The sequence below is a fragment of the Pediculus humanus genome, genomic scaffold (genome assembly GCF_000006295.1).
Source record: "Pediculus humanus corporis 1103172107733 genomic scaffold, whole genome shotgun sequence".
Classification (NCBI taxonomy): domain Eukaryota; kingdom Metazoa; phylum Arthropoda; class Insecta; order Psocodea; family Pediculidae; genus Pediculus; species Pediculus humanus.
The window spans coordinates 197,993-270,081 of record NW_002987336.1 but is presented as its reverse complement, the minus strand read 5'-3'; the positions used below and the strand labels follow the sequence as shown (position 1 = coordinate 270,081).

The following is a 72,089-nucleotide window of genomic DNA, read 5'->3' as shown; positions in this document are numbered from 1 at the left end:
AATTAGGGGATGTTTCTGGCATTTTATGGGGAAAAATAAGGCTGACTGACAAAGGTTCATGGACAATGGTTGGATTGTAGAGTTTGTGCAAGGGTAGAATAAAAAAAAAAGAGAAGAAGAGTGGTATAAGGAGAGAAATTCTGGGGTGGCGAAGCTGACGCGCTGGGCGGCTGACGTGTCGCTTGCAGCAGCCTCATTGCCATGGCAACTTATCATCTTCATTTAATGTAACAATGATTTATTTAAACGAAATAAAATTCAAAATGGGCGAAATGTAAAAAAAAAAAATCATATTCAAATCCATTCTAAATTTACAATTTAATAATAATAAATATTCTCTCTCTCTCTCTATCTCTCTCTTATATATATATATATATATATATATATTATAATAATATAACCAATTCCCCCCCCCACTTCTTATTCAAAAAAAAAATAATAATATTATAGCAAGATCATTTTCGACATTTAAAATCATTTCCTGTTTTTTTTTTAAACGACAAAATCATAAACAAATTATTATTATTATTATTTTTAATATAAACGTAAAAGTATAATTGTAATAATAATAATAATATTACGATGAGAATATATCATTATTATTATTATTATTATTTTTATACGTTTTTTAAAGACTTATAAATCAAAGATAGGCCATTTTAATTTTAAAGTTTGACCGCCCCGGGCAATTTTGAGCCCTCTGACATCATCATTTTTATATATTTTTCAATATATATATTATTATTATTTTTTTTTCCCTATAATGGCTTTCCTTACGTATATATGTACGAGTTGTGACGTCATAATATATATGCACATACATACATAACATTTGCTTATTAATAATTTTAAAAAATTCCAAATGATCGTTTTAATAATGTTTACACCTCACTTATATATATTATTTAATAAATTATTAATATTATTATTATTTTTTTTTATAAATAAATTAACGAAAATGATAATGATGATGATGATAATAATAATAATAGCATCATTGATATTCGAAAATTTGTAGTTCCTGAGAAATCGTCGGGTAGAAACCTGAAGGAATAAATGCTTAAAAAATTCGACAAATAAAAATCTCGTCGTGTTTAAAAATGAAATAATAATAATAATAGTAATAATAATGATAATGATGATGATGATAATAATAATAATAATAATAATATCTATCGTTCGACGATCGTTTCTCTCTTTGAAAAATAATAATTTTTTTTTTTTTTTTTTTGGTTAAATTTTAATATTTTTCGTTCGTTTTTTTTTTTTAAATAACAATAATAATTTTTATGTAATTTGACAAAAATCACATCCGCCATTTTGTACATTACGAAAAATAAATAAATAAGTAATAATAATAATAATAATAATAATAAAAATTGAATAAAATTTAATTTGTTTTTTTTTTTTTTTTCGAAACGTGTTTGCGATTTTATTCAGATTATAATAATAATAATAATAATAATTTAGCAACAAAAAAAAATTTATGAGTTAATTATTAACTTTAATTAATAATAATATTACAATGTTATTATTATTATTACTCTTACGTAATTATTTTGAAAAAAATACTTAGAATTTTTTTATTTAAAAACAAAATTAATTTATTATTATTATAACAATAACTACGTCTTTTATAATTAAATATATTAATTAATAATATAACTTACGAAAAAGTAAAAAATTTAATAAACAAACAAAACAAACAAACAAACGTTAAGTGCATTCATTATTAATTATTATTATTTTTGTTGTAAATAAACTATAATGAGACGAGTACTTGTAACGAATAATTTATATATATATATTTGAACAACAACTAAACCTTTACTACTCGATTGCCCCAACAAATTTAAAAAAAAAAAAAATTTTCAAAGCAACAAACAAAAGGTATCAAAAAATAAATAATAATAATAATAATAATAATAGTAGTAGTAGAAAAAAAACCGGAGGCTATTGAAAAAAAAAAAAAAAAAACATAAGGAAACAGGGATTCCTTAAGGCATATTCCACGCTTCAAATATTTTCTATACAGAATTCATCATATCGGATTTGCCTTTTTTTTTTTTTTTAATATATTTACGTTTTACGTTTTCTTCATCATTATTATTATTATCATCACCGTCGCCATTTTCTTTTTTTTTTTTGTCTTGGTCGTCATCGTTTGGAAAACGAATTTTTTTTTATTTATATTCGTTCTATTATTTATTATTTTTTTTTTTAACCGGAGAAAATTTACTGGAATTTTATTTATTTATTTATTTGTTTATCGATCGATGAAATGATAATAAAAAAAAATGTCGCCGCCATATTTGATGACGTCACAAAACCCGAATTTAAAAAAAAAAAAAGAATTTCAAGTTTTATTTTTTTTTTTTTTGGGGAAAAAGAAAACCATCCTTGCCTCGGGGGGGTTCCCGTAGGTTCAAGTTTTTTTTTTTTTTACCCAGTCGTATCCCAAAAAATAATAATGATGATAATAATAATAATAATAATAATAATAATAATAATAATAATACGGTAAAATTGATTCAAAGTTTTTTTTTTTTATTTGTAGAAAAAATCAACGAAAGAGAAAAAAAGAGAAAAAAAAAGAAAAAAAAAATTTTTTTTTTCTTTTCTTTTCTTTGTGTTTAAATAAAAAAAAAAATCTCTCGAGTTTGTTTGTTTGTTTGTTTGTTTCCTTTTATTTATTGTTTGTATTCTTTTATTTTATTTTTATTTTTTTTTCCTTTTTATTTTTCTTTCTTTTAATCTCATTTTCATTGTTTGATTTGTTTCTATTTTTTTTCTCTCTCTTTTTCTCTTCATTTTTTTTTCTCAGTCTTGCGAATAATAATTTTTTGAACTTTTTCCATCTTTTTCTTACCCATCATCATCATCATCATCATCATCATCATCATCAACAACAACCGGAAAAAAATAAAAAAAAATTTGTTAATTAAAAAAAATACAAAATGTAAGTAACGAAGCCGCCATATTTATCTCCAAAAAAACGGTTTAACCGTATCCGGTGACGTTTTTTTTTTTTTTTTTTTTTTGAATAAAACTTAACCGAAATATCCTATTATTATTATTATTATCATTATTATTGTTGTTGTTGTTGTTGTTAGATCGATAATGCTATAAGAAATGTGACCCGACCTGGACAAATGTTATTTTATACCATTGAATATTCGCGATTACTGATTTTACGGATAACTTAATCTTATTCCAAATCATTTAGTTTTGTGTGAGATAGAAAGAGATAGAGATAGATAGACTATTGACAAATCGATATTTTATTTATTTTAGATTTCATTGACTGATCGATTTTTTTCTTTTTTTTTTTTTTTTTTTTTTTTTCGGGGACAACTTCATTCAATACACAAACGTTTAAGTGATATCGATTGTTTTCTTTTTTTTTTTTTTTTTTTATTTCTTGTCAAATCGTCCGTAAAACAATCTTTACTTTACTTTTTTTATTTTGTCAAACAAACGTTTGCGGCTTCAACCGACGGTTTTTTACTTTCAAAATGGCGGAAAAAAGAAACTAAGAGGAGAACCAAAAAAAAATTATTTTTACTTCTGTTTTTTTTTCTTTTTCCCCGATTAAAATTTCGTCGTTTTTAAGTTCAATGATTATTATTATTATTATTAACAATGGTATTAATGTTATTATTATTATTATTATTATTATTAACAATGGTATTAATGTTATTATTATTATTATTATTATTATTATTATTATTATTATTATTATTATTATTATTATTATTATTATTATTAATAATAATAAAAATGAAAAAATTAAATCGATGAAACTAAAATAATGACGTGTAAACATGTAAAAATTAATTTTAGTTATTATTATTATTATTATTATTGGGAAGTGAGAATTTTTAATTACGGAAGGACTTAATTACTACGGAAAATAATTCCAGAATCCTGGATTTGAATCCAGAGTTTCCAGTTAATTAATCGATTTTTTTTTTGTTTTCTGGAGTCGAATTAAAAAAAGGAAAAAAATTTTTTTTGAGTAAAGTTTTTTTTTTTTTTTTACGAAAAAAATAAATATTTAAACTACTTTGCGAGAAAATTAACAGGAGAGAGAAAAAGAGAGAGAGAATGAGAGAATGAGAGAAAGAGAAAGAAGAGAGAGGAAGAGAAAGAGAGAGAGAATTTTTAATAAAAAAAAAACAAAAAATAAAATTATTGCAACAAACTTTTCACCCGTAAATTTTTTTTTTCTGTTTTTTTTTTTCATCTATATCGTTTGTTTTTTATACTTTTACGCCGTGTTTGTTTAACGCTACAAACAATGATAATAATAATAATAATATATTTTTTTTAAATAAATTTTTTCGACCCAACAAACGAGGGAATAAAAAAAAAATGGACGCTAATAAAATGGCGTTTAAAAAAAAACTAGAAAATTGTAAAAAAAAGAAATAATAGTTTTATTACCGCATGCTGTTTTGTTTGTTTCTTCGTTTGTTCGTTCGTTCGTTTGTTTAAACAGGTGATGATAATAATAATAATATTATAAATAATAAAATAAAACGAGTGAAAGTATTTTTTTATTTTTATTTTTTCAAATATAAACGTTCGTAATAAATAAAATTAATTCGTCGCGTGGAAAAAAATAAAAAAAAAATTTTTCGTACGTACTCGTTTTGTTATTTATTTATTTAAATAGTTAATAAGTTATTAACTTATTTATTTATTTATTGAAACTAATAATAATAATAATAATAATTAATAAAATTTTTTTTTATTCGAATTTTATTCCAAAAAAAAATTTTTCTCGTGAAGTTACCGACGAAAAAAAAAAATTTTTTTTTAATTTTTTCTTTCCGTCGGTTTTGTACTCGTAACAATTTTTTTCCCGTTTAATTACCCCCCGATGATTTATTACGTAATAATTTATCGATCGTTCCCCCCTTCCTTCCCCCCAAACAAAATAAAAAAAAATTCTAGAATATTCTATACGGTAATAAAAAAAAAAAAAAAAGAAAAAAGAAAAAAATTTTATTACGTTTTATTAACTAAAACAAAAATTTTTCTCTTTCTCTCTCTCTCCCTGTAACAATTATTATTATCATCACTACAACATAAGAAGGTAATAATTAGGTAATATTTTACATTATTATTATTATTATCATCGTGGGTAATTTTTTTTCCTCCCCGTTTTTCAAATTAGTGAAAATTAGGAATAAACGAGAGTGGAATTTTTTGTCTCCATTTTATTTTCTTTATATAATTTTTATTATTTATATCACCGTAATAATAATGATAATATTAATAATAATAATAATAATAATAATAATAATAATAAAAATAATAACGATAATAATGATAATAATATTATTGTACATGGATAAATTTTTATAATAACTCAAAAAAAAAATTTTTTTTTTTGTGTTGTGTTGATTTATAAAAAGTGATTAAGTAGTAGTGGAATCAACGACAAATCAAATCGAAAAAAGGTTTGAGTTCTTTTTTGTGTACCGGTGATGAAAAGATTTTTTTTTTTTTTTCTACAACAACAGAGGAAAGAATCGAAGACATCTGGATGGGTAAAAAAAAGGAAGGGGCGGTGAGGGGCAGGGGCAGGGGAGGAGGGAATCAGAGAAAAAAGTAAAAAAAAAAGGAGAAAAAAAGAGAGAAATAGAGAGAGAGATATTAAATCTTTCATCATCTCATTATTGTTATAAACGAAAAAGGGTTTTATTGTTGTTAATAATAATGATAATAATGATAATGATAATAATAATAAATGTTTAAAAAAGGTGAAAAAGGATTGAAAAGGTTGATGATATAAGTACGTGAAGAAAAAAAAAAGTTGAATGATTGATTGATTGTATATATGTTTTTTAATAAGTGAAAAAAAAAAAGAAAAATTTGTTGTTGTTGTTTGTACAACAACTACAATCGTTTTACAACGTTTGTTAATATCACTACAACCACAACTCACGTTACAAACTACTATTATTAATTATTTTTAGGTAAAATAATGATGATAATAAAAACAACCGAATGATTTTATTTTAATTTTGTTTTTTACAAAAAATTTATTTATTTATTTATTTATTTAATTAATTAATTCAAACAACAATTCCAAAAAAAAAAAAAAAATTATGTATACATAGATTTAAAAAAAAAGATAATGATGATGATGATGATGATGATGACGATAATACATCTTAATTAATTAATAAAGACAGGTTTTATTATTTATGGTAATTTTTTTTACTTGAGTTCTCATCAATAAAAAAAAATTTGCAAATTTTTTTTATTATCCTGAATTTTCGTGGTAATAAAAAAAAGTTTTTTTTTTTTTGTTGTACAGGTGTTTTTTAAATTATTCGCTTTAGTATTTGTTATATATATATTCTTAATACGCTCCTGATTTAACGTAAATTCAAAAAAAAAAACAAACAAAAATCGAATTTTATGGTAGGATATCAATCAGTACATATAAAAACGATAAATTTAAATTATTATTATTATTGCGATCGCGATGAGTTATTAATTTTTTTTATAATTATGTGGTGGTAATATTAAAATAATTACGGTAATATTATTGACGTAATAAATAAATAAATAAATAATTAAAAAAAAAAAGAAAATTTTCTAATGATAATGCAACGAATGGGAAAATTGATTTTAGTTACAACAATAGCCGATAGATGGCAGATTAATATTAACTTAAAAACTAGTTTGGAAGAAAAATAAAAATGGTCGACTGGAATTCCAGACACACAAAACGAAAAATTGAAAATTAAATGGAATAAATCATTATTATTATTATTTAAAAAATTAATTAAATTAAATTAAATTGTTGAAAATTGTAAAGTGCGTTAAACAGAAAAAAACCGTTGAATTCAAAAAAAAGGTTCGTTGTTTCGCGTAACGATGATGACGTCATAAAAATGAAGGATCAATTTTAAATAATAATTTAAATAAAATGAAAAGGATTAACAAAAATGCGGGGGGGGGAGTGGGGAGGGGAAAATTTATAATCAAATCAAGAATTTATTTATCGAGCGTAAAAAAAATAAAAAAATTTTCATTTTAACTTAAAACTGTCACAGACACGATGTTCAGGGTCGTATCATCTTATTTCAGGTTACTGACTTGTCATGGACTCTTTAACAAAAAAAGTTTTGTCTTCTGCTATTGTTTTGTTTTGTTTTGTTTTTTGGTATTTAATCAATTTTAATTAATAATATTTTTTTTTAAATATTAATTTTGTAATAAAACCACAAAAGGAGATTTTTCCACGGGGGAGGAGAAGGAGGTGGAGTGGAAAGAGGGTTAGAAAACTTATTATTATTATTATTATTAATTTTGTAATTGATTTTCGGATGATGATATTAATAATATTTATTATAATTTATTTAAGTATTTTTATAAAGTATATTTAAAAAAAGGAAAATTTTCGCGTGCGATTTTAAAATTTCTCCTTAAAAAAAAAAAAAAAAAAAAAAAAAAAAAACGTTCTTATTAACGTTTTATTATAAACTTTTTTTTTGTCTTCTGCTATTTTTCTTTTTTTTTTTAATGAAGTTTTAACATGAAATTTTTTTTTAAAAAAAAGACGGGGAAAAAAAAAGAAAACACAAAAAAAAGGAAATTTTTTTTTTTTGTCTTATTAATGTCAATAAAACTTTTTATTTGTGAGGGGAGGGGGAGGAGGAGGAAAAGGAAAATTTTTTAAAAACCGTTTTGGAAAAAAAAAAAATTATGAAAGGTTTCTTTTTTTGGGGTGTAGGGGGAGGTCGTCGTTAAAAAATTTCCTTTTTTTTTGAAAAAGTTAATCTACGTTACGTGGAAATATTAAAAAGGTTTCGAAAATGGTATCAAATTTTTTTTTTTTTTTTCGGGGAAAAATCGGTTTCGAAATTAACGACAAGTTTTCCAGAGGTTGCCTCCCCTCCCCCTTCCCCACCCCTCCCTCTAATAATTACGACGATGACGATTTGTAAGTACAAAGAACGATTTGTGTAATTTAACGGTCATAACCTTTAGGTTTCCAAATACGTTTATGACGTCACAAAAAAACAATATGGAGGATAGAAAAATAATAAGCAGAAGAAAATTAACACAGATGAAGTAAAATAATCGTTTTAAATTGAAATAAATAAAAAAAAATTTTTTTTTTTTTTTTTTAAATTCTATCGCGTGACCCAAAGACGAGTCATTAGAGAAAAGACTGCGTCAGAGTCACAAAAAATATTAACGTGGCTAGTGACACGACGCGATGTCCCTTTCATTTTTCCCGATACGCCAACTAACTATCCCCCCACGTTTTTTTTTTTTTTTTTTGCATTTTAAGACGTCGTCTCTCATTTCTTTAACAAGACACGGAAACCACTTTTTTTTTTTCATTTTCATTTTAACTTTTCTTTATCAACACTTAATCATCATCATTATCATCATTACGACCCCCCTTCCGCCATATTATTATCATTATCATTATCACGGCATAAACAATGGTTTTATTTTATATTTAATAACAATTTATTTATTAAAAAAAAAATTATTGTATTATTTACTCTACTCTATGATGAATATTTAAAACGGGTAATTAATTTTTTTTTGTTTTTTGGCGCGAACCGGAAACTATTTTAAAAAAATTTGTTTTTGAATTATTCCATGGCAACTATCTTTCGGATTTTTATATTTTTCAAATATTATATTAATTGATGTTTGCCCACTAATTACTACCCGTCCGTAATTTGTATTTCTTCGAAGAAAATCGATGATAATAATAATAATAATTAAATGAGAATTGAAAACTCGATCGCGTGGCGGTGTCGTGTCAAAGTTCAATTGCGGATATCAAATAATATCGTGGATAATTTATCGGAGAAAAGGTAAAAAGGGGGAGGGGGAGGGAGGGAGTAAGAAAAGAAAAAAACGGAAGAAACTTATTAGAAGTAATTAGAAAATTAACGCGAGTCGTTTATTAAATAAAATAAGGGGGTAATTAAAAGTTTCTTTTACCGCCACGATTTTGGCGGTGATGTTTCCGTCGTGCCACGACGATTTATTTATTACTCAGTTTAACTTTTAAGTAAAAGTATTTTTTAGTTAAGTGATGAATTTTTATAAGAAACGCGGTAGGAAAAATTTTTTTAAAATGGCGTACGATCGACTATCCCCGTAACGTCGTAAATTCGATAAAAACGTGGCAGGAGAACGAAATGAAAAAAAAAAAAACGACAATGAATAATTATAAACCGAGTTAGAGCGAGAAAAGAACAAATGAAAAAAAAAAATTAAAAAACTAAAAACATAATTCATGTTTTTAAACGAGTAATGATGATAATGATGATGATGATAATAATAATGATGATAATAATAATGATGATAATAATAATGATGATGATGATGATGAGACGTTGAAATTGTTTGCACGAAAAAGTTTTTTTAAGTATTAAAATTATTTTTTTTTTCGTTGTTGTTGGAAAATAAAAAAAAGGGAAATTGGTGATGGAAATTTTTTTTTTTTTGGGGGGGGTGAGAAAGATTAAAAGATGTTTGTTGTTGTTGTTGTCGTTTGTATGTGCTTGGTTCGAACTGATACAACCCGGGTAAAAACACTTTGTCTTATGCTAATTATTAATGTTTTTTATTTAAAAATAAAAGAATAAGACAATTAAAAAAAAGAAGAAATGAAAATGATTAGTTGCAAGTGACAAATCGCGTGAGTCTAAAGACACGACACACAAACACACACACACACACACAAAAAAGATAATAAAAAATTTTATTAGTTTTTTTTTTTGTTTTGTTTTCTCGGAGAATAGGAAAAAAAAAAAAAACGGTGGATGGACGTGGAAGTAGAAGGGAAAAATGTGGCAGTAAAATGAAGGTGACACGTTTGGTGTGTGCACGATCAAATTCCTGGGGTTTCAAAATAATAATCGTTTGCGCACTATTTTTTTAAAATTTTTTTTTTATGAGCGATTTTTTTTTTTTTATAAAAAAAAAGTTTCGCCGTTGATTTTTTTTTTTAATCGCCGGCGCTCTTAGTCCACGTGACATATTTTCTCGTCGCCATGACCGTTATCACAAAAATTTGATTAAAACTCAATAAAAAGGATAATTAATTGATTTTATATAAACTAGCGCCGATGATGGCGCACAAATCACTCGGAAGTCGATATAAAATTTATTTCTTCCGTTTTCGACAAAAAAAACAAATTTATTATTATTATCATCATTATTAAACATTATTATTATTATTATTATTATTATTATTTTCTTCGTGGAACGACCTTTGACCAATTTAAGTTTTGATTTTTTTTTTTTTTGTTTGTTTGTTTGTTTGTTTTCAATGGGCAAACGACAGCGGCAGTTTTTTATATTGTAAATGGCGCCCGATTGTCGTCGGCAGCAAAAAAAAAAAAAAACAATAATTTATTTCTCTATTTAAAATGTCACCACACACACAACACACAAACGCACACGCACACACGCACGCACACACACGCAGTAACGTATCTAATAAATAAAAAACTAGAAAAAATTTCATTGGAATTCATAAAAAAAAAAAAAAAATGCGAAAAGAAAAAAAAAATTTTTATTTTAGCGTCGGCCATTTTTAAATTAAAAAAAAAAAAAAAAATCAATATGGCGAATTTATTTATTTAATGATTTTTCACGAGAAATTTTCTCCAACTTTGATGACTTTTGGTTATTAGAATACGAAATTTTTTTTTTTGGAAAAGGTGATTAATTTTTCTCGAAGCAGGGGGCGGTAGCCGCGGGGGGGGGGGCTCGTGGCAAAGAGGAAAAAATTCTTTTTTTTTTACTTAAATTTAAATTTTTCTCACCGTTTCTTACCTTTTGATCTCCATTTTCTCTCTATCCTGTCCAACAAACGTTTCTTTCTCTCTTCATTTCCTTGTTTGTCTCTTTATTTCTCTTTACCATTCCTCTCTCTCTCTAATTTCTTCATCTCTTTCTCCCCCCTCATTTTTTCAATGCTCTTTCTCTCTCTCTCTCTTTCTCCTTATCCTTTTTTTTCATTTCTTCGTTTCTTCTTTTTCTCTTTACCTCTTCATATCTTCATCTCTATTTCTTTCTTCCTTTCTCTCTCTCTCTCTCTCATTTCCCCGTTAACCCCTCCCAAAACAAATAATTATCGATCGAATACAAAAAAAAAAAAACATTCAAATTCTTTTTTTAGCATTACCGTTACAATCATATAAAGTCCTACTTACTTTCTCCAGTCCTTTCTCTCCCCCCTCTTCCTTCCTCACTCCCCTTTGAATTTCTAATAATAATAATGATACTAATAATAATTCTAATCGTGTTTTAAAAACATAAACATATATTATTAATATTATTACTACTACAACTTAAATATTAAAAGGAAAAAAAAATTAATGTCAAATGCAATTTATTTTTAAATTCAAACGTTATCGAATCTCTTATCATTAAATATATATAAAAATCTCTTATCATTTTATCTTATTCGTTGTTTTAAAGTAGAAAAAAAAGGAAAAAAAGAAAAAAAAAAAAGGAAAAAAATTTAATTTTTTAAATGAAAATCACGAAACTTAACAACCGAACAAAAAAAAATTTTTTTTTATAATATATTCTACATATACAAAATATTATTACTCAACCATAATAATAATAATGATAATAATGATAATAATGATAATAAATAAATATTTCGAATTTATAATTTTATTATTATAAAAAAAAATAAAAAAAAATAGAAAAAAAAAATTTTTTTTTTAGAAAAAAAGGATGGCAGAGATGGGAGAAAAGTTTTTCTCGTTTGTCGTTTGTATAGATAAGTTTCGATTAATCGATTCATCGAACAATTTTTTTTTTCCTTTTTTCCTTTTTTTTTCGTCATTAAATTATATACGATTTAAAAAACTTTTTTATTTTTCCCATTACGAAAAAAAAAAAAAAACCGTCGAAAAGTTTTTTTTTTTACATAAGGGGGAAATAGTTTTCCCCTCCTTTCACATCCCCACCACTCCCCATCAAAAAAAAACTCCCACGTATATATATTTATTTATTTTTTTTTTTTATCAAAAAAAAAGTTTTTTTTTTTTTTTTTAAATTTATTTTATTGCCACGAATTTATTTAGTTTTGTGTTTGTCGTCTTCTTAAAAAAAATTTTTTTTCCTTTCTTTCCCTTCTAATATAAAATGAATAATTACTTATTGAAATTTTTTTTTTTTTTTTTCGTGGCAGTAAAACTTTGAAATCACGAAAAGATTTTTATTATTATCATTATCATTATTAATATCACAAAATCATCGTCTTAGTTATTTAAAAAAAAAGGGGGGGAGAGAAAAGAGTGATGGATGATAAATTTTACTGTTGTCGTCGTCGTCATCGTCGTGGTTGTTGTTGTTTAATAAAAAAAAAAAAACGTGGAAGAAGAAAAGTTTAAAAAAATTATATAATTTGTGTGGATTTGATGATTTTCGTTGTCGTTCGTAACGATTCCAATTTTTTTTTTACGTTTTTCCGAAATTTCATTATGGAAAATTATGCGGGAGGAGGAAAATATAGGTGGTGGTAGTTGGGGGAAGGAAGTGGGAGTGGGTGGAGAGACGGGGAGGGTGATGGAACGAAGGTCATAGAAATGGGAAAAAAGACGACACAATTAACAATATCTATCTCAATTTATCTTTTATTACACCAAATGAAATTGCTTTTAAGACAAAAAAAAAAAATTTTCTTTTTTTTTTTTGTCATTTCCATGTAATTTGACACTTTAATTAACTTTTTTCCTTTTTTCCATTTTTTCCATTTTTTTTTCCTTTTTCGTACAATTTGTTTTCAACATTTTATTTCTCACAATATTTTTTTCCTTTGTCTATTTTTACCGTATTAAAATTATTTTATTATAATTCCAACGTAGAAAAAAAAATAAATGGAACAATCAAATTCAAAGGTTTCGTTCGTTTGGGGATTTTAATTAAAGAAAAAGGAAAAAAGGAAATTTTCTTTGTTAAAAAAAAAAAAAAAAATGTCATCCAAATGATAGAAAATAAATGACAAATTTTTTTTGTTTGTAATTAAAATAATGATAATAATAATTATTGATTTTTTTTAAGAAAATAAGGTAATAAAAAAAAAAGGTCAAAAGATGATCGATCGGTCGGAATCGAAAAACCGGAAATGCGTAAATTTTATCTCCGTTAATTAAAGTTCATTAACACTCTCGTTTATTAATTTTTTTTTTTTTTTCCACACAAACACACAATTTTAAATATCGATTTCCGGTTTTGTTTTTTTTTTCTTTCTGCAGAATGCCAACATCATTTTTATTTTTATTTCGGTTTTTTAATAATAATAATACCAACATATAAAAAAAAAAAATAAAATTCTCAAGAGAGTAATTTTATATGGTTAATTTGGTGTTAGAAAAAAAGTCACCGGAAGGGAGAAAGTTTCGTTTAACCTAAAAAAAAAAATTTTTTTTTCTGTGTATCATTTTGCGGATGACATTTTACGGTCTATTATCTATCATATGTGCCTTTTTTTTCCCTTAAAATATTTGACATTTTTGAATGAAGTACGACAGCAACAACAACAACAGCAGAATAAAATAAAATAAAATAAAAAAATTCTCCAGTTTTTCAAAGGACAAAAAAAAAATTTTTGTTGCTATAGAAGAAGAAGAAGAAAAAAGTAAATACAAAACGTCGTAAATAAGAAGAGAGAGAGAGAGAGAGAAAAAAAAGATGGATTTGATTCCCTTTTTCTTCTTCTTCTTTTTCGTCTTCTCCAGCAACAAAAAAAAAAAAACTTTCACTGGTTTGACCATAAATTTCATGTGAAATTACTCGTAAATGTGTGTCGTTTGTTTCAATTGAAACGGAGGGAAAACAACCCAAAAAGAGAGAGAGAGAGAGAGAGAGAGGGAAGAAGAGGGTCAAAAGGAAAACTCGAAGGGATGTAAACGAAAAAAACGTTTCGAACGTCCACCACCACCATCACCATCATCGTCATCGTCGTCGTACATTTAATTGTTTATATTTTTCTGACGGGATCGATCACTAAAACAAATCGATCGATTAATCGAATCGATATATCGATCGTTTTTTAAATATTTTTTTCATCTCTTATCGTAAGGTAATAATAAAAACAAAAATATATTTTCAAATTTTATTATTTTTCTTCTCCGTTGTTTTTCTTCCACCCTCTCCCCCTCCCCGCTTACTTACTTACTTACTTATCCTATCTTTTTCTTCCTTCTACCACCACCACCAGCCCCCTCCCTTCCCCACCGTTAAATTTACAAGATTAACAGCACAGAAAACAACACGAAAAAAAATTTTTTTTGAGTAAAGTTTAATAAGAGAAAATATTTACGTAATAAAAAGTTAATAAATTTATTAAAAACAATTTTTTTATTACGTAATAAATTTTTTTTTTCTTTTATTATTAGATAAAATAATAAGAAAAGAAAAACAACAAATGAGAAGAAGGAAAAAATTAATAATAATAATAATAATTTTTGTGTTTTGATTTTTTTTTTGGTATTTCGATGGGGGTTTGGTGTGGGGTGGGTTTTGTAATAGGAATTCGAGGGAGTCGTTCGTATGGTGATGGAGAACGAGAAGGAAGAAAAATAAGAGGGTGGACTGGGGTGAGTTGGGGGGGGTTGTGTTGTTGTTTTTCTATTTTTATTACTTTATAACCACTTAAACGCATTCCAGTAAAAACCCTTCGAAAAGGGGGGGAAAAAAATTTTTTTTTTTATTTTTATATTAAAAATCTGAGAATATTGGCAACGGACAGTAATTCAGTGTGACAAATTGTCCCTCAATGTTTCCCATCAAGGGTGGTCACGGACATTTTCCTATTCCATACACGTTTGATCATCCGTGGTAAAATCAAAAAAAAAAAAAATTTGTTTTATCGTCCAGGAGGAGGAGGAGGAGAGCGTGGAGGACAAGGAAGAGAGAAAAAAAATTTTTCGTTTTGTTATGGTTTTATTTATTTATTTATTTATTAAATTTCTTTTTGTTGTTTGCAAAAGTAAATAAATTAATTCGTGTCATTATATACAATTTTTTTTCAAAAATTTTTTCTAATTACACGTTTATTATTATTAAAATTCGAAACCTCTGAAAAAATTTTATAATGATAATCAATATAATTAATTATTTTTAATTTAATTACGATTAATTTTTTCTTACCCTCCCCCCACTCCTTCCCTCTCCTTTTCTTTTTTTTATTCCTTTCTATTGCCACGTAAATCTTAGTAAATTAAAAGGAGTTGAATTCATTCGTTTTAAATTTTACACACATGATGTCTCCAAACCGATTTTTAAAATTATTAAAAAATTATTATTATTATTAGTATTTAAAAAAATTTATTGTCGATCACAACGTCACGTCACGTCGTTTTGATCCTGAGGACCCCCATTGAAACATTTATTAATTACACGATGGTTTTTAATTTTATTGATAATCGGACGTTTTTTTTTTTAAAACGTTTCGCCTCCGTAGTTTTTTGTTGCGGGGAGAAGTAAATAAAAAAATTTTTTCTCATTTTCAACAATCGACAGAAATTTAAAATCCTGTCGTCATATTTTTTTTCTATCTCTATCTCTCTCCCTCTCTTTCGAGTCGCAATAAAAAGTTAAATACGTCATATATTTGTATTGATAAATATCAAAAGTCGTAAATAGCAAATGTCTCATAACGTTGAATTTTCTAAGTGACCTCAACAACAACAACAACGAACACAGTGCCCGTAATTTTCCAGTAAAACTTTGTTTTATTATTATTATTTTCACTCATAATCACGACAATTCGTCCCAATATTTGTTGGAACTTTTTCAACATTTATTCCACGTTTCTACCCGATCCTTAAGGAATAAATGTCTGAATATCAGTGATGCTGCATGCCTGATGAGTAAGTTTCGTCTAGTTATAACCTATGTCATCACAACAATTCTTGTAAGTCTCACTAAGACCATCTTTTTTTAATAGAAACGAGTTATCTCCTGTACTCCTGGGCTTCAGTGACTGACATCTGTGGAGTGGCCAGGAACATGAGAAGTGAGATTTACAACCTTGTCAAAAGTTAACAAAGATTTGTATTTTGGTTCTGTCTTTATCTTGTTCTCATTTAGCTCTATTGCAATTATGAATCAGTTATCATAAAACTTTTTACTCAGAACTATTTCAATACTTAATATTTACCATTTTTCAATCTCATTATTTTCCCTCATGCATTCACATCCTTAATTTATGCACACAATTTACAAATTACAATTTTGCACCTATAAACTTAAACAATCTGAAAGCAGTTGAACTTTTCTAATCTTAAAATTTTACACTAAAAATATGGGAAAAAACGTTAAGATGTATCAGGCAAACATAAGATCAAAGGAGGTGTGGATATTTATATTCATTTGATGCCCTAAATTAACCAATCACGAGAATTTTCGATACTTTTAATCGCAAAATCCGCTAAGATATAATAGCCAATCACGAGTGAGAATGGAGGTGTGGTTTTTATACCTTTTTTTTTTTTTTTTTTTGATTTCTCAGGAGAAATGCAGATTACGCACTAACCCCTCCGATGAGGGAGTGTGGGGCTCGGTATGGAATTGAAAGCCTAACCGGGGAACCCATACCCACTAAAACTCCTGAGCATGTCGCAATAGCGTGGCTTACATGAAGAGGGGGGGACGTTCGTTGAAGTAAAACCTACATTTCAGTTAGTCCCCTCTCCGGGAAGCCAGAACGTTAACCGTTCCACACGTTTGATTGGTGGGAGATCCGCCCTAGTCTCCGTTCCATCGTCACCTCGAAGACGAAAACGCATCTCCCAGGACCTTCGGTAGGTCCCTTTCGGGAGTGTCCTCCGGTTCTTCGCACGGAGCGGAAAAAGGGATGGGAGTAGAGCGGATCGGTAAGTCGAATCCGATGACCTCGATCGGCCGCCGCCTGTGGCCGTCCCACACGGGACAATTCGCAACCATGTGTTCAACGTCGTCCTCGAGCGCACCGCAGAACCAACACTCCGCCGTCTCCTCTCTGCCAATGCAAAACCCGTGAGAACCTGGGTGAGACGATTGGTCAGAACTCCGTGATCCCGCCCCACCCAGTCCCCCACTCGGGGGCCTAGGGCGTTTATGATTTTCCCGCCGTAACGTTTTCTTCCGTCGTTAAAACGCGCCTACCAGTTGTTAACTGTTCGAGTGCAACAAAAGACAAGCCACCGCAACGTCTCCGTACGCCGTCGCCACCTTGTTTAGAGACGCCCTTTGAAGTTGGATCGCCTTCTCGCAAAAGAGGACGAGCTGCCGAAACCGACTCGGCCCAAGCCGGAGCTTCGCACAGGACCACAGAGTGAACGACCGTCGCGTATAATCGCCTGACCCTGGCCTGCGGTCCACGCAGGTTCGACATTAGGCGTCTCAACGTCGCGCTGACGACTCGGATCTTTGGTCCGAGGTGCGCCAGATGTTTGCCGAAGCAGAGAACGGAGTCGAGAACCAAAACCATGTATTTCAGAGTGCCCCCCAATCCGATTCTCACGTCGTCTACGTTTAATGATATGTCGCGAGGACGCGGGTTTTGCGGACGATGAAACCCTCACGCTTCCGTCTTCGGCAGAGACTCTCAGAGACCGATGTCCGGATGGCCTCCACCATCGCGTGTAGTCCCGTTTCGGCGCGTTCGCGAACTTCCGCCCACACACGGCCGGTCGCGCAGAGCAAGGTGTCGTCAGCGTAACAAGCCAGCGGTACGCCTTCGGGAAGAACGGTCCGGGTGAGGACGTGGTCGTAGGCGATGTTACACGGGAGTGGTCCTAGAACCGATCCCTGAGGCACGTCGCAGAACACGTCCGCCCTTTCCGTCGTTCCGTCCGGTTTCTCGTACGTGATCTTCCTCCCCGAGAGGAAGGAACCGATGATCGACGTCAAGTAGTCTGAGACGGACTTTGATGCTAGTCCGTCCCTTATCGAGGACCACGGTACCGAGTTGAACGCGTTTTTGATGTCGACCGAGACGGCGATCGCGACGCCACCCCGGCAAAGAGTGTCCTGGATTCCGGCACACACCCGGTCGAGTGCGTCGGTCGTCAAACGGGCCGCCCGGAAGCCGTACTTATTCGGAGAGAGGTCGTTCCTCCCTCCTCCTGATCGCAAGGGTTCGTCTATCCGGGACGTGACCATGCGCTTGAACAACTTGCCCTCTACGTCAAGAAGGCAAATCGGCTGATACGCGGTCGGCGTCGTTGGATTCCCACCCGGTTTGTCAAGTAGAACTATGTTCGCCTCTTTCCATGGAGTCGGAAATGTCGTTTCTCGGAAGCACGCGGTGTAGAGCGCCGAGAGACGCGCACATAGCACCCCGGCGGACTCTCCGAGTATGCGGTAATGCACGTCGTTCGGGCCCGAAGCCGAGTGCCTCTTCGAGGCCGCTTCGAGGAGTAGGCGAACTTCCCCTCCGTCACTGCGGCGTCGCGAATTTCGTCGCGAGGGAAATCCACCGGGGGAAACGCGAACGGTTCGACGCGAGGGAAGAGCTCGGCGATCACTTCTGCGAGAAACTCCCCTGTCATGCCGGCCGTCAGCGGTACCGACAAACCCCTCAGTTTGTTCGTCACGAGACGGAACCGAGATCCCACGGATCCGAATCCGCTTCCCTCAGGAGTTCCTTCCAACACCCTTCCTTGGAACTCCATATCGCTCGTGGGACCCGAACCCGCGAAGCCCTCCGCTCCGCCTTTAAACGCGCAAGTTCGTCGTCGTTCACGATGTCCTCGTAGCGTCCTCCTCGTTTGATCAAATGTCTTATTCTGCCGACGAACCGGCGACGTGCGAGGCAGGCCTTCTTCTACAACTCTCCCAACTCGTTCGTCCACCAGTACTTCAGCCATTTTCGCGTTTTCGAGCGCGAGGCGATCCTCTTCATGCAGGAGTCCGAGATCCGTCGTAGGTCGTTCCGGACTCCCCCCGGCAACTTCGTCTCTCCAGGCCTCCGCGGCGAGACACTCGGTGAGCCGTTCGTCGTCGAACGATCTCAGACTTCGCCGGGGCGGGACGACGCGGAGCCCGTCGGACGAGGAGGCTGCCCCGCCCCCGAGCTTCGAGGAGCCCCGAACGAAAACGCCACGTAAGCGTAATTTTAATTTTTTACAACAATTTTGAATGGTAAAATACGTTAAGAGGTATCAGAAAAACATAAGAAAAAGGAGGTGTACATTTAAAATCAGGTGTAAGGAGAATTTATATTTAATAAATCAATAAATAAATAAAAATTTGATTTTTAATACATTTATTTATTATAAAGTTTAAGTTATAAATACATTACAATTTATACTATATCAAATTTTTTTTCTTTTATTTTTTTTTAATGCATAATTTTTATTATTATTATTATTTTAAAAAAAAAATCAGTAAATTAATAAAATAAATTTTCAGGAAAAATTATTTGCTTCGGTCGATCGAATTACAATGTCATGGCTCCCAGTGCTTCCACGATGACCGGAATAATTTCTGTTTTCGTTCTCCACAATCTGGCTTCTGTCTGCTTTTTTGGCTGTCTCGTGTTTTTTTCTGCTGGCACGGATACTTCAATCAGTTTACACCACTTTTCCGTATTATACCTCAGGATGACATCTGGTTTGTTGGCCGACGGCTAGGGTTTATGATATACTGATTTGAGAATTACGTATGCGTTTTTTTAATAAATTTATTTATTGTTTTTTTATTATGTTTAAGGGAATTTTGAAAATTTTTCTATTCATTTGTTTGCCCGACAAACAACAACAACAAATAATCGAAATTATTTAAAAATTATGTTTGATGATATGTTATCACAAAAAAAAATTTTAAACAATTTTAATAAATCCTTCTCCTTCTTCTCTTTCTCCTTCTCCTTCTCTTTCTCCTTCTTCTCTTTCTTTTTCTCCTCCTTCTTCTCCTTCTCTTTCTCCTTCTCCTCCTTCTCCTTCTCTTTCTCCTTCTCCTCCTTCTCTTTCTCCTTCTTCTCCTCCTTCTTCTCCTTCTCTTTCTCCTCTTTCTCCTCTTTCTCCTTCTCTTTCTCCTTCTCCTTTTTTTTCTCCTTATTCTCCTTCTCCTTCTCCTACTCCTACTTCCTCTCCTTCTCTTCCTTCTGTTGTAGTTGTTGTTGTTGTCGTTGATGGCGTTTTTTGGTTTTGTTATTGTTTTTGTTTACATTTTTCGGTTTTTTTTTTTTTACATTTTTTGGTTTTTTTGTTTGTTTACGTTTTTTGGTTTTGTTATTGTTTTTGTTTGCATTTTTCGGTTTTGTTATTGTTTTTGTTTACGTTTTTCGGTTTTTTTTTTTTTTTTAAATTTTTTGATTTTTTTGTTTGTTTACGTTTTTTGGTTTTGTTATTGTTTTTGTTTACATTTTTCGGTTTTGTTATTGTTTTTGTTTACGTTTTTTGGTTTTTTTTTTTTTTTTTTTTTTTTTTACGTTTTTTGGATTTTTTTTTGTTTACGTTTTTCGGTGTTGTTATTGTTTTTGTTTACGTTTTTGGCGTTGTTATTGTTTTTGTTTACGTTTTTTTGTATTTAATCGCAAAATACGTTAAAATGTATCAACCAATCATAAGAAAAAGGAGGTGTACGGAGATTTTATATTTAATAAATCAATAAATAAATAAAAATTTAATTTTTAATACATTTATTTATTATAAAGTTTAAATACATTACATTACATTAAATACATTACAATTTATACTATATCAAATTTTTTTTTTATTTTTTTTTAATGCGTAATTTTTATAATTATTATTTTTAAAAAAAATCAGTAAATGCATAAAATAAACCTTCAGGAAAAATTATTTGCTTCGGTCGATCGAATTACAATGGCATGGCTCCCAGTGCTTCCACGATGACCGGAATAGTTTCTGTTTTCGTTCTCCACAATCTGGCTTTTGTCTGCTTCTTTGGCTGTCTCGTGTTTTTTTCTGCCGGTACGGATACTTCAATCAGCTTACACCGCATTATGCTTCTCAGGATGATATCCGGTTTGTTGGCTGGTGTGGATGTCAGTGTGGATTTGTTGATCATACAGAACTGCGCACGGACCTACTGTCGTAACCGGGATTGGAATGTGGTTGTACCAGTTCTTGGGTGATCCACCCATTCCATATTCTCGGCTTATATTTCAATGGAGATATTGACAAATTTTTTTATAATAATATAATATTTATAATATATTCTTCTTCTTTTGTTTTTCACTGGCCTTGATCAATTTATTTATTAATAAAGCTTCCTTACATCCGTATGACCCTTTTCTGCACCCATATTGTTCAGGGGGAAAGATGTTATTTTTTTCCAAGTGTCCATGGTATACCTGTTATTATTTTGAGCATCGTTGGTAAACAGGTAATCAATCGAAAGTCTCCGTGTTTTTTAAACAAATTTCCAAGTCTGTCATTGTTCTTTGTCTGTCATTGTTGAAATTCTAGTCGGAGCTATCCAGGAATATGTTTCCTCTTCTTGTTTCATCCATGCAGAAGGCTTATTGAATGGATGAGATCTTCCCAAAAATTCGACCAGAAGTCTGCCATATTTTCTAAATGTAAAATGGAGCCACTTTGTACGTTCTGCTCTTTAAGTGTTGTATAAAATTTCTTTGGGTCTGATTCAAACAATTTATTTTGCCGCCAAAACTGCTCTCTTTTCTTATATCTTCTTATTCTCTGAGAATAGAGCAACACCTTTTGTTTTAACATTTCTATGTTAAATTGTATATCTTCCTTGGGCAACCAACTTTTTCGATGACATGTTCTTCCTGCTGCCTGGGTTTCTTCCTCTCCAGATTTTAAAGGTTTCACGTTCGGAACCTGAACCAAATTTATGGGAGTAAAAATAGCACCACATCAATTCTTGAAGGTCTTCCTGAGTTCATCTTATTCGATGGGAACGAATTATCTCTTGAACTGAGCTCCGGTGAATAACATCTTTGGAGTAGTCAGGATCAGAAGCAGTGAAATTCACATTCTCGTCGAGCTGCCTCAGGTCGAGTAGGACGCTGAGGGGGAGAAAGAAACGACCTCTCTCCGAATAAGTACGGCTTCCGGGCGGCCCGTTTGACGACCGACGCACTCGACCGGGTGTGTGCCGGAATCCAGGACACTCTTTGCCGGGGTGGCGTCGCGATCGCCGTCTCGGTCGACATCAAAAACGCGTTCAACTCGGTATCGTGGTCCTCGATAAGGGACGGACTAGCATCAAAGTCCGTCTCATACTACTTGACGTCGATCATCGGTTCCTTCCTCTCGGGGAGGAAGATCACGTACGAGAAACCGGACGGAACGACGGAAAGGGTGGACGTGTTCTGCGACGTGCCTCAGGGATCGGTTCTAGGACCACTCCCGTGTAACATCGCCTACGACCACGTCCTCACCCGGACCGTTCTTCCCGAAGGCGTACCGTTGGCTTGTTACGCTGACGACACCTTGCTCTGCGCGACCGGCCGTGTGTGGGCGGAAGTTCGCGAACGCGCCGAAACGGGACTACACGCGATGATGGAGGCCATCCGGACATCGGTCTCTGAGTGTCTCTGCCGAAGACGGAAGCGTGAGGGTTTCATCGTCCGCGAAACCCGCGTCCTCGCGACATATCATTAAACGTAGACGACGTGAGAATCGGATTGGGGGGCACTCTGAAATACATGGTTTTGGTTCTCGACTCCGTTTTCTGCTTCGGCGAACATCTGGCGCACCTCGGACCAAAGATCCGAGTCGTCAGCGCGACGTTGGGACGCCTAATGTCGAACCTGCGTGGACCGCAGGCCAGGGTCAGGCGATTATACGCGACGGTCGTTCACTCCGTGGTCCTGTGCGAAGCTCCGGTTTGGGCCGAGTCGGTTTCGGCAGCTCGTCCTCTTTTGCGAGAAGGCGATCCAACTCCAAAGGGCGTCTCTGAACAAGGTGGCGACGGCGGAGTGTTGGTTCTGCGGTGCGCTCGAGGACGATGTTGAAGACACGGTGGCGAACTGTCCCGAGTGGGACGACCACAGGCGGTGGTTGATCGAGGTCATCGGATTTGACTTACCGATCTGCTCTACTCCCATCCCTTTTTCCGCCCCGTGCGAAGGACCGGAGGACACTCCCGAAAGAGACCTGTCGAACGTTCTGGGAGATGCGTTTTCGTCTTCGAGGTGACGACGGAACGGAGACTAGGGCGGATCTCCCACCAATCAAACGTGTGGAACGGTTAACGTTCTGGCTTCCCGGAGAGGGGACTAACTGAAATGTAGGTTTTATTTCAACGAACGTCCCCCCCTCTTCATATAAGCCACGCTATTGCGACATGCTCAGGAGTTTTAGTGGGTATGGGTTCCTCGGTTAGGCTTTCAATTCCATACCGAGCCTCACACTCCCTCTTCGGAGGGGTTAGTGAGGGAATCTGCATTTCTCCTGAGAAATCAAAAAAAAAAAAAAAAAAAAAAAAAAGGTCGAAAATAGAACAAGATTTACCTTTTGGTTCTTACTTCGTCTTGTTCTCATTTTCCTCTTTTTACTTTTAAAATTTAACAATCCATTCACCTTATTATTATTATTATTATTATTATTATTATTATTATTATTATTATTATTATTATTACAGATACAAACAACAATTTTGTTGCTTGTAGTTTTTTTTTGTTTGCTTCGACAAAATAAAAACATGGAATTGTTTTGACCGTGAATGAAATATTTTTTATTTTCGTGTAACTAGAACTGCCGAAGAACGGAGAAGGGGAAGAAGGAGAAAGAAGGGGGACAGGAGGGAAGGGGAGGGGAAAGAGGGAAACGAAAATGACGATGTTTAACGACGGCGACGTAACAAATTTTCCTTTTTTTTTACATCCTAAATGATTTTAACCCTTCTTACAACAAGTCAATTTCACAAAAAGCTGGAGAAATATAATAATAATAATAATAATAATAATAATGATAATATGTAACAACAAAAGATTTCAAATCATTTTACGTCATTTAACATTATGTTAAACATTTTTTTTTTTTTTACGAAATAAGTTGATCGGAAAGAAGGAAAGAGAGAGAGAAAAGGAGAGAAAATTGGAAAATTTTGTAACGATTCTGGAAAAGAGAATTTTTTGATAATTTTTTTTTTGCTTTATCAGGGCGACGATTTAATTATAGCAATTTATAGTATGAAAAAAAACGTAAAATTTTCCTTATATTTATAGCGCTATAAAATTTTGTCGCGTCTATAACAAGAAACAAAAAAATCGACGTCGATTTAAATAAAAAATTTTTCCAAACTATATTTAAAGCTATAACTATTTTTTTTTTTATTAATATAAAGTTTATAGTCTATAGTTTTTTATTTAACTCATCAAAACGAGATAGAGATACAGAGTGAGAGTGAGAGAGAGAGAGAGAGAGAGAGAGAGAGAAAATTAAAAAAAAAAAAAACAACCCAAAGGGAAAGAAATTAAATTTTTTTTTTTTTACGATTGCCAAAGACGACGTTATTTTTAATGCTGGAGTGAAAAAAAAAAACTAAGAAAATTTTTTTTTTTTAACTTGAACTATAAAAAGTAAAAAATATATATATATATATTATCATTATTATTATTTTTTTTTTCTTCACCGCTAAGGACCACCAACAGGTGGAATGCCCCTCGTTTATTTCATTTGATTTTTTTTTTTTCTATCTTATCTCGGCCGCCTTTTTTTTTTTTTTTTTTTTTGTTAAAAACCCCCCAACATCTAAATTATTAGTTCTTGACTGTTTCAAATTTAATTGGAATTAATTTAAAAAAAAAAAAAGAAAGAAATAGTCAGAGAAATATTTAAAGATGATGATAATAATAATAATAGTACGAACCTGAAACTTTCCGTGAGGCGGAGGGGGGAAGGAGGGGAAAATAAGAGGATTGAATGTGACGGGAGGTTTAGTTGTGCCTAAATGGTCACTAAAAAACGAGTTAATAAACGAAATAAAAACACTTTTAAAATCAAATCAGTGCTTTTTCGACTAATGACTCCCCTCTCCGCCCACCTTCCTACTCCCCAACCCTCCCCCATCTCCCCACTTTTTTTCAAAAACATTAAATGTGTAAAAATGAAAACGACTTTTAATTAAACGAGATTTAAAATAAAAAAAAAAAACGAAAGCAGACGACACGGCAATGAAAATGAAAATGAATACCAAAAATTTGTTTTAGTAATTACGTCATTACTACGTAATGACTACGTAATAGAAAACAACTAAAAAAAAAAAATTAATTTTTAAAATTGGTAACAATTAAAATTATTGGTATGGAACGTACCTACGCGTTCCATTTTTTTTTTCTTCTCAAATTTTCCCGCGCTTTTTTTTTTTTTTTTTACCGTTGGTAAATGGAGAGAGTGAGGAAATTTTTAGTGTGACGTAATAACAAAATGGCGTCGGATTTTTAAACGTTTTTTTTTATTTTTTTTTTTTTAAAGAAGTTTTTCACGTCGTACGTCCGTCGCGTAAATTTATTTACACGATAATAATAATAAAAATAATTGTATCAATACACGATTTAATAAATAATTATAAAAATAATAATAATAAATAAATAAATAAAAATAAATAAAATTTTTTTTTGATGTCGTCGTTGATTTATTGATATTATTTTAATGTACGATAAAAATGGCGGCGAACGAAATATATATATTAAAAATATAAATAAATTTTTTTTCTACGGTCACTTTTAGATTTATTATTATTATTATTATTATGTTTTGTTGTTATTGCGGTTAATAAAACGAGCGGAATAAGATGGGAAATCAAAAAAAAAATTATATATATTTTGGGTTTTATAAAAGCTATCAGACTTTGATCCAGATCAAGTCTCCCCTAAGATCAATATCAATTTCTGACAGTACGACTCAACCGCAGCATAAATTTTCCGACTTTTCCGCCGAACCCCCTTTTTCTCTTCTTTTCGGCGGGGAGGGAAGGGGAGGAGGAAAGGGGAGGTTCGACACGCACACACACCTACTCACGTGAATTTTACTTATTCATGGTCGAAAAACAAAAAAATTTTAGTTGGGTTGATAAGAATAAAAAAATAGGAAAACCGCAAATAATAATAATAATATGCGGATAAGAATAAGAATGAAAAAAAAACAGGGAAAGAAGAAGAAGAAGAAGAAAAATAAAGAAATTATTTCCGAGGGCAAGATCCAAAAGATCTTGATAAGTTTTATCGATTTAAAAGTCTTATTTTCTCCAACAAATAGGGTCAGCTTTCCCTGGAGACGCTCTGGAATCGTGCATTTAGACTTTTAAAGAGATAAAAATGTTAGATGAAAAAGAATGGTGGACGAACGTAAAATTTTTAAACTTTTAAACAACAATAATAAAACCCAACTCTCCCTCTCTCTTACACTATTCATTGTTTACCATTTTTTATAAAAAAAAATCTACTGCCACTTTTTTTTTTTCTTCAAAACGATCGAAACGTGGCAGAAAAAAAAATGATGATTTTTATTAGCGAATATATTTAAACCGGGTGATTATTATTCGAGATTAAAAAGGAAAAGGATAGACATAGATATCCCATTTAAGGACCACCGAAGATGATAACAAAGACTTGCCGAACATTTTCTCTCTCTCTCTCTCTTATCGTCTTGTCTTGTTTTTAATGATAAACAAATTGCTTTTATGTCGCCACTTTGCCCACTTTTGACTTCTTGTTTTTCTTTTTAACGGATTTTCCACCATTTTGTTTATTTTTTTTTTTTCTTATCTTCTCACGTCATTGAATTTCAAATTATTATTAAATCCGCGTTTTTTTTTTTTATCGATTAATAAACTGGTTGTTGTTGTTGATCGTTTCAATTCGGTAGCTGAAATTCAAAATATTTTTTTGTAATGTTGTCAATTCTGCGACAAATACATATTTATGTGAAAGAGAGAGAGAGAGAGAGGGAAACAAATAAAAACGTTAAAAAATTTGCATTCGTTTTGTTTGTTTGTCGTGTCGCATTTTAACGTCACTCTGCCAAAAAAAAAAGAATGAAAAAATTAATTGTTGCGGTTGTTGTTGCGATTGTTGTTGTTGTTGTCTGTTTTTAAATTTAAATCGTGAAAATGCAAACAAAAAAAAATTTATTTAATGGCAGGTGTATTGCAACAATTGATTAAAAACTTTTTGAATATTCAGAGACCGATTTTTTTTTTGTGGTTGCGTGGGAGAAGGGGGAACGGGTTAATGAGAAAAAAGGAAAAAACAATTTTCCATTTTCCCCCCACCTACCTATTCTCCCTTGATTGTTTGAATAACAAACGAACAATCATTTTATTTCGATTCATTAATTTCGCGTAAATTTTTGTACAAACAAAAATATTTAACAAAACCTAACCCATTCAATGTTTTTTCTCTCTCTCTATCTCTCTCACTCTCTCTATACAAATTTTTTAATTAACTCTATGCAGTTTTATTATTATTATTAACAATTCATTTCCGAACAGATTTGTTAATCAATTTTTTTTTTTTACCCCTAAACGATAACAAGGAAGAAGAAGAAAAAAATTTTTTAAACTTTTTTCCCTTTCGACAGGTTTACATTTACAAACCAATTATAAATAATAATAATAATAATAAAACTCCGTTTGTTTTTCTTTTCTAACTATCGATTATTCCATTCTCTCTCTCTCTCTCTCTCTCTTATAAAAAAAAATCCATTTACCTTTTTTCTAAAAGATATCATTCAATCGTCAGGTGTAAAGCTTCACGAATGAGCTTTTTTTTGTTTTTCGTCTCATCTTTTTATCTTTAGTTGTTTGTTGTTTGTTGTTGTTGTCTTTTTTTTCGTCGGGATAGCGTGTCAAACCGATATAAGGCAAGCGGATCTCTCAAAGGTCATCAATATAAAATCCCAAAGGTTTAACTCTTAACACACTGTCAAAACCGGAGTCATTTATTTAAGAAAATTCGTTGCTAACACCTGACGCCATAAGTGATGATATTTTCACCCTTATTCCTCTTTATCTATTATCAAAATCAAGTTAATGCCATCCATTTTTTTTTTATACCAATATAAATTTCTTATTTTCCATCCTTCTTTCCTTCCTTCCTTCTTTCTTCCTCTTTTCCGTTTTTTTAATTTTTTTTTTAACGGTAATAAGTTTTTTTTTTATTACTTATATCGATTCAATTTTATTAAAATCCTTATATTATTATTTTTTCGGTAAAAAAAAAGGACGTGGTAGTAGAAACCTTAATGAAGCCGGTAAAGTCTGATTTATTTGACAGTTACAGTGATGATGATGATGATGATAATCTAAACCGTATTCAGTTAACGACTACCTGCTTTTGTTTATTCCTTTTTTTTAAAAATGGCCGCCGAATAAGAAAAAAAAAATCTTGCGTTTATTATTATTATTATTATTATTATTATTATTATTATTAATATTAATATTTTCCCTAATATAATATTTATTAAAAAAAAAAAAGAGAGAGAGAGAAAGAGAAAGGAAAAAAAAATTAGCGTGACAGTTATTTTTTTTTTTTTTAGGAAAAAACGGAAGAAGAAACGCGTATGAGGGGTTGTAAAAAAAAAAAATAAAAGAAATTTAAGGGTGAATAAACAAAAGTATAGAAAAATCAAACATACGGGAAAATAAAGAAAATCATCGAACCGTATAAAGTCCAACAGAATATGCTGGTCGTTCTTCACCCGCGTCACTAACAGCATCAGTGTGTTTCCAATTACGAAGTGGAAGCAGAAACAAAAATTCTACTAGAGAAAGGGAAGAAAAAGGTTTGACCTTCTTCCTCCCTCTCCTTCTCCTTCCCTTTCCATCCATTTCGGTGGACGATTCGAACAAATTATTAGCTTCATTGGACTTTCCTTAGCACATACAAAAAAAAAAAAATTTTTTTCTTCTTCTTCTTTTATGCCATGAGATTTTTTAAAAGTTTGTCCAGCTGCCTACTTTTTAAATTGTAGGCGAAATCGTTAAAAAAAAAAATTTAACGACGATCCCGAACAGAATTGTTAAAAAAAAAAAAAATTAAATAAATAAAAACAAATTTTATCATTTTATATTATTATTATTATTATAATTATAATTATCATCATCATCATCATCATTATCACTTATTATTATTATTAATAAATTCTACTTTTGAATTCCGTAATTTTTTTTTACCATTTTCTACAATTTTCTCTTTATAAATAAAATAATAATAATAAACATGTTTTAATTTAAATCTAATGTACACATTTATTTACAAAACGAAAATTTTCATGTTTATATTACTTTCCGGTAGCAAAAAAAAAAACAATCGATAATCCATAGATCGATCGATTGATCGATCGCTTTTTTTTTCTCACTAATAAAAAGTAATAAATTACATATACGAAATATATTTCTAGGAGTAAAGCAGTAGAGCTTTTTTTTTTATATATTTTTTTTTGTATAATATAAAATTATTCCCTACGTATTATATTTATATTATATATATATTATATTGCAACGTTTAAATTTTTTAAAATATTTTTTCCACTTCCGTTTCCGCCATTTCCGTTTCCGTTTTCCGATTCTCTCTCATTGCAAAAAAAAAAATTTTTTAAGTTTAAATTTTTTGTCTTATTTTTATTTTTGTTTATATCGAATCGATTTTTTTAAAAAATATCGATCGAGTTATAACCGGAAATGCTTTAACTGTCGTTTAGAAAAAAAAAGAAAATTATTTATCGTTTGATTTAAATTTGTGGCAGGGGAAGAGGGTGGCACATTTATTATTTTTTTTTTGTTAACATTTTTTTGAAAATAAAAATATTATAAATAAATAAATTTTTTGGTTTTTTTTGGCCTCCATTTTTTTTTCCTTTTTTCCTTTTTGTTCTTTTTTTTTTGTTTTCGAATCGAAAGAAAAAAAATGAAACGGAAATGAAAATAAATCAAACGACGAACGACTTAAATCTTAAACGATAAAATCAAAATCAAATTCTAATTCATAAATTTTATTTATTTATTTATTTTTTTTAAAATAAAAAGTACGAAGGGGTAGGGGGTGGGGTGGGAGAGAGAGAAGCAGAAACCGGAAGTGAAGATAAACAGAAAGAAAAATTATTTATTATCGTTTGATTCCGCGGATAAATTGTGCTTAACTTCGAGTCCGTTCACCATTTTTTCAATGTTTTTCAATTCACTAGCACTACTATTTGAGTTAGATATTGTTCTTGGATCGTTTGAAGGCATTGCCATAGATGAGGCTTTTAAACCGGATGTCGGAGGTGGTCGTAATATAGGAGAAACGGAACTAGCACGTATACTACTATTAGAACCAGATGGAGTCGGTGATTTTTGTACATTTTTAGAATTAGGACTACAACTGAGACTTCGATTGTGATTGAAAACTCCCGAGCCCGGAGTGACTTGTTCGAAAGCGCTACCCAACGGGGAATTACCCAAACAATTTGGAATAGTATAAGGTGTAAATCTGTGAGCACCGGACATGGCTGCTTTTAAATGATTATGAAGTGGATTCGCGTGTATCGGATTATGCAATCCGGCCGTGTATGCCGCTGCGTGACTGAACAACGCCGGATGTTGAGCTGCCAATGCTAGCTGAGCGTTAAACAGCAACGATGATGACATGCTCGCCGGAGGAGTGTGTCCGAGTAATCCTCCCAGTGGAGGTGCAGGCCCCAACAAATGTCCCGGCGGATATAAACCCGGTGGATATAAATAAGGTAACAAATGCGGCGGTGGATGAATGGGAGGTCCTACCGAAATATCCGGACTCGGATAACCTTCCGATGCGGATGTACCGGGATGATCTTTATTAGGACTTCCAGCCGGTCGGAAAGCTGTGTTGTTTCCGCTGTCGGAGCAACTGCTATCATCTCTCTCACTATCGTGTCTAATGTTATCTTCTTGTAGTCGGCGTCTCAAAGCTTCTTCGGGCGTCGACGTAAGTTCTGAATTATTTATATTTCCACCTAACATAAAACAAAATTTTTTTTTTTTTGTTATTCCTACGGTTAAAAGGTCACACGCACGCACGCATTTAGCATTCGGACAAAAAATTAACAACTTGCCAACATTTAAACAATAAAAACAAATTTTTTTTTTTTTGTTATAATGGATAACAAAGCGCTAACATGAGTTTGACCTTTTCATTATACTCCACGGTAGTAGTTAAACAAACAAACAAACAAAAAAAATTTTTTTTTTAACAATCAGTTTAATTTTTTTTTTTTTTATCTTGTCCGTTTCACCTAAAGTAATTATTTTCTCCAGGGTATGCGGCGAGAATCCAGGGTCAATCTTTGATAAGACGGTTAGAGAGAGAGAGAGAGAGAGAGAGATAGAGAGAGAATCTATTATTCCTAAAGCTGTGTGCAAAGCTTTTCAAAGGTCAGATTTAGACATATAATAAACTCACCAGAATGATGAATGTGATGCGTTAAGTGTAGAGGACTGTCCGACGTTCCGACAACATCCAACAGTTTATCATCGTCGAGATCTCGATTGTGATGAACTTCTGATAAACTTTTTGTAGACTCATCGGGTTGATGTCTTTGAGTGGCGAGAAGTGCTTGCCTGATTATAATAATAATAATAATAATTAAAAAAGTTCAAATGTTACGCGCATGCTGCTGCTGTCAATGAACTTAATATATATTTAAATAAAACAAAGAAATCGAAATAATAAAATTTTTAACAAAACGGAAATTCTTTAAGTCTTCCCCCCCAAAAAAAAAAATCAAACCTGTTGTACAACCAATCAAAATCGATAATAATAATAATAATAAAGAGAAGAAAGAGAAGGAGGAGGAGGAGGAGGTGGTACGAAACCATCAAAATATGGTACCATATAATTTTAAAATGAATGAAAATGTAAGATGATATACAGATATGAATGAATCGACAAAAAAAAAATGATAAAATTTTTAATATAACAAACTCATCGATACGTCTTGTTTGTTGTTGTTGTTTGTCTCGTTGTAAAAATTAAGAAGCCAAATAATAATAATAATTTTATTTTTTATTTTATTTTTCCAGGCGATACGAATGGTTTTGAATTGCTCTTTTTTTTTTCTAAAAAAAAATCTCGTTTGTTTTGAGGTGATTATTTCACGTCTGCGACGACGTCGACGACGACGATGACGACGACGTGATCACGTCGTTTACCATAAAAAATTATTTAAAAGAAAATTAATTCGACAGATTTGAAAATTTTACAAAACTTTTAATTTAATTTTCATCCTTAAAAAAAAAAAAAACGAAACTTAATTCCCTCCCCTTTTCTCCTCCCTCATCCTCCTCCTTCCCTCAATCTGTTACGTAATATTATTATTATTATTATTTAATTTTTCGTATCAATATGTCAATTAAAAATACATTTGTCAGGTGGTGACGGTTTAAGAATTTAAACACTTTTTTTTCCATTCTTTTATCAATGAATTTAATTATTATACGTCATACGTCGCTCATTATAATAATAATAAAATTTCAAAACCTTAGAAATATTTTGTCCCTCCTCCCTCCTGATAATAATAATAATAATAATAATAATAATAATAATAATAATAATAGTTCCAGAAATTTTTTTTTTAATTAATGACGTAACGCGAACGTGAAAAATAATTAATTGGATTTTAAATTTTTATTTTTTTATTAATTTAGATACACGTCGAATAAATAAAATAAAGGTCGAATCGTTTTAAACAAATAATAATAATAATGATAAAAATGTATTAAAATGCAAATTTCTTTAAAAAAAAAAAAAATTATTTATAATCGTTAATAAAAAAAAAAAAAAAAAAGAGGCTGGAGTTTATTGGAATCGAGTCCTTTCAATCACGACGTTCATAATCCGGGCGTCCTCCCCGTCCGCGTCCGTGTCACACCTACTACACAACTCGTGAACCTGTAATTTTTGCTTTAGGTGACATAAAGTTTAATAAACTGTTATGCCCCTAAATAATGATAATAATAATAATAATAATAATAATAATAATAATAATAATAATAATAATATACATTTTTATCCCGGATGAGAGAGAGAAAGAAAGAAATTAAAATCGAGTTTTTTTTTAATAATCACCAAAATCAACGCGTCGTATACATATATAAAATTTTATTATTAAAAAAAAAAATTTGTCTCTCGTTATTTTTTATTGATTGATGGATCGATCGATCGATCGATCGATTGATTGATTGATTGATAACTTTATTTATCCAATAAACGTGTACGCAAAACTCACGCTCGCGTTTTTTTTTTTTTTTACGCAAAAAAAAAATTTTTTTCAAGATGGATGATAATTGGATGGTTTTATCGAACGAGTATTATTATTATTATTATTTTACCATTCGAGTTTTTTATTTCTTATTTATGTATTTCTATTTCCACGATACCTTCTCGTTAATCGTTTTTTTTTTTTTTCGATTTAATAATTAGTCGTGGGAGGAGAATTTCAAAAAAAAAAAAAACGACGTAAATTTTTTTTTTTTTTTTCATTCGACTACTCGTCGTCGTTTCATTTTTTTTTTTTTTTTAATGCGATCGATATAAATTAAAAAAAAAAGAAAATGGTGGGGATGTGCGTGGTAAGTTTTTGCATTTTCCCGCGTTTTTTTTTTGAAATTTATCGATCGCATTAAAAAAAAAACCGGATTTTTTTTCTATCGAGTTTTGATTTTAAGGGTCGTCGTCGAATATTTTTTTTTTTTCTCAAATTTATTTTATGGTACGCGGCGTTTTATTATCGTGGTTGTTGTTGTTTTTAATTACACGTTTAATTTTTTGTGTGTTTGTTTGTTTGTTTGTTTTATTATTATTTAAACGTAATTTATTATATTAATAAAATAAACCCACAATGATCACGTGAAAAAAAAAATGATTTATATTATTTTAAAAAAGTTTATATACGAGAATAAAAAAAAAAAAAAATTTATTTCATTTTATTTTTCTTATAAAAATAACCCTTTTTTATTATCATTATCATTAAGGAGGAAGAAACCCTTTTCTCTCCTTATCCCCCCCTTTCCCCCCTTACTTATTATTTTTCTCCAGAAAAAAAAATTTTTGTTTGGATACTACTTACAAAGTTTTCGATACAAAATTTTTCAAAACAATCAATCATTTATTATTGTCAATTAAGAATTATTATTATTATTATTATCATCATCATTAATGAGAGAGAGAGAGAAAATAAATTTTTTTTTTTCCTCTTTAGAGTTTTGACAACAACAACAACAGCAACCCTTTGTTTGATGTGCGTGTTGTTCGTTCTCACGAAAATTTATTTGACTTTTTCTTTTTTTTTTTCCTTCAATTAGAAAAAGGAAAAAAAAAGAAAAAAAAAGAAAAAATGACGTTCATTAATTTAAATAAAATTGTTTTCCTTTTTTATCAACCTTTCCATCCCTTCTCCTCATCTTCTCATTTTTTTTTTACTCCCAAAATTGTTTTTAAAAAAAACCCGTTAATTTACCGATTTTATCGATAAAATGATAATAATAAAAAATTATTTGATACGGAGGGGGGTAAAAGTTCGCGACATTTTTTTTTTTTTTTGCATTCGATTAGTATCATTATTATTCATGTTTTAGTCATTTTCCTGTTCATCGCAACAACAACAACGACAACAACAGCAACTCATCATAAAAAACAAAAAAAAAATTTCATGAATAATCAAAAATAATTTTCTTTTTTTTCTTTTATTTCCTTCCGGTCGAATCGTAATTATGATAATAATAATAATAATTAAATAATCAATTGGGTAGATGAGTTAATAAATTTTAATTTACGATTAACGCGCGCGTGTGTCGTATTAATTACGTGACGTGTTATTTTCATTTAAAAAACGTGTCATTAGAAAAGAAAATAAAAAGAAAGAAAAAAATTTCCCGTCGGACTTGACCAATTTTGTTGAAAGCTAAATCGTATTTAATGTTTACAAAATAATTTTTTTTTTAGTTTTTAACAGTTGGTAATAATTCGTTACTTAAATTCTTGGAAAAGAAAATTCAAATTAAATATGGCGGCGTTTTTATAAATTTTTTTTTCCGCGAGAGTGTGAATCGTTTTAATTCGCACAAAAAAAGGAAAAACATCCTCCCGAATGTAACAATTTTCGTATTTTCCGCTTAAAAAAAAAAAAGTTGTCAGCAATAATTGAAGGGGAATTAAAAAGACATGAATAGGGACGTAAAAAAAAGGAAAAAAGGAAAGGAAAAAAAGGAAAAAAAGGAAGAATAAAAAAAGATTACGGCGGTCTGTAATAATAAAAAAAAAAAAAAAACCGAAAAAGTTCTAAATATCCATTTATCCCTCCCTCGACACAAAAAGAATAAGAAGATGAGAGAGGGTAAGGGGTTGTGGGAATTGAGGGGGAGAGAAAACACAACAACCCTTCTCAGTATTGAATTATTGTCTTTAAAAAGGTCAAAGGTTAAATTGTTCAAAAGGGGTTGCGATGTGATACGCACACATATAAAATTCAAAAAAAATTTATGGCGTGTAAATTTTTCATACCCGAAAATATTATTTATTATTATTATTATTAATAATAATAATGATAATAATAATAACGTTTAATTTAATTAAGTGGTGGTATGTGTTCTATAAAAATATTTTTTTCATCTCGCTATAATTTTATAGTCTATAAAAAGAAAAAAGTTTTATAAACTCTCTCTCTCGCGCGAAATGTTTTTTGTGTTCGTAATTAAACCGCAGCAAAAATGTTTTTCCCCTTTTTTTGTTTTTTTGTTTTTTTTTTTTTGGCGGTTTTCACGGTTTTGTGGATAACCTTTAAAACATTTATCGTACGCCATTTTGTTTTTTTATAGAGAGAGAGAGAGAGAATGAATAGAAAATTAAACGAAATTTACAAAAAAAAATGCAAATTTTTTTTTTTTTTTGCACATTTTCGATGCAATTTTCCATCGAGTTAGAGTGAGAGGGAAATTGAATTTGTGGCGGTTGCGGGAGTGGGGCGGTTTCAACGACGACGGTCGTAATAAAAAAAAAAGGAAGGGTTAAATAATGAATCGAAGTTAATTAATTAAAAACAATGCAACATCGAAACAGAGAGAGAGAGAAAGAGAGAGAGTGAGAGAGTTAGTGTGAGGTTTAAAAACTTACTTTTTTTCTCGTTTTCCAGCTCCAGTATCACGAAAACCTTTTGCAAACGGATTGTTATCTATTTTTAACTGCGTTATCTGTAACAAAAACAAACAAAAGAATAAAAAAAAATGTTTTTTTTGTTTAAACAAACAAACAACAAACGGAAAAAAAGGTCACATCAAAGAAAATTGTCACGAATCGCGCGTTAATTGGAGTTTTTTTTAAAACCTGGGAAAACGACCTTTGAACCTTGTGACAATAAGATTTTATCCTTTTTTTTTAAAAAGAATAAATGGTAGGGGAGAGGGAGGGGAGGGGAGAGGAAAGGAGAGAAGAAAACGTAGAACATTCTAGAGATTGTGTGGACTTTTTAAAATGATTAAATGTTCGCGAAATGTTTTTCGTTTTTGGTGTTTTTTTTTTTTGTTAAAACTTTTTACGGTTGAGGTCAAAGGATTAATTTTACCTTTGAAACAAAAAAAACCAGTTCACGTACCTGTGATAAATATTTTACTGACGTGAGAGCAACAAGACGAATAATAATAATAATAATAATAATTTTTTAAATCAAGATTAAAAAAAAAAAATTCTTTTTTTTTTCTCAGTCAGGCATATACGAGAAAATAAATGAAAATGTGATTTTAATGTGATGAAACAAACTTTTTAAGGTCGTAAAAAAAAAAAAAACCATCATTTTGTTTTCGTAACCTCCGTTTGTTCGTTCGTTTGTTACAAAAAAAAAAAAATTTCCTTGTGACAATATATATCTTCTCTTATACAGGTTTCGACTCCCTTCCCTCTTCCCTCCTCTCCCGCCCCCTCTGACACCTTTTGTCGATTCCAGATGTTTAATATGTCGGTGAGAAAAAAAAAAATTAAATATAAACAAATAAATTTAATTCTTCAACCCGAAAAAAAAAAATTCTCGTTTCTGCCACGACAAACACTTTAAAATAAGAAAAAAAAAATTATAACTCGTATGTTCGAACGTGTTTATTATTATTACTATTTTAATCCCACGTCGTTTTTTAATTTTTTTTTTTTTTCGTTTTAGAATTTTAATTTCTTATCCTGTAGGAGGATATCAAAGGATTTAAAATAACGGTTTTGGTATCTTATCATCGAAAGACGTTATCAATTATCAGTAATAATTAAAAAAAGGGAAAAAAAGAAGAGTAGGAGAAGGAGGAAAAGGAGAAAGAGAGCATCATCGGTTGGGTTTTTATAACTTTATCCGGTTTTTTTTTTTTTGTTTCCTCCCTAATTTCAACCAGACAGACAGACAGAAAAAGAAGTTTCGTAACGACATTTTTTATCATGGAAAAAGGAAAAAAGAAAAAAAAAGAGAAAAAAAAGGAGAATAAAAGAAGATTTTAAATGATGCGGAAGGTTAGCAATTTACGTAACGTTAAAAGTTTTCCGTCGTGGCGGTAGAAAAGCGACGAGACGCCATGTTGAAAGTGGCAACAACAAAAAAAATCTTTTATTTCTCTTCCTTCGCTTTATGAAAAAAAAAAAATTTTTTTCTCTCTTTTTATTTTATTACTCGAGTAATTAATTTCAATTTCAACGACTTAATTGTCGCCCTTTTTTTTTCCTTCGACATGAGAGAATTCTCCCCACATTACCTTTCCCCCCACCGTCCCCATCGTCCCCCCAAGTATTTCATTTCCCTCCTTTTCTCGTACATCATCATCATCATCATTCACCAAAAAAAAAATGATGATAATAAAAATAAATTAAATCGAACGATGATATTTATGTGGTGGTGCGTACAATAATACGGGATTAAATTACAAAACAACAACAACAACAACAAACGGGGATCAATTTATTACCTAACAAACAACCAAAAAAAAAAAAACTTCCGCTCCTCGAATTCGGTAATAAAAAAAAAAATTTTTTAAATATTTAAACGGCGTAAAATTCGCATCGTTTAACGCCAATAATAATAATAATAAAACCCGCGACATTTTTTAATAATAAAAAAAAAACCGTGAGAACAAACGACGACAACCGACAACCGAGAAATAAAAAAAAATTTATTTAAAATTTTCCACACGACAAACACTTACAAAAAAATTCGTCGATAAAAAAAAAAAAAACGAAAAAACATCGGCCATTAAAAAAAAAAATAAACCGAGATATGATGATTCTCATGTGTAAGAGTGAGATGGATATATACGGGTAGAGTATAAGAGCGAGAGAGATGGAAATATAAAATAAAAAAAATTCGGTTTTTAATAAAATGACGAAACGTAAACGCAGAATTTTTTTTTCTCTTTTTTTGTCGGTTTAAAAATCGTCGATGGATGACGTCGTCGACGACGATGACGACAATGACGACGACGATGATAATAATGATGATAATGATGATAATGATGATGATTTTCGAGTTCAATGATCATCATCACGACGATTACCAACTTGATTTTCACGAGACAAAATATGTATATAATTGATAATACAAGATTCGCACATTATTTTTTATTTCTCGTGGGAATTATTAATAATAATAATAATAATAATAATAATGATAATAATAGTAGTAATAATAATAATAATAATAATAATAATAATAAAATTTTTTTATGACAACTCTCGAACGTTAAAATTTTTTTTTTTTTTCCTTTCCCCTAATTTCGTTTTTGCTGTCATTTATTCGCGCGAAAAAAAAATATTGATTGGTTTTAAAATAAAAAGCGCGGGAAAATTCAAAAAAAAAAAAAAAAAAAACAACTTGGAAACTTTAAATAATAATAATAATAATAATAATAATAATAATAATAATAATAAGCGGTATAATTCTCACGCGAGATTTTATATTTTAAAAAAAAATATATATTCTTTTCACGTACGATTTGTTATTGTTGTTGTTGTTTGTTGGTGACATTTCGTGGAGGCCCAAATGTCATCCGCGATAAAAAAAAAAAAAAACGAATGCGTATTTTAATTGACACACTCACACACAAGAGTGTAACGATTTTATATAACGTCGACATCACGAAAGGGTAATTTATCAACACAACAAACAAACAAACGAGATTTTACTCACCTTTTCATTTTGGTAAGCTGTTACGGCAATAAATTCAGTTTCTTTGAATACGTATGTTCTGAACGTTGAATAAGGTAACTTGAGTATGTCGTTTGCTCTTACCAAATGAAACCTTGGCTGATATTTATGCATTGAATTTAATATCGTCTGTAAAAAGAAAGAGAGAGATAGAAAAATTAATAATAATAATAATAATTAACGGTACTTAAGGTACGCGTGCGTTTTTAATTTTCACAAACAAATTTTCACGCAAGAAAAAACGCAACGCAACAAAATTATAATTTTTTCCTTTCTTTTGTTGTTTGTTACCGGCATTATTGTTTTAAATCTTTGTATGTGTTTGTGGTTGTTGTTGTTGATGATGACCGCGATGTTGATAATGATGATGATGATGATACGGTGGTCGTGTCAGAACCTTAAAAATTTTTTTTTTTTTTTTAATCTTATCGTAAAACCTTTTTCCTCTTACTCGGTCATCAAATTTGATCAATTTTTTTTTTTTTTTGTTGCAAGCATTTATCAACGACAACGACGACGACGATGGCCGTGATAGTGATAATAATAATGATAATAATAATAATAATAATAAATTCCAAAATGTTAAAAAAAAAAAACTTTAATCCAATGTAGGCATGTGTGTGTGTGTTTGTTAGAACCAACGGGTTAAATATCTGCTACCGGTTGCAACCGTTTGTACGAGGAAGTTCGGACAAACAAACGCGTATTATTTAATGTCATATAATACGAAACCGAACCACCTGCGATATTATCATTATTATTATTATTATTATTAGTAATCGACGAAAATCACCTTGTCGGCTTCTTCTTTTTTTTTTTTATTTTTTATTTTCTTGTTTTAACTTTTAAATAACGTTATGGTTAATATAAAATCATCATCATCATCATCATCATCATCATCATCATCGCGCACATTTTTTTCAACTCGTTTTATATAAAAAAGAAAGAAAGAAAAGAATTCACCGAATTAAAATTTTTTTTTTTTTAACGTCGTAAAATAAAAAAAAATCAACGTCTGCTAAAAACTAATTTTAGTTGTTTAATTAGTCGACGCCATTTTTTTTTTATAAAATAAATTTTAGTATGTATAAATATAAGAAAAAAAAAATTAAATTAGAAAAAGAAAGAAAAAGAAATTCCGATCACGTAGAATTTTTTTTTTAATGTTTGTTGTTTGTACGAGAAATTTTCTTAAAATCCCCGAAGGAAAGTGGGAAGTAAAAAAGAGAGAAAAAGATTTTTCTTAAAAAGTTTGAAAATAAAAAAACGCGCGCGAAATTCAAATTGATTTTTTAATAAAAAAAAAATTAAAGATGAAATCGGATTAATGTAATATACAAGAGCGTGACGTCAGAGATGACGTAGAAATTAGGATGACGTAAAAGATTCATATTATGATCAATTATTATTATTTTTCCCTCATCTGTCTATATCATCAATTATTTGATGAGCCGAAATACGAAATTATTTTCCCTTTACCCTAAAAAAAATTTATTTTTTTTTATTCCCCTTCATAATTTTCTCCAGTTTTTTTTTTCTCCAGTACGACTGGAAAAATTGTTATTTCGTCATCGTGGTAAAATTTCTTCGCATCAAACGTAAAAGTCATCACACGAAACTAATGAAAATAACGACCGGTAATCCTTGACCTTTTCCTTGTCGTTTCCTGATCCTCCTAACCCGGAAATGAAGAACATCAACAACGACAACGACAAACGTATTTTGTTTAAAAAAAAAAAAAAAACATTTCGAATGCATCGACTTATAAATAATTCTTTGTCAATTTTTTTGTTTAAAAAGACATCGAGGGCAAAATGGCGGTCGTTGATACCGATTCGTACGAAAATGACCCCCCACCGGTGAACTAAACCTTTATAAAAAAAAAAAAAAAAAGGAACCGGATGTTGTTTGTATTCGGACGGTAAATTTCCTCAAAGGAATTTTATTTAAGATATTCAAAACGACGATCGGGCAAATTTTTTTAATAAAATTCTACATGAATCGATTAAACGATTAAATATTTAAATTTATTATAAATTAATTATTAATTAGCAAAATCAAATTTGCTGGAGAAAAAAAACGGTAATGCCAACATTGTAAAAAAAAAAACTGGAAGAAAATAATGCGAATTTCAAACGAAAAAAAAAATTAGAATTTCGATCATTATTATTTTTTTTTCTTCGTCTCAACATTTTATAATAATATAAAAACATTTTACATTCGTTTCCGTTTCCTTTTTCCGGTTTTTCCAGTCAAAAAAAAATTTTTTTTTCATCGGTGATATATACATAAGCTAAACATTAAATTTTTTTTTTTATTCATTTCTCGTGCGAATTTAAAAAATTTTTGTCTAGAGTTTTCTTTTTTCATATCGTGAATTTTCATTTTTAAAATTCCCCAAAAAAATAAATAAATAAATTTTTTCCGAAATATTTTTTGTTCACCCCTCCCCTCCCTCTCTTCCCTTCCCTCCCCCTCTCCCCCCACCGGTATTCGGTACGATTGACCGGACCGTACGAAAAAATTTTTTTAAAAATGTCTGGAATAGTTAAAAATTCCAAAAAGAAAAAAAAAATTTTTTTCGGAAAAATTTTTTGTTTTTTCTCCAGAACCTTTTTCTGAAGGAAAAAAATGTAAATGTAAATGATAATGATAAAAAATAAATGGAAGCCTATTGATTAACCCTATTACGATGATGGGTACACAAGTTTTAATTATGTACCGGAAGTTTGACACTACTTAACCTATCGCGATGACATTCTCGTTGTTTTTTTCCAACAACAACGACAACGACAACCGCTTCTTCTTTTTCTAAAAGAAAAAAAAAACCTAAACGACGACGAAACCTGTTTTAATTAATAAAATATGGGTTAAAAATAGACGTTTTACATGGAAATCCTTTTCTAGGAGGCTTTTTTTTTTCTATGGAATTTAACGGTGTACGCGTCCGTTTGTTCGTTTGTCCGTTTGTACGTCCGTCCCTTTGTATGTGCGTGTGTGTGTTCAAATTTAAATAAAATGCTAATCGTGAGAAATAATTTTTTTTGTCTTTAAAGAAATGAAAACAAACACACGATTTTGTGGTTGTTGTTTTGATGATGATGATTACTTTATCAAATTTTTTTCTTTTTTTCACTCCTTTCCAGAAAAGAAAAGCTGGGAAATTTTTTTTTTCTTTCCAGATAATTAAACGAGTTTTTTATTTTTTTCTTCATGGAGTCAATAAAAAAAAAAAAAAATTTGCTGTCGAGCGAATCGAGAGAATCTGTCAGTTTTCCGAATGATTCATCGTTCTCAGCATGATATTCAATTACGTTCGACATGGTTTAATGCGATTAACTCTTAACCTTTTTCTTTCTGCCCCTCGATTTTATTTTTTCTATATACCCTCCCCCTCTTCCCCTTTACTCCCGTTGTACTTCCTATCGCCCTCCCCTCCCCACCGTGTAAAATTAAACTTTTTTTCGTTTAGGCAAATTAAAAGAAAAAAAAAAGTGTTGAGCTTTTGATTAAAAACTTGTCAAAACATTTCAAACCGCGACAGATTTTTTTCAAACGGGAAAACAAAAAAAAACAATTTGGGGGAAAACTTGCGATTGGGAGGAGGGAGGGAGGGAGGAGGTGGACGGATGGATTTCGGGGAGTTAACATATCGCAATATAAAACGTATTTAACACGAATTCCTCTTTTTTTTCCTCGAGATTTTATGGGTCGTTTGCATCAAATAATTTTTTTTTTACGCGAAAACGAGCCCCCCACCAAAAAGAATTTTATTTTTTTTGTAGGACCGTACAAAAGAAATTGGAAATTATTATTACTATTATTATCAATTTAAATTCATAACGAGAAAGAATTTATTATTTTCAGGGACGCGCTTCTTTTGATTTTTGCCGTTTAAACCCTCACCATCACCATCATCATCATCATTATCATCATTATTATTATCATCATTATTATTATTAATCAATAAATAAATAGCGATAATATTAATTTATTAAATTAATCGATCGAAGACAATTTTTCGTTGTGAAAAAAAAAAAAAAAATTTTTTCCCTTCTTAATATTTATCATCTTTTATTATTATTATTATCATCATCATTATTATTATTAATAACAAATTTTGCCTTTGTCGATGCGGCCGGATTAACAAAAATTATTATTATTATTTATATTTTATTACTGAATCCGCTTTGCATACATAACTTATGGTAATTTTTTTTTTATTTTTTTTTGTATGATTTGATGAATTGTTTTTATTATTATTATCATCATTATTATTAATATTATTTTTATTAATCTTTATTTCGACCTTAGTTATGAAGGCCTTGACTTTCTAATTTTTTTTTTTTTCGTTTTTCTAATAATAATTATTATTATCACTATCATTAATAGTAATAATATTATTATAATTATTATCGTCGTGTGTTGTTGTTCTGCTTTCGATCACGTTGCCGTAAGGTAAATTTTTTTCACTGTCCCCCCCCTTTTCCCCTGAGAAAAAATGAGTGTCGTGATGACGTCACATAAGGAAATACAAATCGTTTGTCGCAATTCGATTGTCGAAATTATACAGGCGAAGAGAAAAAAAAAGTTTTTTAAAATTCACTCTCTCTCTCTCTTTGTCTGTCTCTCATTTAACTGTACTTTCTGATATTGTTTAAATACGCGCGCACGCGTACACACGCGCACGACGAAAACAAAAAAAGGTTATAGGTCACAAAACGATATTATCAAAAAGGAAAAGAAAAAAATAACAAACAACGAGATTCCGCCGCCGTACGAAAAAAAAAAAAAACAAATAAATTTGTTTGGAGAAACAAAAAAAAACGTATTAACAAAAATCGAGATAAAAGTACAACAACAACAACAACAACAAACGCCAAATGTATTATCATTATCATTCGGGATAGAAAGAATCAATATTACCAAATCTTTTCCAACGATTAAATTTTTATATACGTACCAGTCAACAAAACAAACAAAAACGGCGAATAATTGAAATCATGCATCATTATTACAATCGTGCAACAAACAACAACAACAACCGGCTCGGAAGAAATGAAAGAAAAAAAAAAAAATTCGTTTGTAATTCACGTGTTCACCACCACCATCATAATCGACAACAGCATACGTTTTGATTAATTGATTAAAATTAAAACTTGATCGTAATCTGTTTGTTCAACAAACAAACAAACAAACAAAATTTTTAAAGATTCCAGTCAGGTTTCGTTTTGTGTGAAGGACAATAATATATATAAAAAAAAAAAAATTTCGACATTTTGGAAGCGACTCAGAAAGGTAAAGAAGATCATAATCGAATTCGAGGTCAAACCTTTCTTCCATGCAGAATTTTTTCTTAATGCGTGCGTGCATTTGTGCGTGTATGCGTGCATGTGCGTACGTGCGTGTGCGTGGGGTTTCGCAGACGATAGACTTCACATGTATAAAAAGAAATCAGGCGTTGTTGATTAGTAAAATCTGGGCGTGAAAAGGCGCCTTCCTTAATTGCCTGGCGGCAATTATTTGTCGGCGACCGGGTCAACGAATTATCAATAACAGATTTCCTCGTGTCCGATAATATTAGTTTAAATAACAAAAAAATTTTTATTTTATTATTTCCGGTTATTTATAGACAAACGACGACGACAACGACAACGTCAACAACAACAACAACAAAAAATTTCTCAACAATTATTATTGACAAACCAACGTTTTCTCTTTTAATTGTTGCCACAAACTTAAAATTTCCGTAAGAAATCTACGTCATCGACGTCGCCGCCATCTTTTTTTTTTTTCAATAATGGAATCCTTTTAATTTTTTTTTTTTTTTTTACATTTTTTCAAATAATTTATTATAATGCAAAAAAAAAGAATTATAAGCCGCCGCCAACGCCGCCGTTGCAATTATTGCCATTTTTTTTTTTTTTGAAATATTATAAAATAATGTTTGTTTGTTTTTTTGTTTGTTTAATTTCTATTTACACATAATAAATGATTATCGACTGAGGTAGTATAATAACAATTGATAAAACAAAAAAAAAATTTATGCGTTTTATACTTTTAAAACTACGTTATAAATTTTATATATAAAAGTTATACTGGATTTTCGCATTATCTTATCTAATTCCACGTCTTTTTTATTGTTAAGTTAAATGCAAAACTCCTGTTTGTGAAATTTCGCACGTTTTTTATAATTAAAAAAAATTTATACACTCTTCTTTATATAAGACGGTAGGTAGAAACATTCAAAAGATTTACGAGAAGTTAGAAAAAAAACACCGCGTTTCGAAAAAAGAAAAACCGGAAACGGAAAAAGTTTATTAAATTATTTAAAAATGGTTTTAATTAAAAAAAAAAAAAACGCGCGATAATAATCGCCATTTTAAAATTTTAATATCAAAATTATTTCGGACAATTTTTTTAAAAAACTTTTAATCAACGACGATGATGTCGATATCATATCAAAAAAAAAATGGACGATTTTTCCCTTAACGTGTCGGTAAATTTAACCTAGAAAATGACGTCATTAATGTCATTGACCTTGTGATAAGAATGGCAGTGGAAAAAAAACCGCAAATCGTTTTATTTTTAAATTTTTTTAATTAATAATAATTTCTATCACTCCGTCGCACCCTCTCTCTCCTCTTCCCTCCCACCGCCCTTTCCCATCCCCGCCCCCCGAATATCATCATTATCATTTTGAAAATCCCGAACGAAAAAAACCCGCCAAAAAAGAAAAAAAAATTCAAAATTTCCACGTAAAATTTCCACAGTTGAAAAAAAAAAAAAATTTTTTTGTCTGATTGTTTTTAATTACTTGTACACGACAACCTCAACAACAATAACAACAACAACAAACAGGATATAAAAAATTAATTTAAGCGTTTTAATTACTTTTGAAATAATACCATGTAATAATAATAATAATAATAATAATAATAATAATAATAATAACAATAACAACAACAACTTCCACGTATAACAAACGAAAAAAAAAAAAATTTGAAATTTAAACGTTGATGATGATGATGATGATGATAATCAGGTATAAAAGAATAAAAAAAAAAAAAAAAAGTAGTTTTAACGTGGGAAACTTAAAGTCAGGTAATAACGTGACGATGATGACGATGATGACGTCGTCGACGACGACGACGACGACGACGACGACGTGACGACGTGTTTGTTAGAAATATATATTTAAACCGATTATAAAATGAAATAATTTAATCGCTTTCGAGATTTTATGAAAAAAAAAAAAACGAGTTAATTTATTGTTAATTGATTTTTTTTTTTTAACTACACTTCATTGCATGAGTCGTTTGTTGATTGTTGTTTGTTGATGCGTGAGCACGCACAATTACGCGCGGACAAAAAAAAACCAAAAAAAAACTTTTTTTTTTGATAAAAATCAGAAAATTTATTTACTTACATAATACATATATTTATTTATTTTTTTATTTAAACCGTACAAACATCCGGTTGTTGGTTAGGTTATTGTCGGTTCGGTTGTTGTTGTTGGTAGTTTTAAATTTCTTATTATTATTATTATCATTATTTATTTATTTATTTACGCGTGAGATTTTAAGTGAGCGTTTGTCGCTCGTTTTTTTCCTTTTTTTTTAAAATTTTTGTCCTAAAAAAATTTTTTTTTTTTTTTCAAAATGGCGGATTTTATTCGAAAAGAAAATTTCTCTAAAGGAATGCGTGCGTGCGTTCGTTTGTTCGGGTAACAAATACAAAATAATAATAATAATAATTCAATTGTTTACTCCACCTACAATTTAAAACAAAAAAAAAAAATTTTTATTTATTTGTTTTTTTCAATTGGATAATTGCACACGATTGGTTGTTTTCTTTGTCGTTATATCATTATCATCATCATCATCATTATCATTATTATTATTATTATTAGTATTAATTTCGTTTTCGGTTTTAAGGTAGGAATGAACAAAAAAAAAAAAAAAGGAAAAAAGAAATTGTTTTTGATGATAACTCTCAAGTCCAATATTAAATTAATAAGAATTAGAGTGTGCGTGTGTGCGTGAGTGCGTGTTTTAAAGGGGTGTGAAATATTAAGTTGGCGAACCGTTACCGTCTCGCCCTATACAAAAAAAAAAAAAAAATGATTAACGCCCTTTTATTCGAGCTCCTTGAAAGAAGAAAAAAATTTTTTCATACGCATACGCATGTTACGTCTACGCACTTATAAAAATATCTCGCACTAACGAAAAATCCACGGGTGGGTGGGTGGGTTTGATTGTTTTTGTTGTTGTTTCTGCCTCGAGTTTTTTAATTTAAAATAAAAAATTTAAAAAACGCGACAAACAACAAACAGACTCAATCCTCTTCTGAGTTAACATTTTTAAAAAAATAAAAATTTTTCGTCACGTCGTAAATATATATATAATAATAATAATAATTGTCAAACTTTTTTCTATCGATATCGAAACTTGAAATCGATATATAATTAATAACCCGAGTTGTGAATAAACAACAACAACAACCGATTTCGTCTGCTATCATCATCAAAAAAAAAAAAAGTTGATGTTTTAAAATTTTGATTAGTCGATGCATAAATATAAAATGGCTACCGATTTACACATTCTTAAACAGTTTAAAACTCGTTTTTTACTTTTTTCTTTTTTGTTCGTGGGTATAAAATCGGTATATCACATTACAACCATTATTTTTCTTTGTTTTTATCGCGCGAACTTGTTATTACGCGCGTAAATTATAATAAAAACGCGTCGCGTATTTTTTTTAAAACATGAAAAAAAAATTTAATTAATTAATCGCGTCGCGTTTTTTTTTTTATCGAGAAGACAATTTTTAAAAATGATTTCTACTGCCACGATCACGTAACACGCTGCTACTACCACTACTACCACTTTTCTTTTAACCCGCATACAATAAAAAATAATATTAAACGTGGTTAAAGATCAATGTCAATGGTATAGAAGAAAACGGGGGTACTCGTATTCTCATACAGGTAGGGTATATAACCTAAGAATGCGTGCCGCGCGTGAATGCGTGCTGCGTGAGAATATACGTTGTGCGTGTAGTAGTCTTTATTCCTCGTTACAACAACAACAAAAAAAACCAGAAAACGGCACTGACCATAAACAAACAACAAAATTGACCACAGTGTTAACAAGGTTGCTAACCCCGAAGGTAGAACGGCGCCCTCTTTTTCATAAATCTTCCACTTACAAATTCTCATTTATTTTAAATCGGGTTAGAGAATCCTAAGAAGACGTTTCGGGTTCTCTCTCTCTCTCTCTCTCTCTTTGACTGGCGCCTCTCGTTAATATTATTACTTTTCCATTTATGTTGTAATAAATCGTTAATGGATTTGTGCGTGTATGAGTGCGTGTATGCGTGTGTATGCGTGAGTCCGTCCGTCCGTCCGTCCGTTATTGTCTGTCTAGAATGTGTGTGTGTGTGTGTGTCTGTTCGCTGTCGGAATCTTTCTTTGATATACAGTACCGAAGTTAAACATTCTCTCTCTCATTTCAATTAGTTTTTTTTTTTTTTTTTTCTTTTTTGTTGTTACGACATCCGAATCGAATCCGTTTCGAATGAATTATTATTATTATTATTATTTAACCGCTCGTTTAACCGGAAACCATTTTTTTTCTATTTTTGAAAATTAATTAATAATAAATATTCATTCACTCGTTATTACGTACACTTCGAATTTTTACTCTTTTTCGAACGCGTTTACCGCCATTACCACCACCGCCGCCATCTTTATTTCCTTATCCTCTCCCACCCCCTTCCCGTCATAAATGCCACAATATAAAATTAAAAACTTGTTGTAATAAACTTTAAATTAATCAATACGAAAAGTAATAAAAAAAAAAAAAAAAACATTCGCACGTATTTTTTTTTGTTTGTTTGTTTCGTTTGTACAATCACTTCGGGCAAGTCATTGATACTCCGTTAATAATAATAATAATAATAATAATAATTAAAGGGAGTGCGAGAGTAAATTTAAAAAAACAAACAAAAAAATTTAGTCGTCGTACTAGTGGAGGTGGTGGTGAATGGATTACATACATAGATTAAAAAAAAAAGATAAAATAAGTTTTGTATTATGCAAAAGGCGGATTTATTAATATGAAAAAATAAATAAATAAATAAATAAATATGGGGGACCGCCTAGAGGTGATTTAATCGAGTAAATCATTTTTTATGAGTTTAGAATTAATGTTATGCATGCCAATGGATCACACTTGAGTGAATAATGTCTTTCCTTCCTTCCTTCCTTCCTATATCATCATCATCATCATCATTATCATTATTATTATTTTTTAAATTTATTTTGTGTGTTTATATATGTATGCGTTCGTTATGTACGTACGTACGCGCGTACATAATTTTTTTTGTGTTCTAATCGCCCCCGGACATTTTTTTTTTTTCCTCCCAACCTGAATCCGCAACTGGTTCTTATTTCAAATAAATAAAACGCCTGCCTGTCGTTAAGATAATTTTATTTTTTATGTAAAAACGATATAACTCGATAGATATATCGTTCGATGTATCGAAGACGGTGGTGTCGACGGTGGTGGTGACAACGACGGTAATGGCGGAGGAATTTTTCGGGGGGAGGAATTTTTCCGTCGCACCTGAATTTAAAATTCGTCGTTTTATGCGTTAAATCGTAATGACTCTCTCTCTCTCTCTTTTTGTTTCTCTTTGTCTTTCTCTCACTCTCCCTCTACCTCTCTCTCTCTTTCACTCGAATTCTTTTTTTTTTCTTTTATTCTCAAAGGCGTTCGTCGTTTAATGCGTGAAACGTTTGAAATTTTTTTTTTTTTTAAATTTTACCACCGCCCTCGCTTTCGTTCCTCCTTTATTCTCTCCTCCCTCCTCATCCCGTCTCCTCCTCCTTCTCCAGGATTTCTTCCTTCGGTTTTCTCCCGTGCGACGACATTCTTTGATTTTATTAATGTTTTATTGCTTGCCTTTTTAAAAAAAGGGAAAGAAAACCGAGGATTCGCCACAATATAAATATATAAATTATTTTATAAAGCGTAGATTTTGAAAATTTTCCTCAAGACTCGTTCCATCGAAAAGAGGGTGACGGGAATGAATGAATGAATGAATGAATGACTGACTGACTGAGTGATTTTACGCAGCGGGATATTAAAATTTATCGAGAAAATTTTACCATAGAAAATCGTGTACGATTAATTTATCGTTATTTTACTACGGTTGTGAAATAATCGGATGAACGATTTCGATTTAAAAACCATCGTCATTATCATCATCATTATCATCATTATTATCATTTTTTATTGTTCTTTTTGTTTATTATTATTATTATTAAATCGCGTTGACATCAATGTGAACTATGACGATTATTTATTAAAAAAAGAATCCGGTTTGATAATCATCCTTAAAAAAAAAAATTTTTTCTCTCTTATTAAATTTTTAAAAATTTAGCTTCAACTTCCCTCCCACTCCCTCCTCCCCTCCCCCCCTACGCTCGAAAGATATTTTTTTTTAAGTAGAAAAATTTCGAAGACGAAAGGTTGAGAAAATGATAATGACAAGTTCACACGTTGTTGTTTTTTTTTGAGTGTGTGTAAATGGAAAAAGTAAATCCGGAGTCAAAAAGACTTTTTTTTTCTTCAACGGAGCCGGCTTTTTTCAAAACCCCCCGAAAAAAAAAGGACAAAAAGGCTCGATTTCAGGTTCGGATTATGCTACCGTAAAGTTCCTTTGCGGCAAAGATAATCCTTCTTTTATGCTACTTGAGAATCCGCATCATCTTCATCTTCATCTTCTTCTTTTAAAAACTTTTTTTTTTTCTTTTTTCTTTCTTTCTTTTTTACCACCCTTAATTTTAAACCCTATGAAACTTTTCTTCATTTTATTGTCTTCCTTTTAAAAGTTGCGTGTTACGCACAAGGGTGCGATGGTGCGTATTCTTTTTTATAAAACGCCACCCCCGACGACGCCACCACCATCACCACCCCCGCCCCCACACGCTCTCCTCCTGCCATTGAACCGGAGAGAAAAAAAAAAAACTCGCAAGACTTTTTATTAAAAACTCACAACAACCGGTAATAATAAATCGAAAACAAACAAACAACGTTTTAATAATAATAATAATAATTTTTTATTATCGGTCACGACATTAAAACAACCGTACTACGACAGATTCAAATCTAAATTATTTGTCTTACTTACAAATTAAACAACAACAACCGGATGCAATGACAATAAACGTTTGCAAAAAAAAAAACATCGTCGTCGTCGTCGTTTGTCGTTTGTCGAATTATTTAAATAAAGAATTTAATCGCGGGTGGAAATCTTTTTAAACAAACGGTAAAAAAAAGGAAAGGAGGATAATATAAAAAGTCGATGTACGTACGTACGTGTTTGTACGGGAGTAAAAAAAAATTGATGTCGTGCTGTTTGTTGTATACCCGATCAAAACAAACTGATTTAAAACAAAAAACAAAATGGCTCCCGGGTTCAAATTATTATTATACAAACATTAAATGAAAATTGTTTTTAAAATACTTTAAAAAAAATTATTCACGATTTTTTTTATTCTTTCTCTCATTCATTCATTCATTCATTCATTCATTCACTCGTTCGCTCGTTTGTTTGTTCGTTTGCTACTTTCAAATTTTTTAAGATCGTAAAAAAAAAGGCAAGTGATTAGCAAAACTTTTCGAAAAATTTAAAAAAAAAAAAAAACAATAAAAGAAACGAAATTGTTTGTTTGTTGACGACGTGGTTTTTTAATGATAATAATAATAAATATATGTATATTTATGTAAATGTTGTACAAAATGGCGTCCGTGGCCCCGTGATAATATTAAAAAAATTACTAGCGAATGATTATTAATTTTTTGAAAATTCGTGATGTTACCATCGAGGATTCATATTTTGACTTAGAAAAGAGAGTGAAAAAAAGGAGGCCGAGGTTGGTAGTAAGAAGAAGAAGACGAAAAATTGTTAAAACAAAAGAACCGGTGGTAATGGCGGTGGTAAAATTTTTAAAAACCATTTTCGGTTAAACACTAACGGCCCACCTGTTCGACACCTTAGCCATACAAAATCAATTATTCTCATGTGGTTTGTTGTTGTTGTTGTCTTTAGGTGAAGAAAATTAAACAACATAATAATCATTTGAATAGTTAAAGTGGTTTTTAAAGAACCAACCTTAAACTATGAAAGGAAAAAAATTTTTAAAACGGAACAACAACAACAATCGAAAAAGAAAAACAAACGAAAAGTGTTAGTGTGAGAGAGGCGGCACTTCCGAAGAGGTTTTCAAAAAAAAAAAAGCCGAAAATATGAAAAAAAAAAAACAACAAAAAAACATTTTCAGCTGTGTTTATATTATGTTGACTTTGTTTTGAGTCTCTCCGACTCTTTATTTAAAATCATATCAGAAGCTAAAACCGACAAATGGAAAAAGGTAAACAAAAAACACAAACGACGGTGGATGAAACAACCAACAAAAAGTCAAAAAATCGCAGCCTCCTAAATGCTCTGGTAAACATTTTCTCATTATTCGAATTTTTTTTGTTTGTTTTATTTTAAAAACTGGAGAAAACATTCGACACCGAAAAACAAAAAAAAAAAACCCTTTGTTTGTTTTTCTCTAACAACAAACAAAACACCGGAATTATTCGAGAGAGAGAGAGAGAGAAAGAAAAAGAGAGAGATAATGTTTTGTTTTTATTTTTCTCATCGATTTTTTTAAAAAAAAATTTTCACGTTTATGTTTGATCGAATCGTGTTCGCGCGAATATCGACAAACGAACATAACAAAACATAACGAATGTTTTTAATGAAAACATTTTTTCAACCGTAAACTAAACCCTCGGTAATTCGGTAATGGAACCATAAAAACATCTTCCGATTCAGAAGAACATTGTGTTATGATGGCGTCTTAAAAACGAAAACGAGAGATGCAACTTTTTTTAAACGTCGTAATCGAGTTTTGTATCGACGTACCTTCTATCCCCCTCCCCTCCTCCTCTCCCCACACCCCCATCCTTGGTATCCTTACAACTTCTTCCGGTTCGAAATGATACATGACATTCTTTCTTTTTTTTTTTTTTTAAGATTTAAAATGTCCTGCTGATACCTTGACAGATATAATCGAATACTACTAAATCGAATAAATAATAATTTTTCTTCTCCGTCATCCCCCTCCCCTTCTCTCCTTTCAAATCAAACTCCCCCCCCCCCGGAAAAACTTACGAATTTAATTATCGGGTGAAGAGAAAAAAAAAAAAATGGCCGATTTCGATATTATTAATAAATTATTCGATTGCGAGAAAGGGTGTGGTTGTAACAAACAAACGAACGATGTGTTGTTTTTTTTTTTACACCGGGTATCTATCTATCTGTCTAGTTCCACGTCGTTTTTTTCCCTTAATATTTTCCCGTACGCGTTTTTGTCTTAATCAGAAAAGTGTCGGACGATTATCGTGTGTGTGGGCGTCGGCTTTTGATAACAAAAAAAAAAAAAAAACGATATCACTGAACGATTTTCGCACTTTTACCAACAAAACAAAAAAAAAAATTTTTTTTGTCTCGTACCACGAATGTAATAATAATAATAATAATAATTTCATATCGATTATCATTAAAGAGTGCGATAACCTCAAATCGTTATATTCTTAAACGATGACTCCAAACACAACAACAACAACAACAAACATACAAATTTAATTCTCCGGTTCGGAAGGTCAAAAGATTAACTTTTTTTAAATTTAATTATTTTTTTAACCGTTTATAATTTTTATTGTTGTTGTTGTTTGTTGTTTGTCGTCATCATAGCGTTTAGTTGTTAAGATCGAAACAAACATTAATAATATTTAAAAAAAAAAAAATTTTTTTACTCGCGAAAAAAATTTGTACGAAGACAAAATAAAAGAGAAAAGTATAAGTAAAGTGGCAGAAGAATTAATTTAAACGATTCCATAGAGGAAGAAAAACCAAAAAAAATGGACGACAAAAAAACAAAAAATAAATTTTTTTTCCCCATAAATATCAATATCGGTGTCAAATAATAAATTTAAAAAATAAAAGAGAGAGAAAGAGATAGATAGATAGATATCGTCAACGATTAATCGATCGCTTAATCAAACAAACGAACAACAACAAAAATTCCTTCTTCGGTTGTTCGGTTCTTAACGTCGTGTCACGAAAAATATGACAACGACAACAAGATGGAAGATTTATAAAAAAAAAAGAAGACAAATCGAATAATATGTCAGATGATTTTGTTTAACAAAAAAATGAGGCGCCTGATATATCTCGTTTGTTTGTTTGTTTGTTCGTTTGTTTTATATTTATTAAATATTCTTAATGTATTTATTGTTTGTTTCTTTGTTGCAAATCCGTGATGTTTTCAAATTTTTTTTTTTTTTTAAATTATACCATTGACACGATCTATAATTAAATATTAAAATTATTTAAACCTTATTCCGACCCTGATTGATATTTAATTTCATTTTTGTCCCACTTTAATTAAAACAAACGAACAAACAATATGTCAAAAAATTTAGAAAATCTTTTGTGTGCGAAACACAAAATGCGATTTTGTACGAAATGATAATAATAATAATAATAATAATAATAATAATAATAATAATAATAATAATAATAATAATAATAATAATAGTTAAAGCAGAAGATATTTTTTCATCGACGTCATCGATGACGTTTTCTTTTTCCAGAAATATTTTTAAAAACGGAAACGAATTTTTTTTTTTTTGTTGTTGTTCCCACGATCGAATACGGGTGTCCGGAGTTTAGTTTTTTCATTTCTTTCGATTCCAAAAAAACTTTTACAAGAAGATTAAATAATAATAATAATAATAATAATGATGATGATGATGATGATAATAAAGGCGATTTATCGCGAAGACAAAAAGTCGGCGTATCGTCCTTTGAAGATTTAAGATATCCTTGACGATACCTTTCGTTGTAAAAAACAACCCTTTATCTAACCCTAATCCTTTTTGTTTCTTTTAGTTGTGAACGACGTTTATCGTGGTGATCACAATGACCGGAAATGGTTGAAAGAAAAATGATTTCCGTTTGGAACGATTAGAAAAAAAAAAAAATGTACTTTTTCTTTTTTGGTCGCGATCAAAACGTTTATAAAAATAAAACGAAATTTATATTTAATAATATCCTCAAACAAAAAATATAATTTTTTTCAACGCCGGAAGTTTGTTTGTAAATTTATGAAAAAAAAACCGGAAATGAAAGAGAAAAAGATAAGAAAAAAAAGGTAGAGAGAGAGAGAGACTTACATGCACGGTAACTTTAAACGTTTGTACGATTGTCGTTTTTTTTTATGCAAAACATTTCCAAAAAAAAAAAAAAAAACGATGAAAAATTTTTAAAAAACAAACAAACAAACAAACAAACAGACAAACAAATTTTTGTTATGAAACGTAAAATAAAATAAAATAAAAAAATAAAATAAAAAAAATGAATTTACGAAGTTCATGAACGTACAGTACTTACAAATCCATGTTTATCTGATATATTATTTGTTAATTTTAGCTTGTGAAAAGAAACAACTTTTTGCATCCATTGTTCTCCAGTTGATGGCGAATCCGGATGAATGTACATTCTTTTTGGCATTTCCGGATCCGCTTTTCCAGCAACCATCCACCGGCTGTAACAAAAAAAAAAAAAAAATTTAATTAATTAATTTAAAATCCATTCGGAAACATTAAAATTAATTTTTTTTTCCCTCCCCCTTTTTTTTTCCTACCCATCCACCACCATCGTTATCAATTTAAACGCGAAGCGCAACCACTAACAAACAAACAAACAAACAAACAAACGTAATAAAATCACGTACGAAAAAAAAAAAATAATTTTTTTTTTATTTATGTAACGCGCGTGTGCGGCGGTTACGTAACCACGTAAAAAAAATTTTTTTTAAAAATAATGATAATGATAATTAATTTTTTTTTTTTTACGATTTCGATTTCAAAATCATTTCACGTCACTATTAATAATGATAATGATAATAATAATAATGATAAAATACCTGTTGTGAAATTTGTATCTATAATCATCGGCGGCGACGATGTCTAATAGTAGAATGTATTTGGCTTTGGCATCGAGACCCGAAACTCGAAATTTCATTTGCGGAAACATTTGCCTGGAAAAAAAAGGGGTATTAATTAACGCCATGAAACAACCATCGCATAATAATAATAATAATAATAATAATAATAAAGCCAACGGCCATAGCGTGCTGGTCACACCGGTTCCCGTACGATCACCGAAGTTAAGCAGCATCGGGCGTGGTGCAAACTTGGATGGGTGACCGTTTGAGAACGCCACGTGCTGTTGGCTTAAAAAGAGCAAAAAAAATGAGAACAAGACAAAGTAAGAACCAAAAACAAAATCTTGTTCTACTGTCGACCTGAGGCAGCTCGACGAGAACGTGAATTTCACTGCTTCTGACCCTGGCCACTCCAAAGATGTTAGTCACCGGAGCCCAGTTCAGGAGACAAATCGTTCCCATCGAAAAAAGACGGACTCAGGAAGACCTTCAAGAATTGATGTGGTGCTATCTTATAATAAGTGGCACCACCGAAATTCGAGTATTTGTCCCTAAGGATTCGGGTAGAAACCTCGGATAAATACTTAAAAATCCCGACAAGTAGCCTTGTCGTGTTTAATGGTGGATAATAATAATAATAATAATAAAAACCGTTAAACCCTTTCGTTAAAAAAAAAAGAAAAATTTAAAAAATCTTTATAGAAGAAAAAAAAAATTTTTTTAACGAAAATAAAAAAAATAAAAACGCGCGAAATATTATTATTATTAAGGAAAGCGGAATTATCAAAGTCCGCCGTATCGATATAAATTTATATATTTATAAAAAAAAAATGGTAATAAAAAAAAAAAAAGATGGATACACGTTTGCATCATTTTGAGAGAGAAAGAAAAAAAGAATCTGTTTTATGACAAAAAAAAAAAGAAGACACCTTAAATTAGGATTAGCGGCGATAATGAGATAGTTTTAACATTTTTTCTCATTCTAGAATTTCTTCTTATATATATATATATATATATGACAAAAATAAAAAGTGATAAATATATATAGATAATATATACGGTAAGAAAAAAGATGGAAAAACAACCAACAAACAATAAATACGAAGAAGAAGAATAAGAAGAAGAGAGAGAGAGGAGAGTCAAACGTGTTTTTTTTTTTTTTTTCAATGGTATAAATGAACCGTGAGCACACACACACATTAACCATCTGCTCTTTTTTTTTTGTTTAATAGTAGTAGGTAGTAACAGTAGTAGGACTACTACTACTACTACTACTACGATGCGAATAATATGTATATATAAAATTATTATTTAGACCCATATCTAAATAACAACCTTAAGTAAAGAACGTTTAACGAGGCGGTAGCAGATACATATTACATTTAGGGTACAGGATGTTTCAAAAAATAAAATTATTATTGTCTGATACGAAGTTAAAATTCTAAGATTTTTTACCTCTCTCTATTTATATTTTTTTTTTTTTTTTGTGATTTTTCATCGCGAAACGGCATTTTATCGTGTAAAAATAAAAGGATTGATTTTAATATTTATTAAATTTTTTAGTCTTAAAAGGCATTTTAACGCGTAAAAAAAAAAACGTTTGGGCTCAATTTTTCTGTTGATTACCCATTACGAAAAGGCATTTTAGCGCGTGAAAAAAGTTTCGAGACCAGTATTTATTAAATTTTTTGGCCGAAAAGGCTCATTTAACGCGTAGAAAAATCGGTCGGATTCAATTTTTTTTTTATTTTTATTCCTTCCTCGCAAAAAAGTATTTTAGCGCGTAAAAAAAAAACTTAAAGGCTCAATTTTTTTCTTGGTTTCTCATCGCGAAAAAAGCATTTAAACGCGTAGCAAAAAAAAAAAAAAAAATTTTTGTCGTTGAATTTAAAAAAATTTTTTTTTTTCGCAACAAAGGCAACTTATCACGTGATAAAAAATTTAAGTTTATTATTTTATGAATTTTTTATTTCTAAAAGGCATTTTAGAGCGTAAAAACAAAAAACGTTCGCATTCGATTTTGTCTTCTTTTTTTTTTTTATATATTATAATATTTAATTTTTTAATAAACATTTGAATTTTTTTTTTATTTATTTCTTCATCGTGAAAAGGCATTTTAGCGTGTAAAAAAACGTATGAATTCAATTTATTTGCCATCGTGAAAAGGCATTTTAACGCGTAGCAAAAAATAAAAATAAAAAAAAATTGTCGTTGAATTTAAAAAAAAATTTTTTTTTTTTTTTTTTTGAAACAAAGGCATAGTTAACGCGTAAAAAAAAATTTTAAGTTTATTATTATAAGTTTTTTTTTTTTTTTATATTTCCAAAAGGCATTTTAACGCGTAGTAAAAAAAATCATATATATTATTTGAATTTTTATTTATTTATTTTATGTGAAAAAAAGACATTTTTACGCGTAAAAAAAAACGTAATTTCGGATTTAATTTTTTTTTTTTTCGAAAACGTGAATAGGCATTTTAACGCGTAAAAATCTTTGATTTGTGTCGAATTTTTTTTTTTTCGTTTTTTTGTTTTATTAAATCGAACGTTTTGACGTCATGTTGTTCTTTAAAAAAACGTTTATATTATTTTTCTATTGAAAAAATCTTTTTTTTTTCGTTTTTTTTTTGGAATTTTTGATTTAAAAAAAAAAAAAAAGGGATTGAGAGGAAGAAGAAGAAGAAGAACATGATGATTGTTCCGTGAGGGCATGTGTTGTTGTTAGCGTTTTACGTTATTCTATAATAAAAAAAAAAGAAGGAAAATAGGTTATTTATTGTTGAAATATTTCACGTCATTATTATTATTTCTATTACCCACCCGGTATTTATATTAAGTGCGAAAACGACACCCTGTAAACCTAAAAAATAATCATTAACCATCGTTGTTGCATAAAAATAAAATTTTTTTGTGTTGTTAAAATAAGGGAGAGGGTGAAATACACTTTTTGTCACATACTGTTGCATAAGAGATACCGCTTAAATGGCTTCCACCAAAAAGGGGGATGAACCTAACAAGTTTTTTACCTTTTACTAAAATTCGTGAACACCTTTTTTCCTTTTTTTTTTTTACTTCTTGTTATGCATTGCGCACCTTAAAAATATGATCAAGATGGATTTAAAACGATTAAAAAAACCCTTTTACCTTAAGGGAGAGAGAGAGAAGGTAAAAAAAAAAGAAAAAAACGTGGCAGGAAACTGTCAATTTTTTTTTTAAAGTTTTAAATTATTAGGTTTTTTTAGGCTAATAAATTAAAATTACTTTTTTTTTTTTAAATGAAAATCTGACGTCTTTTTTCCACCATTTTTACAAAAAAAAATAAACGTTACGTAATCGTTTTACGCGTAAAAAAAAAAAACGCAAAAGTGCGTAAACCGCAAAAAAAGGAAAAAAAAAAGGAAAAATTATTACTCCTTGTTTGAGTTTTTTTCTTAAGTGGAGGGATAAAATTAAACTCCACTTAAAAATTTTCTCGTACACACACAAGAGCTAATAAAAGACTCTTCACTTCTTGCAACAGGCTAAAAGAAAATTTATGTCGAGCACACGCACACACAGCCCCCCATCCGTCGCCCCCCTTCACCACCCCCCAGCCCTCCTTTCTCTCTCTTTTTTTAGTATTTTCCTAACAAAAAAAAAAAAAAAATTTGCGAGACACGAATCACGATGAAAACATTTTTAAAACTTTTTACAAAAACATCAAACGCAGTTATAACAATAATAATAATAATACGTCACCGAATATGGGCGGCGAGTATTGGAGGAAGGAGGGTAGGGGGGAGGAGGAAAATTTCTACATGTCTCCTTTTTTTTTTTTAAAAGCGTGAAAATATGCAAGAGAGTTTTTTATTTGGAGAAAAGAAAAAAATTTCATTTTGGCCTAAAAACGTAAACGATTTGAATTTTTTAAAAATGGCGTCGGATAAAATGTTTTTTTTTTTTTATTAATAATTTTTGTCGGTAAAAATCAAATATAATTAACACCGAATGAATTACAATGAAGTAACAATAAACAAACAAACAAACAAACGTACAAACGAGAGGCCGAATTAAAAAATAAAGTAATAAATAAACGTTAACGACAAACATTTGACTTTAAATCCGCACCACTCGTTTCACTTTCAACGTCAAAAACAAATTCTTTTTTTTTTTTAAATATTAATTAATAATAATAATAATAATAATAATAATAATAATAATAATAATAATAATAAAAAAGGGAAAAGGTTTTCTGTCGAGAAAAAAGGTTTTTTAACCTTTCATTTATTTATTTATTTATTTAAATAAATAATAATAATAATTTTTTTAATTAATTTTTTTTTTTATTTTCGACCGGAAAAAAAATCTAATTAAAAAATTATAAGATGATTAAAATTTTTTATTAAAAATAATAACAATTATAATTCAACGTAAAAAAAAACGAATGAGTGTGCGTTTGTGTTGAGGACGTCGTTACAACAACATTTATATGAGATTTTTAGTACCTGATATGAAAACTATAGGTTTCATTTACTCTTTCTCTATCTGTCTCTCTCTCTCTCTCTCTACACACACATACCTTTTTAATATCCTATAATTTCTTTTTTTTTGTGTGTGTGTGTAATCGAGGGCTTTCTTTCTCTAAGTAGTATCGATCGATGAAAGATACCATAACGATTTTTAAAAAAATGATTCATAATAAAAACTCATTTTAGAAAAAAAAAAGTGAGAGAGAGATGGGAATATTTTCAAATGAATGAAATTCCAAAATGAAAAACAAATTAATGACGTCATTTAAACATAATTATTATTATTAAAACGGTTGAAAAAAATTTAAAGAATTTTTTTAACGTACTACGTCATATATGTGACGTCAAATTTTTTTATTTAAACGGGCGAAAAAAAAAAAAATTTTTTTTTTTGACGTGGCGGTAGAGTAAAGTAGAATTTTCATATCCGGACATTTATCCAATCGACGTGTCAATAATTAATATTGAAATATAAAATAAGAAATTTTGTTTGTTTGTACTTTTTTGTACGGGATTAAAGAGAGAGGGAGAGGGGAGAGAGGACGTTTGTTTTGGCAAAAAATAATAATTATATTTTATTATAACACCATTACGTTAAATAAAAATTTGTCCCGAAGCATTCTCACTCCCACTCCCCTTTTCCCTCCCCCGACTTTTAACTGGGAAATTTTTTTGTGGTCGTCTCCCCATTTAAAAAAAAAAAAAAAATTTTTTTTTTAGGGCGTTGATCGATTTTATTACGATTGGATTTTTTTTTTTTATTTAAAAAAAAGTGAGATAAACGTTTCTGATTAAGGTTAAAGTAAAATTTTCAAAGGTTGTAAAATAATTTTTTTTTTATGAAAAAAAATATTATTATTATTATTCCTGGATGAAATCTTATGTGAACGCACACACACCCCCCGGGGCGTTACGACTAGGTACGGATAGACAGTGGCGCCAGTTTATGTTTTTCAACAAATAAACAATTTGCTTGTGTGCCTACGCACCCTGTAAAATTTTCTTTTGTAATAATAAATGATTTGAAATCGTATTTAATTAACATTCGAGTCGTAAGTCATTTTATATTTAATATTTCGGACCATTTAAATGTCTAAAACGAACGAATTTTTTAAATTAAAAATTTTCCGTTTAAATTATTTATAACGGATTATTCCGATGGTGACATTTTGTTTGTATCACTACAACAAACGATAACAAATTGTTTCGATATTGTTTTATTTAAATAATTATTTATTTAACAAAATACGGGAAAAGGTAAAAAAGGAAAGAAAAACTCCATTTAATTTCCGGCATTAACGAAAAAAAAAAATTTTTTAGGGTCGGATATTATTAGTTAACCGATGCAGACAATCGCCCGATAAACCCGACTACTAAATGATCAACAACTAACAAACAAACAAACAAACCACCCGTTGGGGAGGTATCTCTGGAACAAATTATTTAAATCTTCCGGTTAAATTTCGGTATTTTTCTTGTCTGTTTTTTTTTAAACGACATTAAAGGACAGTGGAAAGACTTTTTTTTTTTTTTTACGACTGGAATTCCGTCAAAATAGTTTTTTTCTTTTTTCTTCTTCCACTTCTACTTCTACTTCTACTTCTTTTGTTTAAAAAAAAATCGTTTTTAGAGCAATGTTCTTACACCCGATGACAGGTAAATTGAATTATAGGTGCCGTAAAATCTCTTCATCCTGGCGCCAACTAGACAATTTAGGTTTACATTCTTTATATTTTTTTATTGTTTTCATTTTTTTTTTTATTCTTCTTTTTTTATTTTCCACTTCTTCTTTCTTTCTCCTTCCACTTTTTCTTTTTTTTTTTTTTGTCTACTTAACTTCTTGTGTATTTTTTTTTTTTTAATTAAATGCCAAAACTAATTTTTTTATTTATTTTTTCCTTCTTTTTTTAGGTGTCTCTTTAAAAGTTTTTTTTATTTTCTTCTATTTCAAAAGTGGAAGAAGAAGAAGAAGAAGAAGAGAAACGAAATAATTTCCGTTAATTTCTATAAAGATTAACAGGCAAAAACCAAAGAGAAGAAAAGAAGGAGGAAAAATCCGTTAACACCAAAATAATTTGAGAAATCACTGCGGTTGTGGGATATAGGAAAATGCGCAAGAAGGGAAGGGAGGGTGAAGGGTGTGGGGGGAAGGGTGGGTGCGTGATAAATCGATAATTATAATTTTAACGTGGAATTAATGAGTTGTTGTTGTTGTTGCGGTCGGTTTAAAATGTTCAATCAAACGTTTCATCCTTTTTAAATACAAACTTTCACTAACGTACGTAAAAGGAAAGCAAAAAAAAAATTTATTCATAAAAAAAAATATCTTTGATACGGTACTGATTTAAAAAAATTTTTTTTTTTTTTTAAAAGAAGCAATTAAATAATTCTTTTGTTTCCTTTTTTTAGTGGACCGACCGTTCGTTAAATTCACAAAGGATGTCGTCTTTTTGACTTTTTTTTAAAACAATTATTGGACGGTTAAGAGAGACGGACCGAAAAGACAAGACAAGAGATAAGAAAGAAAGAAAGAAAGGAAAACATGAGAATGTTCAGAAGTTAAAAAAAAAACAAAGCTGTTTAATTTAAGTTAAAAGTCGAAATCGAGGTACCGAAGAAGAGGTAGTAAAAAAAGATGGTGCGGGAAGAAGTTAAAAAAAAAAACGAGCGCGACATCGCCACCACCACCACCACGACTACCATCACCGCGCACCAACAACAATTCATGTCGACAACTTATATCGGTGACAGGTTAAAAAAAAAAGGTATCTTCCTTATGATTAGAAGAAGAAGATTTTACTTTATTGGCTATTATCACTTAGTTCTGGTGTTACTTACAACCTTACTGTTATTTTACACCATATCGTACGTGCCCATCTTCTTGTTATTTTTGTAAATCATAAATAACACAAAAAGAAAAAAAGAAGAAGAAGAAGAGGAGGAAGAAGAAGAGGAAGAACAATGTATTAGTGGTTCTTTCCTTTTTCATCATCATCATCATCATTTCGACTTCTGTTACGCAATCAAATTTAACAAGAAAAATTCCAAAAAACAACCTTTTTTTAATGGCCCCCCTTCTCCTCCTTCCTCTTCTTCTTCTTTTTTTTGGGGAGAACCTCTTTGGACAAAAACAAAAAATGTGACCGACTGATTAACCGGTCGTGATTGTTTTAAAAAAAATTTTTTTTTTATATATATGCCACCCAGATGCCAGATTTGTTTTTAAGGTGCACGCACGCACTCACGCACACACGCACGCACGCCTAGTTTTTTTGAATACAAAATATATAGCATAACTTATAGCGCCGATAATTTATTTATATGAATTCTTTGATGATCGGCCGGTTTCGAGATATCGATAAGAAAAAAAAATTTTTTTTTTCTATTACAATGAATTTCTCGCGTCGTACGTGACGAATTTTAAACAAACAATCGAATTATAGCGCGCTATAACTTATCGTTATTGACACAAATGATATCTATAATGAATTTTAATTTTTACTTTTTTTTTTTCTTAACATTAATTATAATATGCACCTCATTCTGTGAAATTAACGCGCTATATTTTTTTTACTCGACAATAAAGTTCTAGTTACTGCTATAAAAGACTATAAACAACAAAATTTCACCGTTTATAGAATGGAATCGAATGAGAAAATTAATTTATAGCGATTAAAAATATAAATTCGTTTGTTACTTTTCCCTTCGCTATATAAATACGAACGTGTAAAAAAAAAACGTGTAGAAAGAAAAACTAAATAAATTTGCTATAATTATTTGCTATAACGTGTTAAACATAACGAATCCTTTTAAGTAAATTTGACCTTTTCGTATTTGAAATTTACATAATATATATAATCACGAGGAGGTTTTTTCACGAAGGTGTCACGCAAACAAATAATTATTTCGACTATAAAAAAAAAAAATTTATTTCTAGAACATTCTTTTATTATTATTATTATTATTATTTATTTAATATAGCATTTAAAAATTAATGTCTATAAATATATTTTTATAAAAAAAAAAACGACGACGACGACAAATCGTCGCACACGGAGTTTTTTTTTTTTTTATAGTCGAAGGATTATAATAAAAACGCGCCGGTTCGGACAAACAAACAAACAAACAAACAAAACGAATAAATTCATTAGCGCCGCTTACACCTCCTTATCATTATTTATAATACGATTATTACCAACTTATATTCTATATGTAAGATGAATAATGTTTTTTTTTTTTTCTACTACTACTACTGCCACGTCAATAAATATTTTTTCTTATTCTCTTAACGTCAAATTAATAACGATTATCGAAAAATTTAAATAAAAAAAAAAATCATCATTTCTTTTTGCTTTCGTTTACTTGGCCGCCATTTTTAAAAAACCCTCCGGCGGCGTTTTACACTAAAACATTTAAATTTTTCTCTATGCTTCTTCTTCTTCCGAACGCATTAATAATAATAATAATTTTTTTGGTAGTAGAAGAGAAAAAAATATAATTCATAACGCGAAAAAGAAAAAATTTCATTCATTCATTCATTCATTCATTCATTCCGGTAGAAAATGAATTACCATTTTTTTTTTTTAATTTCAATCCGACGTATACCTTTTTAATTGCTTTTTCACCGTTAAAAAAAAAACAAAAAACAATTTTAAAAGTAAATGAAAAAACAAACGAACAAACAGACAAACAAACAAATAAATTACATATACGTTTGTTATAATTTCTAATGATGATTATGATTTATTGATGTATATTTCGTTTATTTTTTTTTTTTACGGATATATAATTTTTATATGATCGTCACCGTCACCGTCACCGTCACCATCGTCACCATCACCGTCACAATCGTCGTCGTCGTCACCATCGTCGTAGTTGCGACGACACATCCACTGACATGTGTTTGTTCCTATAATTATGTTTTTTTTTCGTATAAACTGTCACATTTAATTCACGAAATTTACATTTTAACTAAAAAAAAAAAAAAAAAAACTATAACAGGTATTACGGTAATAAAAACCTTAATTGTGACCTCAACAGGTGAAAAACAGGTTTTTACTTTTTTTTTCTTATTGTTTTACGCCATTTTCATTTTTTTTTTTTATTACTTTTTTCGATTCAAATTAAAAAAAAAAAAAAAAATGTTTTTTATAGGTAAAAATTAATGAGAGACAAAGTTTTGATACCTGGAAAATTTTTTTTTTTTTTTAATAATATTAATAAGTAATTATGTTGTATTACAAAAAAAAAAAATCAAGTTTTTCGGGGTGTTTTTTTTTTTTTTAATTTTAAAAATAAAGTTGGCAGTACTGAATTGTGACGTATTGACGTCATAACGATTTTACCGCAAACTATTAATACCCTAAAAATTCCCTCTCTCTCTCTCTCTAGTTTTACGAAATTGGTATGATTTACAAGAGATGTTTAACCACCGATCGACGCCACAACCGCCACCACCACCACCGCCACCGCCACCGCCATAATCACGATTTAAAAAAAAAAAAATTATTTTTTATTGATTGTTTTTTTTTTTTTTTTGATTACGTGCGTTTTACACTTTGGAATTTTCTCGAAGAAAAAAAATTATTTTTGTGTGGTCTGGCTCTCATTTATTTACGTCGTTTATTTATTATTATTATTATCATCATTAGCACTCATCTGACGAGTGGTTTTCCAGATTTTTCCAGCAACGAATACAAAAAAAAATTTTTTTCTTTGTTCTTCCTTCCTTTTTCTCTCTCTAAATTTTTTCTCATCGCGTTTTTTCCTTACCACCATGTGTTCTACCTCCTTTTTTCTGGACTATTCTTTCTTATTTTAATACCTGGTACCTTTCCACTTCAATCTCCACGTTTCGATTGGAAAAAGAACAAATCCGTAATACGCCACCCGTTCGAAATCAAAACTTTTTCATATGTTTAAAATCTATCACATATTCACACGCACAAGGTTATCAAGTGTTATTATTATTATTATCATTATTATTATTATTATTATTGTTACCACTTTTAAACGATGAGTTCTTATTGAAGAGTTTAGTCATAAAAATGTTTTTTTTTTTTTTTTGTTAAATCAAAAGTCTGAAGATATAACAACGATGATATTATTTTCAAATTTTTATTTATAATCGCTAAAACGTTTTTTTTCGAGGGGGTGGAGGAGAAGGGTGAAAAAAGAACGATTAAAATCGTGGAAGAAGTAAAATAATGCATTCTTTCGCGCCATTGTTTTTTTCCAGTTAAAAAAAAAAAATTTGCTATACAAAAATCGTTAAAAATACAAATTTCGGACTTAAAACGTTTTGTTTCTTTACGTTTGTTATATTGTTTGTTTATCGTATGTTGTTGATGTGATGATTTAGGTTAAACATAAGGTTTTTCAAAAAAAAATGATCGCTTTGAGGTAATAAATAATAATAATAATAATTTAGTATAGGGAGATTCCAGTAAATAGCATCATGTTCGACACAAAACATAAATACAGTTAAAAAAAAATTACTGGAATCATCCATCGAAAAGTTGTTTCGCCATTTAAAAAAAAAAAAAAAAAACATACGAGGTAAATAAAATAAAAATTTATTTCGATGAAAAAAAAAAAAAAATGTTTCATAATAAAACACAATGAAACAAACAAACAACAACCAAAAAAAAAAAAAATCAAAACTCATTGATTCTTGATCAGGTTACACAAATTACACGTTGCGTACCTGGACTGGATATAAAATATATTATAATCGAACGAGGGTGGCCATTATATAAGAATGAAAAAACAAACAACAACAAAAACATTTCCTTCCAGTGGCGTTTTTTTAACAATAATTTTCGGGTTGAATAATGGGCGTCGATTATTATTATTATTATTATTATCATTATTATTTTCGTACGTAAAACCCAAAAAAAAAATTTTGAAAACAATTAATTAATTATCGAAATTTTTCGTTTGTTTGTTTTTTTATAAAAAAATTCAAGTTTCAATCAATACGCCACTTATTTTAATAATAATAATAATAATTTATAGTTTTTTAAAAAAGTGCAGACGACGTGATGATAAACGTGATGGGTTTTCAAAAATTAACGTTTTCTTGTCACGGGAGAAGAAGAAGAAGAAAAAAAAATGATGATGCTAATTTTTACATCAATGTAATGAGGGGATCACGTGTCGTGAAAACTGTGATTATGTTGGAATTTTTCTATGTGCCTCCTTACCTTCTGGCATAATCATCATCATTATTATCGTCTTGTTTAACTTTTTATAAAAAATCTGGGTGGTCACAAACATAAAAAACATAACAAACATTAAAAAACACTATTCGATCGTTTCTCACCGATTTACCATCTTTCTTTCCTTATTTAATTAAACCGCAATGCCACCATCATTTTATTAACAACAACAACAACAACCCTCTCAACACATCATAATGATTAACATGTTAATTAATCAAGTGATAATTTCGCGACGATTTAAATCCCTCCCCCTCTCGCCCCCCCCCCTCCCGAAAAAATTAAAAATTAAATCGCGAGTGAAAAAAAAAATCAATTTTCCGACATTTTTTTTTTTCTCTGAATTACATTTTCCTTTTATTACTTTTTTCATTTCCTTGCCCCCCTCTCTCTACCTCCCACTCACCACCCCCCTTTTTATCCTTTGACTACTCGCGTCTCCCCTCGTTTAAATCAAATTTTTTTTTTTTTTTTTTCATAAAATCTTCGCTTCGTTACCTTTGTAAATTTAATTAACATTAAAAAGAAAAAACGAGAAATTTCTTTTTTTTTTAATTTCGGAAACGGAAATCGTGTCGATGACGTTATATTATTAATCATCGACATAATGACACCTGTAATTATTATGTTTTTTAATAAACAAACAAACAAACAAACGAACAAACAAACGAGAAAATCGTATCGTGTATTATTGATTTTTTTTTTTTTTGAATATTTTAATTTAAAAAAATTCGTGTTAAATAAAATATTCATAACAGGTGTGGCGGATTTAATCATTTTAATATTTCCAGGTATTTCGAGGTTCGATAATAATAATAATTTCCCCCCTCCTCTCCCGTAATAATAATAAAGGGAAAAATGATTGATTTAACGTTTGAAAATTTTGAAATATCTTAATTATTGGGTTAAAGTTAAACAAAAAAAAAAAAAATGGAAAAATTGTTTTCATCCGTTTTTTCCCTTCCCCTTCCCCCCTCCCCCTGGGTAAACTCACCTCCCCTTACCAAAATATTTCAAATGGTGATTTATTAAATTTTTTTTTTTTTCTAAACCTTCTTTCCTTCCTTCCCTCCTTTCCTCTCTCCCTAATTTATTTTTTGACATTTTCAACGGTTATTATATGGTAGTTTGCAAAAGGCATAATTCATTTTTACACCGGGTTAAGAATGTTCACGAAACATTTCAACACGCCTCCTTCTCTCTCTCCCCCGCCCCCCTCATGCCTCATATTTGGGGGGGGGGTGAAATGTGTTTACTTTATGGGATTATCACATATTTTATTGTTACGAGTTTGGAAAGTAAAAGAAAAAAAAGCGTGGAAAAATTAAAATTAATTAATTACGTATGTGTTTTTCTAAAAAAGGGGATTTTTCTTATGGGAAGAAGAAAACAGAGAGAGGAAAGAGAAGTGAAAAAGAAACGTAGAGAGGAAAAAAAGATATGGAAATGTATGAAAGAGGAGAGAAAGAAGGCAAACAGAGAGGACAGGAGACAGGAAAAAAAGAGAGAATGGAAGAAAAAAGAAAATAAGAAGACAAAGAGAGAGAGAGAGAAGGGAATAAAATTTCAATTAAAAACAAATCATTCGGCCATATTGATTATGACGTCAAAAAAAAAAAAATTTCCCAACCGTTTCCTTTTTCCCTCCCTTCTCCTCATAAAATCAAATGGAACCTTTTTTTTATTTTTTACACTCTCCTCCCCCTCTTCTCCTCTTCTCTCCCCAACATATTTTTTTTACTTTTCATTGACCACACGCTCGATAATAATAATAATAATAAATATAAATCGTGATAAACAACATTAAATTTTTTTTTTTTAAATATAAAATAATAACAACAATCAACATCCTAATTTTTTTTTCTTTCTTTCTCTCTTAATATTTTGATTACAGATAATGATAAGAAAAAAACAAAAACAAACAAAAAATGAATGAAAATTTTTTTTTTTTTATATAAAGGAAAAACCAATCGACTCAACGCAAACACACGCGTACTTACAAACTCGTATTCACGCACGCACAACAAACTCACGCACGAACCAAAAAAAAAAAAAATTTTGTTTTTTTTTTTTTAGTTATTTATTTATTTAAATAAAAACGCCATTTTATTTATTTATTTATTAAAAAATAAAATCGATTCGAAATCTAAGAAGGAGAAGAAGAAAATTATGGAAACCACCCAGTTATGTGTGAAATACCCTCGAGGCATTTAATTTTTTTTTTTTAGGTTATCTTCTTCTTCTTCTTCGAATTAAATTATATGCTACGAATTTTAACGAATTCAATATGTTTATGATAGAAAGAGAGAGAGCATGATGTTGTGCGTGTGTGTGAGAGAGAGAGAAAAAACGGATTCACTTAACTTAATATTTTGTAATTAATCTCGACGTACATCGATCAAATTAACGACCCATTTTTATAAAAAAAAAAAAAAAAATTTTTTTTCTTCTTCTCTTAAACCTCACCTTATTTGCCCGGAAGCGGAGGAAAAAAAAAACAAAAAAATTTTATATATTGATCGACAAACAAACAAACAAACAAAAAAAAATTAAGAGAGAGAGAGAGAGAGATAAACAAACTAAAACATCGGACGCAGAAAAAGATAGAAAAAAAAAAAAATGAAATGAAACCTGGACGGGATATCGAAACTATTATTATTATTATTATTATTATTATTATTATTATTATTATTATTATTATTATCATCATTATTATTACGATAATAATAACAATGATAATAAAAATAAATGTGCAAAATTCGAATGAGTTTTTTTTTTATTAAAAAAAATTTTTTTTTTTTTAATTTATTGGTTGTCGATTAATAATAATCAACTTATTTATAGGCCAAAGTCTTTTATTTCGTTTGGTTGTTGTTGTGGTTGTTGCGGTTGTCGTCGTGTCATACCACCGGATTGAAAAACACAAATTCATTCAAAAATAAAAAAGGTGGCCCAAAGAAAAAACACGATGGAGATGGTGGACGTATGGCGAGATTTTAAAATCCGGTCGTGCCCTTAAACCAATCGTAAATCTGATTTTTTTTCTTAAAACAAACAAACGTACAAACAACAAACTCACAATGTTTGTATACATATATGTATGGGTATAGTATCGAGAAAAAAAAAAAACTCGATCGCATACGATATGTAATTTTTCGATCGTGATCGTTTTTTTTTTTCTTATTGATTCCCTTCTCGAATTCGAACGAACGATATATTTTTATTCCCAACGATCGAAATAATAATAATAATAATGATAATAATAATAATAATAATAAAAATTATTGGTTGTAATATAGTTCGGTTAAGATTTAAAATCCGATCGCCATTCACAATATTTTTTCATTCACCCTTTTTTTTTTTTTAAAAAAATTACTTTAATGCCCCTTAGAGACGATCATCGATAAGCTGGGCGGGATATCAGACAGCATCATCATCATCATCATCATCATTCGAAGGTATGAGAGGGAAAGAAGGATTAAGCGGCAGCGAGGGGAAAGGGGAGGGAAAGAGTGTAAGTTCGGGTTATTTTTGCCATTAAGTATAAAATGAATTTTGTTTTTGAATTCACGCAACCGTATCAATAACGTATTGGATTTTTTATAAAAGGCTGCCATATTTACGCAAGGGACGATGACGTAGACGATGACGACGATGGTTTCAAAGGGCGGAAAGTTTAAATCATGAAATATTCGTGCGAATGATAATAATAATAATAATAAAATAAAATGGCGGCGGATTTACGCAAAACGAAAATTTTTAAATACTAATGAGAAAAGGAAATGCTTACTACCGTCTAAGTAGGTAGGCAGGTAGGTAGGTACCTCATCGGTGAGAAAGTATTAAAAGGAAGCCCAGATAAAAATAAAAAGACAATAGACAATCGAAACCGAAATAAAAAAACCAGAACGATCAGGAGCGGAACGAGGCGTCGTCAACAAAAAAAAAAAAATTCTCTCACCTTTTTTTTTAAACAAAATTTCTTGTGACGACGACGACGAATCTTTTCGTAATCGGTAAAAACAACCCTTACGAAGAAATGAAAGAGGTAAGGGGAAGAGGGGGGGTAATAAGGGCGGAGGCAGAGCGTCGTTTAAGTTCGTCAATAAATAAATAAATAAATGATAATTAAGGGAGGTCCGAAATATGAAAACGCGTAA

At 30.1% G+C, this 72,089-nt stretch overlaps 2 protein-coding genes across 2 annotated transcripts; both read right to left on the bottom strand.

The window, feature by feature from the left end:
- Window positions 1-30,048: 30,048 nt before the first annotated feature.
- On the bottom strand, window positions 30,049-31,785 carry Phum_PHUM322740 (t-box protein, putative; the record flags this gene model as incomplete). Its single annotated transcript, XM_002427448.1, has 3 exons — window positions 30,049-30,923; window positions 31,370-31,527; window positions 31,697-31,785. 3 exons carry the CDS (start codon window positions 31,783-31,785, stop codon window positions 30,049-30,051), a joined length of 1,122 nt encoding a protein of 373 aa, XP_002427493.1.
- Window positions 31,786-36,072: 4,287 nt separating this feature from the next.
- Phum_PHUM322730 (T-box-containing protein TBX6L, putative) lies at window positions 36,073-56,435 on the bottom strand (the record flags this gene model as incomplete). Its single annotated transcript, XM_002427447.1, has 5 exons — window positions 36,073-36,153; window positions 39,114-39,260; window positions 55,647-55,800; window positions 55,900-55,943; window positions 56,220-56,435. The coding sequence occupies 5 exons, from the start codon at window positions 56,433-56,435 to the stop codon at window positions 36,073-36,075; spliced, it is 642 nt and encodes a 213-aa protein (XP_002427492.1).
- Window positions 56,436-72,089: the final 15,654 nt, after the last annotated feature.